Source organism: Rhincodon typus, chromosome 27 (assembly GCF_021869965.1).
Source record: "Rhincodon typus isolate 14 chromosome 27, sRhiTyp1.1, whole genome shotgun sequence".
Lineage (NCBI taxonomy): Eukaryota > Metazoa > Chordata > Chondrichthyes > Orectolobiformes > Rhincodontidae > Rhincodon > Rhincodon typus.
In genome coordinates, this window is record NC_063358.1 from 5,604,232 (window position 1) to 5,676,320 (window position 72,089).

The window sequence follows — 72,089 nt, forward strand, 5'->3', positions numbered from 1 at the left end:
GACCTGGTTCCTTCTTTATATTTCTGAACCGTTGTCTATTTGCTTCTGGTACCAATTTGTAGGTGCTCAAAATGGCCTGTTTTACTTCTTCATATTCTCCTGACACCTCCACTGACAGCGCTGCAAACACCTCACTAGCCCTGCCTACCAGCTTGGTCTGAATTAACATCACCCACATAGTCTCTGGCCAGTTCATCTGTTTAGCCAATTTCTCAAAGGAAATGAAAAAGGCTTCTATGTCTTTTTCATCGAAATTTGGTAATGTTTTGACTTATTTATTTATATATCCTTAACATGTCTTTGGCTATGACTGGTTGGCTCATAATCCCCCATCTCCTCACTAAGCCTATCTTCTACTTTCATTTCCACCATTTCAAGTTGGCTATCCTGTCCAATTTGCAACTTCCGAAGTTCAAACTTTCTCTTTTTCTCCTTTTCTTCTCTCTCTCTTTCCCTTTCTTCTCTCTCTCTTTACTTTTCTTCTCTCTCTTTTTCCCTTTCTTCTCTCTCTTTTCCACTTTCTTCTCTCTCTCTTTCTTTTTATCTTTCCTCTGTTTGCAAGTGTAATTCAAACAGTTTCAGTTTCCTTTGCTGTTCAGGCTGCTTCATCGGCAACTGAATTCTAGCTTTTTCCAAAGATTCTGATGGCCTTTCCAGCAAATTTAAATATCGAGCTATCGCTATAATTACCTCTTCTTTCTCACAAAGGGTGAGAAAACCCCAACTCCAGTTTGTCTGCCAATTCCAGCAGCTTTTCCTTGCTCACTTTTGGTAAAACACCCAAAGTCACTTTTAGCACCTCCAGAAAATTCTTAGTGACTGAAAGAGCCATTACCTCACTTTTGATTTAACCAAAAACAAGCAGCCAAAATTAAACAGATTTCCTGCTTCTCACCAAAGTTTTATTTAAAGATCTAGGACATTAGACCCCAGGCCCTTTTAATTCTGCTTTAATACCCTAAGTCTGCTCAAATCTGTCTAGACCCCTCTAGATCTGTCTAAATCCATCCAAATCTGTCTAAATATCAGACCCGATCTGTCCCAACCTGTCCACATCCTGGACCCGAACACCCAAACTGTAGATCCCTCTCTGAGAATCAAAACCGATACACCCACAGCGGACACCTCACTCAATAATCTGTTGAAAGGAGTGTGAAAACACGTGTAACCTGCCTTTCAGCAACTTCTAGTGCTTAAACTGAATAAATCCCTGACACTCACTTTACATACTACAGGTAACAATTTATTTATCTAACTCGCACAGTGAGCAATTTAAATAAACTATCAACAAACCGAACAAATCCCTTCTAACTACTAACTTCCAGAATCATGCAAGATTCTAATGGCATGCTTTTCCAATAAATACAAATCACACAGTTATATAACAAAACAATAGAATTTAGTGTCTTGAAATTACAGCCAGGTATATCTTCCAGAATGTTCTGTGTCTTCTCCATTGATTCTATGTTTAGGAATTCTTTCTCTGCAAATTCATCTGTCAGGAATCTTAGCTAGGAGTGCTGTGGTACCGTCATGAATAGATGGTGCTTTCTCTAAGAGCTGAGAGCTGTTATTTCTAAAAGATGGCAGTTAGTTCTGCCAATTTTCCAACTGCCCCCTTCTTTTATACCCCTGATGATATATCAATTTCTTACAATCAGATTAGTCCTAGGTTGTCAAAACCTTCAGATTCAAATTTGATAGGTTTTTGGTATCTAAGTGCACAGTTCAAATTGATCAGCTAATTTCAAAAACCAGCTGTCTTGGTAAAAATGCTGCTTGGCCTGCTAACGGTACTGCCTTTCGATATAAATGTTTCAATTCAGGTTCCCTCTGTACTTGCAAATGTTCAAACTGTTCACAGGCATCTCTAAGCATAGAAAAAGCACAATCTTTTAAAGGGACCATCCAATGCTTTACCCCCTCGCATTTTACAAACACCAATATTTTACAAACACCAAGTTCTAATGTCCTGCCTCCAAATCCACAAATACTCTACCGAACTTCGCAACACAGACCAATAGATTTCACTAGTAAGCCACTTGCTTTTTCATCACAATCCAACAATTTCATAATCAGCATTAGTGTTATTGGCTTTTTATTGATTTAATTGAAGTTAAATCCTCCCCAGAGATGGGTTTTGAACTCATAGTCTGCATTATGAGTCCAAGTTACTGGGTTACTAGGCTAGTACTATCACCACATGTGAGCAAATCCCTGCCTCTTGTTCTCATTCTTTTCTTCTTCTTCAACTGTGAGGATGCTGAGGGTAATTCTGACCTTGTGTAAAAGTGGAGCAAAGTTGGATTTTGTGCACAGTATACAACACACTTTATTTCCATTCCCATTGAGGGGAAATATATAACCTGAAGCTGATCCGATTGTTGTCTAATTTTACCTTATTACTAAAAATGAAAATTACCCACTGCCTTTTGATGTAGCACAATTTTTGGTCTGGGTTACCCTTTAGTACCTAATCTTAATATCAATCCTTTATTTATGACCTTGTTACTAATGCAGTCAAGCCTTCTCCTACATGCACAAGTATGTATTACTTGTGGGGCGTCAGGAGATAGATTTTAACAGTTTGGTAAACCTTGGCTGATTTCCTCTCTTCCTAACTCATTGTACTGTGACAAATGGCAGCGACCTGTTGAGTCATTCTGGTCTGAAAGGTTTCACTGTCCAGACGAGTAACTGAGCCATGAAGCTGAGCTTGCTAGGTCAGCTAAACATTCTATAATTTTAGTTTTGCTTATATTGATCCCAAAATAGTTACATTCTTATGCCCAAGTGTACATACACTGCACTTTAAACGTCCGTTGCCTGAGTACCAACAATTTTTAATTTACTGAGCTGTAGTATTTGTATGTAAGGTTGCTCTGTGTTCTGGCAGGAAACAACACACAAAGCCAATGCATCTCTTGATGCCAGTTTCTGATGTACGGTTACTTTCCTTCTCAATATAATCATCACATTTAATGCGGTTTGAAAGATTATCCATCCTTCCCCAATCATTGTGCTCCACTTGGCCCTAGCAGCCTTGGTTTAGATTAACTAACAGCAAAGTAGGTTTGTCCATGTGATCTTCAGATATGAATGCATTATCAGCTATTTTGCGCACCTGAGTGGCTCAGTGATTCAATCTAATCAATGCTTCTATGGGATAACATAGTAATCACTGTGTGATAATAGAATTCCATTGAAGTAATCAACCAGATGGTTTACAATCTTCCAATATCAGGCTTTCAATTATTTTGGAGATTCCTTCATTTCTCTTAAACATGTATTCATCAGTCCTAAATCATGACTGATGATGAACTATCTTTGGCTGATAGCATTCACGTTGTGTCGAGGTAAAAAAAAGTCTCTTTTCCTCCCTCAGGGGCCCACATGTATTTGACCTGATATTATTTCCAGCCTCACATGGAGTTTAGTTAACGTGTGAAGCGAATCCATACCAGTTGAACAAACAACATCTTAAAAACAAGGATCTAATAGAAGTAATTCCAGAGAGAAACACTATGAAAAGGATTAACAGTTACTCAGCTTTGTGTTGCCCTTCTTAACAAACTGAGCTTTTAGCTCCCATTAAGGAACCTGCAGGTTTGTGTATTTTGATGTGCCGCTATTTAAAACTTGCTTGGCTGCAGTTGAGTGCAGTCTGTCATTTCACAACCTGGACTCCTAATAGATTGTCAGGTAGCAACTAAACTTTTCATCAGCTTGGATAGAGGGGAACCAAGATCATTGTGCTCACATCACCTGAATAATGCCATGCTATCTTTAGTCCATGATCCACTCATATCTGAAACAACAATCTAAAGGTAGCAGGATGTAGGTGCTTGCCTTAGGCTACAGCCAACATGTTACTGTTGATGAATCCCACTGACATTTTGTGTCTCCTGTCAGCCTGTCATGGAATAGCATCACAGATTGCGATAAAGCATCTATAGCCTTGAAAATCAGATTGGGATTGCCATTGAAAGAAAGGGGGGGGAGAAAGAAACTAAAGGATGTGTCTTCACATTTCTTTACTATCATTCCTTGCCTTAGTTTTTACACAAGTCTGGATTTCACGATCCATATAATATCAAGTTAGTGAGAATATCACAGAAAGAGTGAGCGACTAGAAAGACAGTTGCAATACAACTCAAAAGTACTACATTAACTTGTCCAGTGCGAATGCAATACATTATACTGTCACTATAATGACAGTGCAAAATGAGAACATGTTATTTTAAGTTCTGTTGGACAGTTTTTGATTTGAAGTTACATGAATTAGTAACAGAATACAGAAAGTGAGGATTATTAACAAGGACTGCATTCTGCACCCATTCTGTAACTGTGATGTGAAACCTATCAGATGACTGCCTGTTATATCCCCCTTGTCTGCAGGTAGTGAAACATTCTCTTAGAATACCAATAATCTCTGAAGCATGCTTGTGACAGATTGTCAAGCGATAGGAAAACCATGATCTCTAGAAGGAATAAAAGGTGCAAAGGTGAAGTGTACAGAATTAAAAATCAGAAAGAACTCCTTAATGGATATGTATGTTAACATGAAAAGTTCTAAGCCACACAGGTCACTTAGACCTAGGTCCAATTCTTGACCTGCATTAAGATCTTGCTAGAATAATAGTTGGAATATTACAATTGACTTTAGTGCACCTGCACTAGAAGGAAGGAAATCTTTGAGGATTCTTGATTTCTAATGGTGTGATATCCGCCAAAAACTGAATGTATAAATGTCAACTAGAAACAAGACCGTACACAAGGTCCAGAATGTTAGCACAGATTAACAATATTGTCTACATTTTGTTATGAGCGGGTGAGGAAGTGGAAGGAACTCCTCTTTTTTGAGCACCCTCTTGGTTGGTCACAACAAAGCTATAAATTTCTTTTTCAGCATGCGCCTATCCCATTTAAAACAAAATGTAGTTAACCAGATCAAAATGATAGACCCAATTGCAAGGTTTTCATGAGTAAAAGAAAGGCACATTTTATTCCCTACTCATTCCAAGGAGAAATAATAAAATGCAACACACACAGACACACACACAGACACACACACACACAACACACAGACACACACACACAAAACACATACACACACACACACAGACACACACACACACAACACACACACACACAGACACACACATTCATCCCAAACTCATCTTACCCCACCCCAACTGGATCAGGGATCAAACCCCATGCTGGTGGTAGTAATCAGATCCACACTGGTTGATCACCAGCTGCACCCTGAGGTGTCAAAGTTGCTATGGCAACATGCCTTTTTACAGGCAGGCTGTAAGTCTGAAATTACAGATAATGATGGTCAACACTTCAACTTCCAAGCATCTCTCCCACTCTCACTAACCGCTGTTGCTGTATTTTGGAAGGGTTTACAAGTTGATAATCGACCTGGTTGGCTGCGTTTTGAATGCACCTTCATTGACTTCTAGTCCTGGAGTGGGACTTGAACTCAGAGCTCCTGGCTCAGAGGCAGGGACACTACCCACTGAGACACAAAAGACATCTCATCACCCACCTTCTCAAATGCAATTAGGGATGGCAATAAACGCTGGCCAGCCAGCAATGCCCACATCCCATAAATGAATAAAATAAACCATAATAATAATGGGGGTAGGGTTGAGAATGTGGTGTTATGCGCACCTACTGCCGCTAATGTTAAAGGTCCAGTGGTGGGATCCTATTTGTGATTATTAATCAGTCAGTTTTTCCAATATTACCAATCCCTTGGAGACTCCTCTCAGTATAATTGGAGTCACATCAAACACAACTAATCACATGGTTCTGTGGATCCAATTCTAGTGGAAACAGTTCTGCAAGACAAAGGGAGTATTCAGACACCTAATTGTCCTTAGTTTGGATATATCAATTTGAATCAATATGTAATGGTAAAAGTGTTACTAGAAGAACCACAGTATGCTGTTATAGTGACTGAGTTAAATACAGCCAATGTCAGGGTGCAAATATTTTCCCCATTGCTCATTTCCATATTTCAGATTTTTTCCACCGTTTCACTTCCTGAAAGAGACTATTCCTTTGAGTATATTCTTGATTAATTATTAAAGTTTCTCTGTTCCTGACATTATAACATCACAAAATCTGATCCCAGAATATGATGCATGGCCCATATCATTATGAAATATATGTAGTTCACTTCACAGTGCAAGAACTGTTTCATTTCTTTGCAATACATATTATACAGAATTGCACCTTTGCCATGACGTTGATTAGCTCAGTTAGCTGCATAGCTGGTTTGCAATGTAGAGTGATGCCAACAGAGTAGCTTCAATTCCTGCACCAGCTGAGGTTACCACAACGGACCCTCCTTCTCAACATCTCCCTTCACTTCAGGTGTAGTGACCCTCAGGTTAACCCACAACCAGTTGTCTCACTCTAATGAGAGAGCAGCCTTATGATCTGGTAGGACTACAACAACATCACCTTACATCTAGTCAAAGTGAATACATTTATGAATAACTGGAAGACTAAAAAGGAGTAAGCAGATGGAAAAAATAATTTAACATAAACTGTAAGATAAACCACACAGATCAGAGAGTTTCAGGTAACCTCACTGTTGTGGTAGTTCCTTGATAGACATGGATTCTGTTCCAGAACTTATTATTAAACATTTCTACATATGTTTAATTTAAAAATCTTGCGTCAGAACACCATTTCCTGTTTGAACAACCTACCTTCCTTCTGTCATGATTTCTGAATAATGCTCTTGGCGCAACACTTCAAGTCAATATTTTTCATGGGAGTTCCCTATTCAATTTCTGTCAGATAGATTCTCACAATACAGGTCACCACCCAGTAGGTGACAATAGGCTATTGCTCCTTTGTCTGTTTCCTAACTGTCTCTGTCTTTAGTACTACAGCCTAACTCCTGTGAACCTTTCCATTCAGCTGAGGTTGTGTTCCCTCCTATTTCATTGAAGTTCTCAATTTCAAGAACACTTGTTGAGTCTGATTCCTATAGCAATTGTCTAATTTGTATCCAGCGATCCTTCCACTTTCAATTCTACCTGAAATAAAATCATTGGGATAGTCAGACGTGCAATTAGGTGAAGTTGCTGATTTTCCAACCATTAGTTTAAGGGTAAAAGGAGCTGGAAATTGATCACAGGCTCTGGTATGAGATAGGTGATATCAGCTTGTCCACTGTTCTTATGCCAGGCCTGATATTCAATGGAATTGAATAATATGGTTTCACAGGACTAATGGAGCCAATAACACATGATTTGTGTCATTGCCTGAGATCATCTCTGATCACCAGGTTAACAGCCACAATCAAGGAACTCATATTTTATGATGTCCATATGGCTGATCTTGTTACAATTACTACAATTTCCGACTGCTTTGATACTTTGACTGTATGAGAGGTTGGAAAATAAGAAACATGGAAACATAGAAAATAAAAGCAGGAGCAGGCCATTCAGCCCTTCAAGTCTGCTCTCCCATTCACTTTGATCATGAATGATCATCCAGCTCAATACCTGTTTCCTGCTTTTCCCTCATTTTCTTTCATCCCTTTAGTCTCAAATGTTATATCCAATTCCCTTTTTGAAATCATACATTGTTTTGATGTCGACTGCTTTCTGCGATTGTGAATTCTACAGGCTCATCAATCTCTGGGTGAAGGAATTTCATCTCAGACTCAAATAGTACACCTTTCTTGCTTAAACTGTAACCCCTGGTTCTGGAATGATCACTTGTAGTTCAGATGTTTTCATTACTTTGGTTAACAGCCTGAATCATAGAATCCCTACAGTGTGGAAGGGGGCCATTTGGCCCATCAAGTCCTCACCAGTCCTTTAAAGATCATTCCACCTACAGCAAGCCCCTTACCATATCCTGCAACCTCACATTTTTCTAAGGCTAATCCAGCCAACCTACGCATTCCTGAATACTATGGACAATTTCAGCATGGCAAAATCCACCCAATCTGCACTTCTTTGGACTGTGGGAGGAAACTGGAGCACCTGGGGAAAACCCATACAGTTATGGGGAGAATGTACAAACTCCACACAGTTACCGAAGGCTGGAATTGAACCTGAGTCCCTGACACTGTGAGGCAGCAGCGCTAACCACTGAGCAGCCATGCCGCCCTGGCATAAAGTATTGATGCAATTTAATGATACTAGTTGTCATTTATTTTACTTTTGCATGTGTTTATGTCTCATGATAAATTAAGTGTTCAGTCTGTTAACTCCACAATATTAAGGGCATTTGTTCTTTTAGTCACCAAATTTCAGATATTCACCAAGGATCCCCAGACAGCACCTTCCAAACACATGACCACTTGTATCTGGAAGGACAAGAGCAACAGATACATGGGAATACCACCACCTGCAAGTTCCCCTGCAAACCACTCACCATCCTGACTTGGAAATATATCACCGCTCCTTCAGTGTTGCTGGGTCAAAATCCTTGAACTCCCTCCCAAACAGCACTGTGGATCTACCTACAACATATAGACTGCAGCGGTTAAGAAGGCAGCTCACCACCACCTTCTCAACGGCAAATAAGGAAGGACGATGGATGCTGGCAGTGCCAGCAACACTCACACCCTGTGAGTGAATAAAAATAATTAATGCAATACAATATTTTTCCATCTGAATATAATCGACATTGAGTTCAGCAATTTCTGATTATAACCCCCGACTCCCAAACAGCATCTCTTGGTCATGATTCTGTGGTTACCATTAACACATCTTCTAGATCCATCTTTTCCTCTATATGTACCATTACCATTCCCTTTAGACTTGTACATCATCTAATCTTTTTGTCATTCTTTCCAGACTTTGAAGATTTCAGAAATCTCTTCTGTTCTTTTCTTCTGTCTTTCTATACTTCTGAAGTTACTTAAAACCTGGAACATCTCAAACTTTTTCTAATTCTTACCAGTCATCAACCTGAAACATTAACTCTGTTGCTCTCTGCACAGATGCTACTAGACCTGTTGAATTTGTCCAACATTTCCTGTTTTATTTCAGATTACCAGCATCTGTGGCATTTTGCTTCTTTTTCTAACTTGTCCACTACCCTGGTATAACTCAACATTTTACATGCATCCTTTAAAAATATATGCATTATACAATACATACATTTCATAAATTACATTATAGACATGCAACTTGTTGCAGTTTTACGTCTCTGCAGCTTTCATGTGCAGGATTTCAGGGCCCTAGAGCAATTTTGCGATGATGTTATAAAGCTGCTGAGTTAAAATACCAAACAGTGGAGTTAGAGCACATTAGAATCTCTAATGACCCTGATGAGAAGAGTGCCCAAGTAATGAAACGCCACTATTCCAGGGGACATATTGAATCACTAACATGGTTAATTTGCCTGACTTTGATTGCTAGCTAGAACAAAAGGAACTCACGCCAGGCTTCACCAATCAGCAAGAAAACCAAACTTATTTATTATAAACAAAAGTATCCTTAAACAAGTGGCAAAATTGCTTATTAACTATGGACATACAAACTTAAACCAAACATGCACGCGTTCATTTACAAAAAGGACAGACAGCTCTGTAAGAAGTATCATGGATGGGATACATAAAATTAAAAAAAAGACATGTTCTGTGGGTCATATCCTAGTCATAAAGGTAGAATGAGGTGACTAACTCAAAGTTTGGTTGGGTTTTGGCAATAACAGGTTTCTGTTGATAATAGAAGATGCTCAATTTAGTAACCAGTCATTTCGACCTAGGTCTTTGCTTCAGTTTGAAGGTTTTCTTTTCAGAATATTTAAGTATTGTTTTCTATTCCGTTCACAGAAGGTGAGACAGAGTGACCTATCTTGGCTTTCAGGCTTTCCAGAGACCTGAATACAACTTGCTGCATTTTAGTACTATGACAAACTGCAACTTGAATCAGAGATAGTAGGAACTGCAGATGCTGGAGAATCCGAGACAACAAGGTGCAGGGCTGTATGAACACAGCAGGCCAAGCAGCATCCTGCTCCTATGATGCCGCTTGGCCTGCTGTGTTCATCCAGCCCTGCACCTTGTTGTCTCACAAACTGCAACTTGGCTGTTTGAAAACAGTTCTTGGGTTGTTTTTCAGCCCAAAGGTTCCTAGTGCCAGTTTATCTCACGTACTTCTCCAAAAAATACATGACCTGTGTGATCAATAAATGAACACCACATAGTTCCACATTTAACCTTTAAGTTGGAAATAAAAACAATTTTCTCATTATCTGCAACATGGCAGTGTCCATATTTCCATTTTTACTCATTTGGAAGCCAAAGGACTCTGCACAATCATTAAAATTTACATAGGGACATGGACATGAACATACAAAAAAGACAGATTAGTTCCTATTGTAAGTCAGAGCCTGGTATTTCAATGATTACCATGCACATAAGTATTTAATATTAATGTGTAACAAATCATCTTACTTTGAAGTCTAAGCCTGAAAATAATTCTTAACTTTGCTTTCTCCTTGACAAGTTTGTAAACACCGCAAACTCATCATATGGCATCAAACCACACGATAAGATAAATGAAACCTCCGTAAAATTGGAATGAAGCAACATTTTTAACCAATAAAATGTTATAATAAGGCATTTAGGGCCCTGTCATGTCTGTGCAAAGATGTAACTTTGCCTTTCCCTTGTTAATCAACAGGGACTACACAACAGCCTGGTCACAACAGCAAAATGTTGCAAATGCTAGAAATCTGAAATTAATTATGGAAAATGCTGGACTCAGCAGGTCTGTAGAAAGGGAAACAGAGTGAATGTTTTAAGCTGAACATGCAAAGTAAAGTTACCATTGTCCCAGAGGACCATAGGCTGCTCTCGCATTAGAGAGAGATGACTGGTGGTGGTTTAACCTGAGGGTCACCACACCTCAGTCGAAGGGGAAGGTTAAGTAGGAGCGTCCTTCATGTAACTTTTGCTGGTACAGGAATTGAACCCACAATGTCAGCGTCACTCTGCATTATAAACCAGTCATCTGACCCCCTAAATTCAACACATTCGGATATGTTATGACATACCTCCAGGGCAGGTGGGATTTGAAACCCAGACATTGTGGCCCGGAGGGAGGGACAGTATCACTCTCCACAACATGATTCACCTTCTGAACAATCTGTGAGCTGCATTTGGTAAAGAAAGCAATCTAAGCACTTTGTAACTGATGTTTGAAAGCATTGTGCACACAAGCTAAAAACAAAGAGCTGAGAAATTACCAGATGTAAAGAATGGTGTGATTGACGTGCATTCAACAAAATTGCTCCTCAAGCTCATTAGAATCACAAAGCTGAATCATTTCTGAAATGCGAAGAACAACCAATAAGGCTGTTCTGATAGCTCCAGCAGCGATCTACCCTACCCAGTATGAGGCCGCAGCAGGCTGGTGGCATCACTACAGCACAATGCAAATGACATGCTTCAAATCTCCATGGATTTGAACAGGAAATGGAATGCTTCCAAACTATTGCATCTATATATGGCGCTGTTTTTAATAGAAATTCCTCAAAAGGTCAATGCAACAAAATATATGCAAAGTCATCACATGTTGTCAGTTGTTGTCTGTAGCGGCTCACTGATGAATAAATCAGCTTGGAAGTAAAATTATTAAAGCCTGATTGGATAACTATTTCGGTGAGCTCCAGGATAGTCAGTGCACAGATACATTCTATTTCAGACACAAAAGTAACACGGTGTTTAGAGTACAGCGTGCTCCGAAGACACAGTTTAGTGATGAGACGATAGATGCATCAACAACAACTAGCAATTATATAGCATTTTTGTATGGTAAAACATCCCTGGTTGCTTTACAGGAGGCACAATTTGGCTCAGAGCCACATATGTAGATATTAAAACCTATGAGGCAACTGTCCCAAGGAGGGCCTTGAAAGTGGAAGGCAGAAGAAGAGAGACAGAAATAATTGCAGAGGGGATTCCAGAAATGCTCCCTATTTTGAAGAAGTTTCAAATCCGACGCAAAAGATTAACTGTTTCTTTCTCCTCAGATGTTTCCAGACCCGCTGAGTTTCTCTAGCGCTTTCTGCTTTTATTTCAACATTTTAATAACATTTTTCTTCAAAAAGAAGACAGGTTTGAGGAGTTGCAAGTCCAACGTATAGCAACAAGCTGTGTTCCAGAGGGAGAAAACATTAAATAATGAAACTTCACACGGCGTTTTTTGCCTAAATCAAAGCAGTTAAATAAAGCTTGTGTATTGCTGGCCATAGCTCCTTATTAGTCAGAATGGGAGAATCACAAATTGGCTATAGAACAGAAGGACGCCATTATGCCCATTGTATCTGTGCTGGCTCTCTCAAGGAGTAACTCACCTAGTACTAATACTTCACCAGCTTCCTGTAACACTGCATGTTCTTCTGTTTCGGATAATAATCCAATTGTCTCTTGAATGCCTTGGTTGGCCTTGTCTCCAACTAGATTGCAGTGCATTCTGTATCCTGTCAAAACACATGTTAGAAAATGAGATACACTGCAACATGGGCTGCTAAGGAGCATATTTTCTTATTGTGCCCATCAATATTCTGACTATACTGCACCATTACTTGGAAGATCAGGGCTCGCAAATCATTGATTAGCCACTGGAAGTGCAAAAATACAAGATAAAAATAAGGTTGTCAATAATTCTTCTTCACATGAATGATTCTGACTTTTCATTCATGGTAAAATGGTGCATAGCTTAATTTATATTGTTGGATTGCTTAGGTAGGACACATAGCATAGCCATTTCAGCTCACTGCTGTGAACACTTAATCTGGTCAAACCCACATGAAGAGGTTCAATTTTGAAACAAAGAAGTTATTGTTGGTACAGAGGTGCTAGATCTATGGTTGAGTGTGAAATTGTCTCCATGCTTTTTCCTTCCTTTTTGACTGATGCATTAAAATTGTTCCTAAATACAACACAAATATGATTACACATGAAGACTGAAATGAATAAGTAACATGGGTGGATTTCGTGCTGCATCCTACTGACAATGGAAGAATCCAGGGTACTGTGTGTTTGAAAGTCATTTGAGTTCAAAAGCAGATCCACTGTTTACTTATTAATGTTGTCATATCAGTTTTCCTTTCCACAAGATGGAAGATGTCAAGTGGAACTGCCTCCCACTAAAGATTTACTGTGCCAGCCAGAAGATTAGTTGAACTCCATTGTGTCATGCAATGCTTTTCCAGCTTAATATTGTAAGATGAATGCACAGATGTTGGTATCTGGTCGAATGTCTGCAAATATAATTATTTCTGACATTGCATGAAAGGGACCCAGTTTCCTGGCCTAAAACAGAGCTATATTTTTTTTTCAGTTTTCACTTTAACTTCAAAGGTGCCAAATTAGTTTTAGTCTAGAATTCTTGCCCAAACCATTTCAATAAGGAGGAAGCTTCTGAACTGTCACTCAAAGATTCCATTGTGTTCCACTGGCAGGATGTTTCTTCTCAAATAACTGCACCACTACTGGGAACAAATGAGGATACACTGGGAAAAAGCAGGAGGTGATGGAAAAGGATATGGGTGTAGTTTTATGTGCTCTGAGGCTGGCCAAAAATTTCTAGGAGGTACTATAATTAGATTTTAGAACAGTTACTTTCTCCCCTTAACAATAACAAATCAGTTCAGCCTGAAGGAGATGGGATGCATGGATTTGTGAAGCAGACATCTGCAACAGATTTGACTACAGTTTTCCAAATGTAACTTATTTCATCAATGCGTTTCATGATCAACTCAATGTGCTCCCCACCCCCATTCCTGCCCACTGCACCAAAATCTGTTATGATTTCCACCCTATTCCTGCGCTCTGCCTCCAATCTTCCCAATCTTGGCTTCTAGCTGATACCACTCTTCTCAATCATCAGTTCCTGGCAGAGGCTCTGGGGACAAAGCCACAAATCCCACCATAACAGCTGTTTAGATTTAAATTCCGTTCCTAATTCTAGAAGTAATACCTAGTCTTGGTACTGGTGCCATGAAACGTTCATCAAATGTCATAGATGATCTCTTTAGTTTAGCAAGATCCTTTAGGGAAGGAAATCTGGCATCTTTACCTGATCTGGCTTTCATGTGACTCCAGACCGAGGGCAAAATGTCTGATTGTCATCCCTCACAGTCCCCTTTGAAAACTTACTCAGGGCTCACTCCAGATGCCCAAAGTCCCAAATTTTGGATGGTTCTCAGGAGCTTTCTGCCTTGATAGATTCTGATATTGGGATTAGACCAATCCATTTAGGTACATTTGAACCTCAGGGCCTAGTGAATTCAGGCTCTGCTACCATTTTTCAACCCCTACCTCAGCAGGAATGGTCTGCTTGCCCTGGTGAATCTGGGAGCTGAACCACACTCTTTGAATTGTAGCCTGGCACGGAGAGGAGGATGTCAGTGATGGAGGAGCAGATACTGAACAAAAATCAGATAGTGAATAAAATGGATGAGTAGAGATCAGAAGAAAAATATGAGTTCTTGAAGAACTGTGGAAGTCTCTCTGCAGTTTTGTCACTGCCCAAAATATATGTTTTTGTTCAATTTCTGCTGCCTCAGATAGTGATTTACATGTTGGTTATGCCAAGACTTGTCCCTCTAGACCTTTAACCTTGTCAAGGCCCCTTTGCAAAATGATGCAGTCTTCTGGAATGAGAGAGAATATAAACTAAAATTTGGAATGATTTCATCTCTTTTATGTTGGAGAGAATAGAATTCTGGCACAGAACACAGACAACATAGTATAAAGAGATTAATCTATTCTCATCACAACACATGAAGAATAGTTTTCGACATGCAACAAATCAGCCTCAGGCAACAATAAAACCTGAACGCTCAGCACAATCATGGGAAACAAAGCTTTCCTTCTCACACCATGATTCATTTACTGCAACCTTTACTGTCATAAGTGTGATTATCTCTTTAACGAATAGAGGTGCTCAATAAGCCTCCTACTTTGGTGTTAGCTTTCTTCCTGTAGTCATTCTGACATGAAAAACAATCACAATCTAATGGGCAATGACATGAAAGTCCCTGCTAAAAGTCCAAATACTCTAGACAGTATGGCCTTTGTGTCTTCGGTATCATGGACTAATATCTAATCCTTGACTTTTCTTGGAATTTCTAAATTAATTAGTTTAGTTGGAATTTCCTAAAAGAGTTTCAGCTCACTGATATCAATGTGAAACACTGTTCAGACAGGTTAGTACACAGATGAGTCAGCCTATCTACAGTGTATCATACATAACTAAAACATTCTACATTGCTGAAGAAAGCAAAATGTTGTTCTTATTGCAGATTTAGCTGTGATAGAAATCCTCAAAGTCTTATCTCTGGAGGGATAGCATTATCAGTCAGAAGCATTGTGAGTCTACTGCAGGGTAATACCAAATGTCTTCAGTACTCATTTTCCAGAAAGCTATCAGTCTGACAAATGCTGTTTTGAAAACAAATTTTAATGACACAAGTTTGATTTCTTTGGATGAGTAAATGATTGATTGTGACATGGACTGTAAGAGGGAACTATAGTGAAATATTCCTTGGTCGATTGAGCTAAGTCAATCTCTGCTATCTTAACCAATTGACAATGAAACTGGGGACTTTGGGCAAACATTGTGGAGGCAACAAAGGTCTTGGCAACTGGATGGAAGCAGGCAAGAGACCTACATCTCCTCTTTCCAGGAAAGCGTTCCAGTTCTGGTTCTATTCAGGCACTTGATAAACCTATGGCAGGGCATTGGCAGGAATCAAGGAGTTGAGGGCAGGAGTTCCACCCGCTGAGGTTTGAGAACATCAGAAATTGGAACAGAGTAGGCCATTCAGCCCCTCAAGCCCATCCTGCCATCAATAATATCATGGCTTATCCACTCCCGGCCTCAACTCCTCTTTCATGCCAACTCCTCATGGCCCCCAATTCCTCATTATTTCAAAAATCCATTTACCTCCTCTTTAAATCCAGCCTCCACAACTGTCTGGGTAACTCTAGACATTGACTGCCTTCTGGGAGACAATATTCCTTCACATTTCAGTTTTTAAATGAATTCCCTTTTATTCCATAATGATGTTACTTTGTTCAAGATTCCCCCACTAGTGGAGACATCTTCTCAAAATCTAAAGTATCAAGTCCCTTCAGGAGAGTCAATGGACTAAAGCTTTATCACTGGACTTTTAATCCAGAGACCCAAGTAATATTCTGGGGATCTGGGTTTGAATTCTGCTACAGTGGTGGAATTTGAATTCAATAAAAATCTGGAATTAAGAGTCTAATGATAACCATGAATCTATTGCCGATTGTTCACTAATGTCCTTCAGGAAAGGAATCAACCATCCTTCACCTGGTCTGGCCTCCAGACCCACAGCAATGTGTTTGACTCATAACTGCTCTGTGGGCATTTAAGGTTCGGCAATAAGTGCTGGCCAAACCAGCAATGTCCTCATCCTGTGAATGAATTTTTTTTTAAATTGTATGCTTCAACAAGCTCACCCCTCATTCTTCTGATCCCTCGTGAAAAAAGGTCTAAGCTGTTTAGCTGATCTTGATAAGTCACCACCTTTATTCCAGGAATCAGTTGAGTGAATCTCTTTTGAGCTGCCTCCCATGCCAAACTATTCTTTGTTAAATATGAGGACCAAAACAGCATTGTGTACTCCAAATGTGGTCTCACAAAACACCTTGCATAGTTATAATAAGACTTCATTGTTTTTAAATTCCTTCCAACCTCCTAGCAATAATGACACAGATCCTGCTTGCCTGCTTAAATATTTGTTGCACCTGCATGCTAACATTTTGATTTTCATGTACAAGAGCACCCAGATCGATCAGTACTACACCTATTTGAAGTCTGTTTCCATTTAAACAACAGTCTGCCTTTTGATTCTTCCTGCCAATTGCATGACCTCACACTTTCCTACTTTAAACTCCATCTGCCAAGTTTGTGCCCACTCACTTAACCTATCGATATCCCCTTGATGATTCCTTATGTTATCATCACATTATTTCCTCCCTCCTATTTCAGCATTGCCAGCAAATTCAGATACATTATACTTTGCCTCTCCTCTGAATCAACATTATAAATAATAAATAATTGAGACCCTAGGCCTGATCCTCATGGCATTCCATTCTTTGTATAGTTCCAGTCTGAAAAGACACATGAGTGTATCAAGTCCTCAGTCTATGCTAATAAATTGCCTCCAAAACCACAAGCTTCTATCTTATGTATTAGCCTTTTATTCGGCACCCTATCAAACACCTTATAGAAATCCAAATACATGACAACTACCAATTCCCCTTCATCAATTTGCTTCTTACATTCTCAGAGAATTCAGTCAAATTAATCAAACATGCTTTCCCTTTCAGAAAACCACGTTGATGTGTTTGATTATGTTAATGTTTTTTAAATGTCTTTCTGTTTCTTCCTTAATAATGGACTCTAGCATTTTCCACACAACAGATGTTACGTTGATTGGTGTACACTTTCCTACTTTCGGTCTCCTTCCCTGAACAGGGTGTCACATTAGCAGTATTTTTATCCACTAGAACACTCCAAGAATCCAGTGAGGTCGGGAATAGTACAAGTAATATACCCAATATCTCCACTGACACTTCCTTTAAAATCCTTGGATACAGGCAATCAGGTCCTGGAGACTTGTCTGCCTTCAATCCCATTAGTTTGTCAAATACTTTGGCCCTCAAGCCAGAGACTATTACAAGATCTTTCCTCCCATGAGCATGTTGCCTATCTATTATCTTAGAGATGATTATAGTGTCCACCACCATGAAGACTAATGCAAAATATTAGTTTAAATTATCTGCCATTTCCATGTTCCCCATTATTAATTCTCCAGTTGCATTCTGTAAGGGTTTCACATTTATTCCAGCTGTTCTCTTTTGTTTTACATACCTCTGTAAGGTCTCTTTGTTTTAATATTCCTTGACAATTTACTTTTGTGATCAATTTGCCCCCTTTTTATTAACTTTTTAGGTGTTAGCTGCTGGTTTCTAAAATATTCCTAATCCTCCAGCTTCCCACTCGTTTTTGCTGCTTTGTATGCTTTCAGTTTTGATTGGATACTCACCTTGACTACCTTTATTAACCATGGACGGTTCATTATTCTCATTGAATCTTTTTGAACAGAATAAATTTTTTTGCTGCGCGTTATGAAAAATGCGCTTAAAAGTCTTCCACTGCTCATCTGCTAACCTGCCCCTTAGTCTATTTTTCCAGTCCACTTTAGACAATTCTCCCTTAATAATTCTGTATTCACCCTTGTTTAAGCTGAGGATTATGGTTTGAGACCCAACTTGCTTTCCCTCAAACTGAATTTAAAATTCTAGCATAGTTCTACTAATTCCAGAGAGCTGCCCTTGAGACATGCAGCACCATCCATTTTTATGTTGAACTGAGTCTTCACATGAAAGCAGAGAAATGCAGAGTTTTCATTGCACTGCTGATAATATTCTGCTGATGCTTGGAATTTTGTCAAATGTTGGTTGTATACAAATTTTCTTGCATGCAATGTGCAGCTGTTAACCAGTAATAATAAGTTTAAATATGGTGCTGTTTGTGTTTCTCAATTAACCAATTCAGAGTTGTGCTGCTATGGTAACCTGTGCTTATCATCCTAAGATTTCTTGCATGCAAATAGAAAGAACCTGAATTCCAACTGCAGTGTCCTTTACCAATCCAAAATTTCTACATTCTTTCCTTCCTCCTATCTCCTGAATATGACTTGCTCTGGTGCATTGTTCTATGATTTAATAAATCAGTGGTAGTGTCCCTACCCCTGAACCAGAAGGCCTGTGTTCAAGTTGCACCTACCCCAGAGGTGGTCAATAACATCTCTGAATAGGTTGGTTAAAAAAGTAGGTTAATTTTTTAAAAAATCAAATAATTCATACCTGGAACAAATTGTTTTGTAATTTTACTTTTGGCTCCTCCAACCTATACATATCATGAACCTACTGGCAGCAGAAGCTGTACAAAATACATTAAATACATTGGAAATTAAAAGAGGGAAATGAGCCCCTGTTAGATTTGCCATACTCCATTTCAGAATTTCAATTCTCGGAGGAGCTCTTTCTATTCTCTCCATTGAGAAGGTATCTCCCTTTCCCATTGTCTTAGCCAAAGATACATTGAAATTAACTGAGGTGGAATGATACATCTGTAGCAGGATCAATGTTGTTAGTCAGTCTTGTTACATTCTCACCCCTGAGAGGGAATGGCTGTGTTCGTTGCAGCTATTGACAAAACCATTTTACTTCTGGCATTTTGATATGAGTGATGAGGTTCACTGGGATTGAAGTCTTGACAGTGAAACTGCTGCTAAGTCTCTGATCATTTTGTGTAAGGTCTAAAATCCCACTTCCTTTTGAAAGCCAACAGTGCATCTGTCATGGGAACCAAAGTTAAACATTTGTCACAGATAATGTTGTTCAGCACCGTTAATGTGTTGATACGTACAAAGTTCCATCATTGTGTTTCTACTTTTGCATTTAAAATGCTCAGATGTCAATGTACCATCTGGCGTTACTATGCTCTACATGTCAGGAAGATCCCTGTTTTGGACAGATAGCCATGCATAGCTTGGATTTCACTGGGGCCTTAGAAGCAGCAAATTGAGGGAAGCATTTGAAAAGTCAATCTTATGCAATAAAAGCATTATATCATATGTTGAGTGCTTTCAAGTTGGACCAGATTATGAACAGTAGGCAATCACTTAAGGACAATTTTAACATAACAGCCTGGGCAGGAACCAATGGGATCAAGTGAGACTCAAGTTCTACATTCCACAATACTCCTTTCCACTGGCATCACAGCAAAATTGGACAAGCTGTAGAATCACTCCTGTGTTGATCCAGTCAGTCCCTTCGCCAACAAGCAGTTTAGGTTAACAATCTGCCCCTGCGGGGGGTGGAATCATGGAATCATGAAAAATTGATGTGGGGACCATTTAACCAGTAGCAGGCAGCATTCCCTCTAACTTTTTCACCGGATGCATGGGTCTCTGTGGCTCGTGCATGGAAGGGACTTCTGGAACTGGAAGCTAAAGCCCCAGTGGGTGTGCCGACACGAATTGCCCATGTGCGGAACACGGCAGCAGCTGAGCACGTGCACAGCCACATGGTTTTGAAGGAGTGTTGGTGGCAGGTTAGATTTCCACTACCTTCCGGCCTCCAGGCGAATTAAGTCTATGGCAGCAAGGCCCCTGGATGGTCTTCCTGATCTGCTGCTATTTTATTTGAAGGACTATCCACTTCATGACTCCATCCTGCTATCACCAGTACTCATGTGTAATGAGATAGGAATAAAGAGAGATCTCAAAGTTAAGGATTCTCTAGGGGTTGGTCATCACTACCCATATCCCATGAACAAGTAAACATATGTCAATTAGTCTTGTTCACATTTGCAATGAGTGTATCTAAACTTGACATTATGCTTGCAACTTTCCAAAATTTTCAAGCATCAGGAAAGAGATAGGCACATAGTGTTCTCACTTGGCAGTGCTGCTAAAGGCAGTGTTCAAATGAGTCATGAAGGTCAGAAAGTTGCAGGCTCAATCCATGCCAACGATGACTGAACTTGGCTCAGGCAATGAAACGATGGAGTGGTTTCAGCCACCTGATAGGAACTGAAAAATGTGCCCCGGGTTTTCACTGTGCCGTTCTATTCAGCAACTCTCAGAGGAAAGTTGTCCAGCAGAGTTAATGTTTTGATTCTGGTGACTCTTCATTGGAATCACTGTTTTTGTTTTAGATCTCCAGCATCCACAGGTTGTTATTTTACATTAAGGATAGAGCAAGTGTGAGGTATCAGAAAGAATATGGTGGCACTTACTCTGGTGGCTTGACCTTCTTCCTAAAGTGCTGGGCATTCCTCCAGGATTGCTTTAACCTGGAAGGCATCTGCAGACCAGGCTGATAAGGTCGTGGCCTTCAGTGTTGGCCGTGTGGGAAGAGGAAACCCTGTCTTTGTACCACTCCATCCAGGAGGACATCCAGGATCCTGCCGACACAGGAGGGTGCTAATTTCCTCCAACTTTCCATGTCTGGAACAAATGTCAGGAATGATGCAGGATAGTTCTGGACTAACAGTGTTTTTCTGAGGAGACAAAGGGATTTTAAATATGACTCTGGAACAAGAGATGTCAGTGAATTCTGAAACACCCACGGAACTATGATTTGTTCTGGAAAGGCAGATGCTCAAGTAGGATTGGAATTGAATGTGACGGTCAGGCTGGATGGTTAACCAGGCAAGTTCAGTAAGTTACAGTGATAGAACTCGCTAGGCCTTGAGATGGAAATCCCTCCAAAAAGCCTGATGGAACTCAGCTCTAGCTGAAAAAAATCCAGCTCGATTGACAAATTAGGTAGAATGACAAAGTCTACCAAGAACCAGAGAGGACACATCTGTCTCCATCAGGGTCTTGTGTTATAATACTTTGCCCTCCAATGGTTGTGTGGCATCATCAGACTGGGTGGAGCTTCAATATAACTCTTTCATAACTATTACTCTACACAACAAATATTAGAACAAAATTAAAATTAATGCTGGATTTAATATATGCCCAAGTTAAATGTATACTCTAGAGCAGATAACGATATTCTGTTGAATAAGGAGTAATTATGATGTTTGCTGCATAGTTCTCAGCCTGTTATTCACAAGCACAATATCCAAAGTAGATGAGAGGCCAATGGCTCAAATATTTTCTTCTCAAAGGCCCCTTTCAGTAGATAAGTTATAACTCAGTGTATTAAAAAGTAAGAGTTACAAGTCAAACAATATATATCAAAGCAAGCTTGAAAATTGTGAAAGTGAGGTATTTGTACACTGTTAGCTCATGTCCCTGCTGAATCGTTTGCCTGTCAGACAGATTTACTGCTAGTCCTGAAGTCATTAACAAAGAAAATATATTAGTGCATTTAGCAGTGAGATGAGACAAGATCATTTATCAAACCCAACTCACAAGCATCCTAAATAAACAAGCGTATAATCCAGAAATAAACTACTCTATGACAACAGGTATTTAACTGTTCTGCTTTAAAAATTGGTTTCCGCTCTGTTTGTTTGCAGGTCAGTTATACTGGGATTGGAAGATCCTGCTGGGTACCTACCTCTGATGGTCTTTCGTCTGTAAGCAAGTGAATAAAAACATATTTAATGATACAAACTGGAAAATAGGGAGTAACTTAAAGGGGCTTAGGCTGGCCTCATGTATGCTTTCACCAAATAGTGGCCTGGGTATCAGCATTGTGGAGTCTCTCTTGCCATAGTGATGGACAAAGCAGTCATTCTGCAGATATGGGATGTCCCTCATTGCACCACAGCCACACTGAGGGCTGTCTCTGAGTCTTTGGGTGCAGTGATTTACCACATTCCTCGCTATTCCACGTCTCAAACAGCCAAATTACACCAGAGGATGTGACGCAACTCCAAGCCAAGCAGCTTCTCAATACTCAGAGTGGAAGGGGACAGGCTTTTTACAGCAGCTAATAGCATTCTGTTTACAACACTGTCCTAGAAAGTTCCCTTCACCCACTCACTGGACGGTCAGTGACTAGGCTGTAATTTTGAAGCCACTCAAGTCAAGATTTTGACAAAACTACAACATAACTGGCCAACGCATGACACCAATGTAGATGCAATCTGTATTCATGTTGCATTTGTCATTTTTCCTCTCTATTTGATTTAAGTGAGATCATAAATCTGCATGGTTCCTTTTTTAAAATGTCACCGCAGCACTTGTTCAACCATCACGAGACCAGCACGGTGGCTCAGTGGTTAGCACTGTTTGCCTAAAAGCACCAGGGACCTGGGTTCGATTCCATCCTTGGAATCTGTATGCAATTTGCACATTCTTCCTGTGGGTTTCCTCCCACAGTCCAAAGATGTGCAGGTTAGGGTGAGTTGGCCATGCTAAATTGCCCACAGTGTTCAGGGATGTGCAGGCTGGGTGGATTAGCCATGGGAAATGCAGGGTTATGGCGATGGGATGGGGGTCTGGTCTGAATGGGATTCTTTTCAGACTTGATGGGCTGAATGGCCTGCTCCCACACTGTAGGGATTCTATGACAGTACATGGACCATTTAAAGTGATCATGTTGTGACCAATATCAGACCTTGCCTGATTGAGAGAAAACATTCATGTATGACAAATGACTACTGTCAATCCCCACACTCTGTGGAAGAAGGGAAAAAAATAGCCCCTAAGATGACGGATTGTGAAGGGGTCGCCTGATAAATTATTGCTGGGATGGGCTCCATGATTTCAAATTACTTGTTTATCTTAGTGAAGAATGTCATTCAGCTTGTCTTAAAACTTGTTCTCACAATGTGGCCAGTCTGTAGTTAGTGCTGATCTTAACAATAAACTATTTTACTGGGCCACTTCAGAGAACAGAGGCTGCAGTGTGTAACCAGAGAGGCAAAATAATCGAATATGTTGATGGGCACCTTTAATGCAACATTAATTCTTAGGGAATTCATTCATCCCATTAAGAGTTATTCTATTCACAACCTGAGCAGATAGCATAAACACTAGTGCGCTACATCTTTGCGTTTGAAAATGTTCCTAAGCAGAGCCACTTATAAAGATGTGATAATTGTAGAACATCAAAGTAAGAAGCAGTGCTCAATTTTCGCAATGATGTTCATCTGATCGACCCTATCAAAACACACAGCCAACTACTTAATGATAGGAACAGTCTCAAATTGCAGTCATATACTGAAAAGGGAGGATTCAATTTTCAAAAACCTATTGGGGTTCTAAAGCAAGTGGATGAAATGTTCTCAGTTCTAGGCTGGAATGTGGAACAATCAGATCTTGACCTTATTGAATGGCAGAGCAGGCTTAAGGTCTAAGAGGCCTAGTCCCACTCCTAATTTGTATGTCCAAGTGCACAGAGTCTAGAATGGAGGTTATTTTCCTTGGGGGATGATAGGAACGTGGCAGGTAGCCATTTCTACTTCATAAAGCCAATTGGTGGAGGGTGACTGGGATTTTTCAATCAGCCAGGAATCACAGTCTAAGGATACAGGGTCAGCCATGTAGGACTGAGACAAGGAGAAATTTCTTCACCTAGAATGGTGAGCTTGTGGAATTTTCTACCGCAACAGTGGTTGAAGCCAAAATGTTGAACATTTTCATGAATGAATTAGGTATAGTTCTTAGTACTAAAGGGATCAAAGGAGAAAGCAAGAACAAGCTTCTGCGTTGGATAATCAGCCAGAATTAAATTGAATGGCACAGTAGACTCAAAGGGCTGAATGGCCTACTCCTGCTCCTGAACATAGAGTATAGAACAGTACAGCATAGTACAGGCCCTTTGGCCCACAATGTTGTGCCGACCTATTATCCTACTCAAAGATCAAACTACCCTGCACACCCTACATTTTACTATCATCCATGTTCCTATCCAAGAGTCACTTAAATGTCCCTAATGTATCTGATGATTTTCTATGCTTCTACAGGATTCATGCAGCCTGATCTCAGCCCCTGGCACATAGATTTCCTAGCCAGACAATGTCATCGAAATTCACTCAGAATTATTATAGGGAGAAAATTGCATGAGACAAATTATCTTATCAATCTTACATGTAGTGTAACTTAGTTTGAAATAAAATACAGGAATGAGGCATTTTAGTTCTAAAGGGATGCTTGAGCATTTAGTGCAGAACACAGGTAGAACTTTGACTTAGTGATATGGCACAGTGGAACAAATGAAGTAAACAAGACTGGGATCCAAAGAGATCAACATTTGGTAGTGATGGGCGTCATTCTGCTCTGATGTTCTATCAAATATTCACTATCAACAGTGAAAAATCTTGTTAAGATAATCTTTCAAGATGCAGATGACCAAATGGAGATTTTTAAAATTGTCAAATGTTTCACTAGTGTATTCACAGAGAGAACGTTTCTACCAATGACGAACAGTAAAACTAGACCATAATAAGACCAGATAAAGTAGGAACAGGAGTAGGCCATTCGGTCCCTCAAGCCTACTTTGCCATTTAATAAGATCACAATTAATCTGATATTTCTTATGTCATCTTTCCTGCCCTTTCCCGGTAACCCTTGATTCCCTGACCGATCAAGAATCTATCTATCTCAGCCTTAAATATACACATGGACTCTGCCCCCACAGCTCTCTGTGGCAGGAGTTCCAAAGACTCACGGCCCTCAGAGAGAAGAAATTCCTCCCCATTTCAGTCATAAATTAGTGTCCCTTTATTCTGAGCCTGTACCTTCTGGTCCTAGACTCTCCCATAAGGGGAATAATTCTCTCAGAATTTACCCTGTCATGCCCCTTTAGAATCCTATATGTCTCAATAGATCACCTCTCATTCTTTAAACTGCAGTGATTACTGAGAAATCCAAAATAGAATTCACTACCAACCAAAGGGAGTAGCTAAGGCGAGTGACATTGGTATATTTAAGAGGGAATCTCAACGGGGAGAAGCGAGTCAGGGATTCTGCTGATAGATGCAGTTGGATGAGAAAAGATGGGAGGAAACTCAAGATCAGCATTAAGACCAGCACAGACTGAATGGGTGGAATGGCCTATAAAGTGTCATATTTCCTATACACAATGTAATCCTCAGTTAGTTTAAAAGTTATGCAGACAAAAAGATTTCTTCTCATCTGATTCCTAATTTCAGCCATGGCCAAGAATATGCTCCATTATCTCAGGGCATGCTTTCTATCAGCTGAGACACAAACTAAAAGACACAATATAAAAGTAAACAGTCACCAATTTATGACAGAGATGACAAGAATTTTTTTTCTCAGCGGGTGATGAATCTTTGAAATTCTCTTGCCCAGAGATTGATGATAGTAGGGTTGTTGAACACTTTTAATGCAAAGGTAGATAAGATTCTTGATGAACCAGAGAGTCAATCGTTAGCGAGGGGTAGCTGAGTATGTGGAGTTGAGATCGTCCCTGATTTTATTGAAGGCAATGTGAACTCCAGGAGCTGAATAGCCTACTGCTGTTAATTTATATGTTTATTTGCTGTTCTTTTCATCTTAAAATCATAAATAAAATCAAATAGAGCCACCCTTCTCTACAGCACAATTTCTAGAGCCTATAGTTGCTGAACTGAGTCAGTCTGTGCACTCCCACTCCATCTAAACAATTTTTGACGCAATAAAACAAGTCAAAGAGTAAGGACAGCCCTCCAAGGGGTCAGGTGCAGGAAATTTGCTGTCTTCTGTAGCTAAGCATCAATGACCCCCACATCATCCCATGGCCCCCAAATACACACACCTGCACCCGCAAATGCGCACACACACATACATACACACACAGGCACACAGACACACACAGACACAAACACAGGCACACAGACACACAGACAGACAGATACACACACATGCACAGACAGACACACACACATACACAGACAGATACACACACATACACAGACAGACACACACACATGCACAGACAGACACACATATCCAGCATTCAAGGTTCTAGGATCAGCTTTGAAGTATCTGACAGAACTGATCTTCTGTAGGCAAGTGGGCCCAGCTCCAAGATTCCATTAACAGACCTGCTAATTCTCATTATAAGTTTTTATTATTTCCCAGCTTAAACAAAATCAAATAGGTCGCTATTGTCACTAGACATTCCACAAGCTGTAATAATGCAACGTAACATTTTCACAGTTTGACATTTACCATCTGGAATAAATTTGAAAGTTATCTGATTCTCACTGAAAAGTATTTTTCTGGTTGGTTGCTAAAACATTCTGGCATAATTCAAGAACCAGATTTTTTAAAGCCAAAGTTATATAAAAAAAAATGGGGGACAGTTCGGTGTTACAGAAATTAAACAACTTATTTCATTTTTAACAGACTGCTGACAGTGTCATGATATTGGGGTCATTACCTGTTTTATGAGCAATCTGTTGCTATAGAGACTAAGACAAAAACATATCCTTTTGTGCCCATACTCAAAGCAAACTATTTTATCTACGTCTGTGCTCGCATATTCCACTTTAATAACTGTCTCAACAGCCAACAGCTGTACCTGCCAAATATCATGTCAAATGGCAATTTCATTAGGCACTTGGTACCAATCTATTGCTGGGATTCACCGTCTTTCCTATAGTTAGCATCATTGTGTGAACTTCATGGGTGAAAAGTTTCAGACGTGCCACAGACTTCTTCCACAAAGTTGGCACAACACCAAGAACAACAGTTATATTAAGTTGATACGGTGTGGAGCTAGGGGAAGACAGCAGGTCAGGCAGCATCAGAGGAGCAGGAAAGTCGACGTTCCGGGTCGGGACCCTTCATCAGGTTTGGGGAGTGGAAAGTGAGCTCATAACTAAATAGAGAGAGGAGGGGTGGGGCTGGGGAAGGTAGGTGAAATGGTGATAGGTGGATGCAGGTAGATGGTTGTGGCAATAGGTCAATGGGAAAGGTTGGACAGATAGGTGAAAAAAAGGGTGGACAGGTTGTGTCAGGTCAGGGAAGTGGGGATGAGAGGGAAGGCTGGACAAGGGATGAGGCCGCAAGCAGGGATATTTTGAAGCTGGTGAACTCTATGTTGAGGCCATTGGGCTGTAAGCTCCCGAGGTGGAACATAAGGTGTTGCTCCTCCAGTTTCCATGTGGACTCATTGTGTCATTGGAGGAGGCCCAGGATGGACATGTTACCAAGGGAATGGGAGGGGGTGTTGAAATGGCTGGCAACTGGAAGATAGTGTTGATTGGAACATACAGAGTGCAGATGGTCCACGAATCGATCACAGAGTCTGCGCTTGGTCTCTCCGATGTAGAGGAGACCGCAGAGGGAACAATGAATGCAATAGATCCATAGGTTAAATTGCTGAGATTACTCAAGAATGTCAAAGCCAAAGTACAGAAAAATGTTGTACATACTTTCCACATTGTTCTAAAGATAAGCTTTGGAAGTAGTATTCACCTACAATTCATCTGAAATTCCTTTCCCCATTATCTTAGCCTGAATGTGTTAGACCTGTGTCATTTCAATAGATTGACGTCTTTGCTAAAATCATGAGAGAGCCCATTGTGAGAACATTTTAAATAAAGAGGAGATTTCTGTCACATTTTTCCTTACCTGTAGCTATTTATACTGTCACCAATGACATTTCAAATGGAATAACTGATTTAATGTTGGATATTTGGCAGCTTGAGCACAGCATGATCCCACAAAAACAATGAGATCACTGTCCAGACAGTTTGAAATATAACTGATAACCTATCCATATGGGAGGTAGATAGAACCATCGGTTAACCATGGTCAATTTATCATTTAACTCATCACTTAACTGCGGAGAAGCTTTAATGGGAAACCTAGCAGTTAGATATGTATGAGGTCCTGCACACAGAACACAAGTGATTTTCCAACCTGGATCTTTCCAATGTACCTCTGATCATCTCCATAATATATCTGAGTTCCCACTCAATACCGTCCAAAGGTCTTCAATTCACAAATCCCCAAAGGTGCTGGCTCCAGATTCCTATCCTTACCTCAGGGCTCTGAGCCACCATCTCTTGTTCCACAATCCCCACACCCCTTCCCCACTCCCCAGGTCCTGGATGTGCCCCTACTGCCAAGCCTTTACTTCACTACCCACTCCAGGCCCTCTGATTCCAAAACCCCCACCCTGAACTCCTATTTCTTTCCCCTGATCTCCACGGTTTCTAAACTCACTCCACATTTGTGGGTCACAGTGCTTAGCAAACTACTTCTCTGCCCTCACCTCATTGACATCCAACTCAATCTCGTCTGCCACCACTCTGGCATTGCCCCCACCTCCTAACCCTCACCATTTGACCCCCCACCCAGATACTGAAGCAGTTGTGCCCTGAAATATTTTAAAAGATACTTAGTTAAGTACAAGGATAAGAAATGTTTGGAGGGATATGGGCCAAGTGCAAGCAGGTGGGACTAATTTAGTTTGGGATTATGTTCAGCATGGACTGGTTGGACTGAAGGGTCTGTTTTTGTGCTGTATGACTGGGACATGGACCTATCTGTCTGTCCTATAGCCTCCTTTCAACAGTTGGCCCTCTGACTGGAAATATTCTGTCCATCAACACCACCTCACACCACAGAGCAAGGCAGTGTCAATGATATTATGGCTAGCTTCAAGGTAAAGAAGAGTGAAGAGAATTGCTGTTCCTAATCCTGACCACTGCCACGAGACCTGCTGCAAATTATTTTTTAAAAGTTAATTTATAGGATGTGAGCATTGCTGGCAGGGTCAGCCTTGACTTCCCATCCTTAATTGCCCTATGAGAAGTGGTAGTGAGCTGCCTTCTTGAACTGCTGTTTGTAAAAATAATGTGCTGTGGGTTGACCCACAATGTCCTTAGGGGCAGAATTCCAGGATTTTGACCCAGCGACAGTAAAGGAATGGTGATATATTTCCAAGTCAGGACAGTGAGTGGCTTTGGGGGAGATCTTGCAGGGGCTGGTGTTCCCATGTATCTGTTGCCCTTGTCCTTCCGGATGGAAGGTCATGGGTTTAGAAGGTGTTCCCAGGGGAGCCTTAGTAAATTTCTGTAGTGCATCAAAGTGCCCTTCTGGTTGTTTACTGAAAGCAGCATAGGGTTAGATATAACGGCTCCTATTGATAAACAAAATGCCAGCACGAACAGGAAAACACACTTAAACAGAATTACCAATCATAAAGAGAACCAGAACGGCTGCCTTTAAGAGGGAAGGTAAAGAGAAAAAGATATCATTATTTTAGTTGCTTATGTGTTCATTAGCAGTAGAATAAAAAACCTATTGGCAGATCCACTAAAAAACTTCAACAGGCGACTGCATTGATCTTTGGAGATATTTTAAATCCTTTAACATTCTGGTGATCTTATGAAGCCATACAGTTGACACAAGCTAGTGTTGTAAAAATAAACAGGAGTATACAGGGTAGCTACATTTTGGGAAAGAAGGACAATGGGATAAATCAATAAGAGCAAATCAAAAGTGGAAAAATGCACTCCAGACAACCCAGGCACATTCGAGCACTAGATCACTGATCAACAGTCTCCAAACTCACTCCATAACAGCGTAGTGGTATCATTACCACCTATCTCAAATGGACAGCAGTGGTTCAAGAAGGCAGTTCCCCTCCATTGTCTCCAAAGGGCAACTAGGGATAGGTGACAAATACCAGCCTCATTGTTGATGTCAACATCCTGTGACAGAGTAACAATAGAAATAAAATACCGCGTGTATGGTTTCTCAAGAAAAAAATAATCCCTGTTTTTATGGGCCAGGTGCAAACCAGGTCCATATTAATGCCAAATACAAAAGCATCTTTACCGGTCACAATTGAATAGGCCACTAAATCATCCCAGTTACAAGCATCTTTGACGTGTTGAAATGAATGGTATCCAGTCTGGACAATATTTCATCCCAATGTGCTGAAAGGTTTTGCAAAATATAAACAGATGATAGATTGCAGTGAAATAGAATAGCCACTCAAAGGAAAATAAAGCAACCAAAAGAAGTACTGTCCAAAATCAATTACAAACGGAACATTGGGTGGAATCTTATGCCCTCCCCTGTGTCAGTTTGATGGTGGGAAAGAATTTAATTGGGGAGAGAGTGATCCGAATCCCTACCTTCTTTCACTTACACACACATTCCCACCCTGTAGTGGGAAGGTCTGTTCCACATCACCACCAATTCAAGCTCAGAAGTGGTATTCACTTTTACTTATTATCTTACTACATATTACGGTTGAGTTTTAGTTTGATGGTTAACAACATCTTATTTGAACCAAAGATTGCAATCTGACCTCCAATTCTGAGTTACCTCCGCCCAGCGAGAGCCACAGTTGGCCATCACAATTGGCCTCAGCAGCAATGAATAAGACAACAATAGCAACAACTTGCCTTTACATACTGCCTTTAATGTAGCAAAACATCACTGGAGTGACTATCAAACAAAACTTGCCATGGAGTCACAGAGAGACCATTGGGCAGATGATTGACCACGCAGACAAAGAGGTAGGTCTTAAGGAGGACAGTGAGCTACGAAGATGTGGGAATTCTAGAGCTTAGTCAGCAATTGAAATCATGGCCATCAATGAAAAATTCCAGTGAGATTTCAACTCCTGATTTTCACTCAGCTGTTTAGCCCGGTACTAAAGGTGCATGGACTTGGAGTGGGAATGGAATTGTACTTATCTCCGTGACTCTTCACTGTTGAACAGTCTATTGACACTCACTATCTTGTGGAAGAAGTCCAAGGTACCAGAATGCAGCCACTGCCTTTTGGGCTTTATCCCAGCAGAGCTGGTGCCTTCTGTAGAGGAAGGAAGGAATAGGCAGAGGAGAGACAGCATTGTAACATCTGGTTGTTTAGTAAATAAAACACGTGCAGTGTGTAATAACACTTATGAGTTGGTGATCTTAAATATTCAGGTTTTTTGTTGATTTCTCAAATAACAACAGCTTTATGGCAGGCAATTTCCAGTCAATTAATTCAATCAATAGGCTGTATTGATAATCAGTCAGTGCTTCAGAGAAAAATCTCCAATTGACAGATTAGTTGCCAATGCTGCGCAAAAGTGTTTCTCAATTCTTTTTGGTTGAAGGACTAATTTCCGAGTGTGTTGTGAAAAGTGTTTCTATGTCAAATAATGATCTTTAATCTACTGACTGCATTGGTTAGGCCATTTTTAGAATACTGCATTCAATTCTGTTATAGGAAGGATGTTGTGAAACTTGAAAGGGTTCAGAAAAGATTAAAAGGATGTTGCCAGGATTGAAGGGTTTGATCCATAGGGAGAGGCTGAATGGGTTGGGGCTTTTTTCCGTGGAGCTTCGGAGGCTAAGAGGTAACCTAAAAGCGCTTCATAAAACCATGAGGGACATGGGATAGGGTGAGTAGTCAAGGTCATTTCCCTCAGGTAGGGGAGTCCAAAACTAGACGGTATAGGTTTAAGGCAAGAGGGGAAAGATTTAAAAGAGATCTAAGGGGCAACGTTTTCACACAGAGGGTGGTGCGTGTATGAAATGAGCTGCCAGAGGAAGTGGTGAAGGTTGGTACAATTGCAACATGTAAAAGTCATCTGAATGATATTTTAACAGGAAGGGTTTAGAGGGATCGGGGCTAAATGTTGGCAAATGGGACTAGATTCATTTAGGATATCTGGTTGGCATGGATGAGTTGGGCTGAGGGATTTGCTTCCATGCTGTACATCTCTATGACTCCATGACTGAAAGCATGAAATTAACTTCTAAAAAGCAGCCTTTTAAATCAAAAACCCAAATGTGACTTATCCTTGCAGTCAATGATGGCTAGACCAATTTGAATTACAGTACATTCCATAGTCCAGTCTGTAGAGTGCAGACAATATGTTTGTAATACCCACCGAAGAGAATGACTGTTGTATGTGCTGCAGAACTAACCATTGTTAGCTAAGAGTGCTATCACCAATGCTCCTTTCCTACTCTTAATATAAACCAGACACGGTTGAGATAGCCTTTTGTTGGGTATTAGACAAATATCACAACATAAATGGAAACTTAACAAAATTAAACCAAAATATTATTCCTTGAGTCATGATACATACACCTCAGCAGCTGCAGTGCCCACTAATAATAAAAGGCTTGCACTTTGCAGGGGGAGTTTTTCTCCTCTTTTAAATGAAAAATAATGATGTAACCAGCCCTTGGTGTATCCTTTAACAAATCATCAAAAAGTCAATAGAAACAAATGGAAGGAAGGCTTACTTAGAAACACTTTACTAGCAGTGGAAAGAGAAGACCCAAACGGGGTCTTTCCCGAGTTCCTCTCCCTCCAAACCACTTGGCAAACACTGAGCCCTGTCTGCTGACTGTGACAATTGATGGCCCTGCTGCAGACAGAGACCTCTTAAAAGATTCCAACTTAGTGCTGCCATCTCTAGAATGGCAACCAAATAAACTGTCAACCGATAACAACATCCTGGGGGTTATCACCAGAAACTTAACTAGACTTACCATGTAAACACAGTGGCTACAAGAACAGGTCAGAGGCTAGGAATACTGCAATGAGTAACTCACCTCCTGACTCCCCAAAACCTGTCCACTATCTACAAGGCACAAGTCAGAAGTATGATGGAATACTCCCTAACTGCTTGGATGGGTGCAGCTCCAAAATAACACTCAAGAAGCTTGACACCATCCAGGACAATGCAGACCGCTTGATTAGCACTACGTCCACAAGGATCCAGTCCCTCCACCACTGACACTCAGTAGCAGCAGTGTGTACTATCTACAAGATGCGCTGCAGAAATTCACCAAAGATCCTCAGACAGCACCTTCCAAACCCACAATCACTTCCATCTAAAAGGAAAAAGGCAGTAGATACATGGTAATATCACCGCATTCAAGATCCCCTCCAAACCACTCACCATCCTGACTTGGAAATATATCACCATTTCTTCAGTGTCACTAAATCAAAATCCTGGCATTCCCTCCCTAAGGGCAGTTTGGGTCTATCTACAGGACATGGACTGCAGCAGTTCAAGAAGGCAGCTCTCACCTTCTCAAGGGGCAACTAGGTATGGACAATAAATGCTGGCCCAGTCAGTGACACCCATCTCCCAGAAATGAGTGTACGAAAAAACTGTGCACCTTTAAATCAGAAACTTTTGGATTGCTATAATAAAAATTGCAAATTGCAAATTGAAATTTCAAGACCAGCGAATTTAGCCTGAAGACAGTGAGTCACCCAATTGCAGACCGAAGTTTGCAACTTGTCCTTCCACACTCTGTAACCATATTCTGTGTGTGCAATCTTCAAGGGAGAGTCTGTTGTGTGTGTGCTTGTTTGTGTGTGTGCGTGTGTGAGAGAGTGTGTCTTTGTGTGACAATTGGAGTAGACATTATTGTTTTACTTAGGTTGGTTAAAGATAACCTCTTTCTTTGGAAAACTCAAGAAAGCCTATCCTGTTGGTTTTTTTATCATTCCAGCATGCAAACACTTGTGTACTTATTGAATCAGCTAGTACATCTTCCTCCAAACAAAATAAATCCTGTTGCAGAATGGGGAATGGGGAAAGAGTCTCACCGGCTCATAACAAATCACAGATCCTCACGTACATTGAAATGGTGTGAACACTTTGTACATTTACATTTCTGAATGTAAAGTTCAACACTGTCCTGTTGAAGGGACTTGTGCAATATTGTCCCAGGGCTTTGGCTGTGATGCAAATCCCATCAGCTGAAAGGTAACCCAACTGGTTCAGCAACTGCCTGAGGATAGTTCACTATACACACATTGTCAACTTGTTCCAGAGTTAGAGAGTTCTGGAGCAGGATTGTAACTCAGGTTGGGAGCACAGAACACAAGAACATAAGAACTAGGAGCAGGAGTACGCCATACAGCACTATCATTTAATACGACCATGGCTGATTTCATCTTAGCCTCAACTCAATTTTTCTGCCCCCTTTGCATCTTATATACCCCAATTAGATCTTCTCTCATCCTTCTAAACTCTAGCCTAAACTGCTAAATCTCTCCTGATAAGACAAATGTCTTATCTCTGGGCACTGTTTCAGGTGTAAGCTTCTGTTGCCCACTGACACCAGTCACAGTTGCTGAGTGTCTGGGGATTTTTTTTTGCCCTCTCTGCTGTTTGTGAGTATATTTGCAATGAAATATCATTGACTTGCTGTCTGCTGTGTGCAACGTCTCCCTTCAGGACACCTCTAGTCAGTGGGATGGTCACCAGGACATTCTGTACTCTCACCATCACAGCAACAGATCCAGTTCACATTATATTGTGGATACCTTGGAAAGTATCTACTGTCTGCAATCCCGAGCTTGTAAGTCATGACTATATAATAGCTAATGCTGTATATTAAAGATTTGCATTTTTACATCACTTTTTACAACAGTCATCCCAAAATATTGAATGAATTACTTTTGAAGTGTAGCCGTCGTCAAAATGTAGGCTTCAGAGCAACCAATTTGTGCACAGCAGTTCCCACAAATAGCAATATGGTAATGACCAGATAGTCAGATTCTTTTGTGGTATTGATTTAGGGAAAATATTGGCCAAGACACTGAGGATAATTCTGAAATAAATGTAGAATACAGTAGATGCTGGAGATCTGAAATAAAGAGAAATTGCTGGAGGAACTCTGCAGGTCTGGCAGCATTTGTGAAGAGAGAAACTGAACTAATGTTTCAAGGCCAATATATCTCCTGTTTGGGAGAAGAATTCTGAAACAAAAATGTTAACTCATTTTCTCTTTCCACAGATGCTGTCAGACCTGTTGATTTCTCCAGTATTTTTGCTTTTATATGGAGTTATACCTGGTAAGTGATGCCACTCACATGCTATGAACAGCAAAGTCAGATGTCACGCGACACCAGGTTATAGTCCAATAGGTTTATTTGAAAACACAAGAGCAGTGCTATGAAAGCTTGTGATTTCAAATAAACCTGTTGGACTATAAACTGGTGTCATGTGACCTCTGACGTTGCGCGCCCCAGTTCAACACCGGCACCTCCACATCATGAACTGCAAAGGAAAGACTCTTCAAAAGTGCCACTAAATTTAATGTGGCATAGTCTCATTACTGTTCATGTCACTGGCTGTGCACCGTCCACTTGTCTTTTATTACTTGCTAAAAAACTCTCCAAAACTTGTTACAAAGAGATCCATTAGGTGGCTTGAAAGCCGTTCAATTTGATCAGAAATGCTTACTTTGTCCAAATTGTTGAAATGAATTGGTTTTGCAGAGCTTATTTAAGTTGTAAGCTGTAAAGGATAGTGACTAACCTGGAGAAACATGACTATTTTTAACTGAAGTTACGTGCTGTCCTGTCATGTAACACCACCACATACTTTGTTTACATCTAAAGCCCTCTGTATATGTTGGATGATGTCAAACCACAGCTCTTAGTGGGTTTACCACACATTGTAGCTGCAATAGAGGTTGCAAAGACAAATAGAAGTACATAGAAATTGCATAGGAAGACTTTTTTTTAAATGTAACATTGCAAATATAAGGACATTTGATCTGATGACACTGATACAGTGAGAGTTCCCATGTAATGGTCACACACAACAAAACCAGGTGTACAAAACAACTGTGCACTACATCTTGAGGTGTCCAATTAGAAGGACACAAAATGCCTTGGTTCAACAGGCATTTGGAAGCCCCATTTAAATAAGTCAATTTTTTGGTCCCTCAACAAATTGAATTACTTCAGCTGTTGCTATAATGTCGCCATATTCTTACTAGACCATAGGAGTACTCTTGCATCAGAGAGAGATGATTGGTGGTGGTTTAACCTGAGGGTCACCATCTCAGCAAGGTGAGAGGGAGAGGTCTCTGTGGTAACCTCAGCCAGTATAGGAATTGAACCCATGCTGTTGGCATTGCTTTGCATTTGGACCCAGCCATCCAGGCTGACCAACATTCTCTAGCTGCTGCTAGAATATGTACTTGGCCATATAAAATGAAGACATGGAAACTCCTGGTGCATGGTCTAGTCATATTGATTTACTGATATGGGAGACCACTTCAGTTTATGGTCATGCTTTTTTTATTTTAAATTATGTTTTGCTCTTCACATTGGTCCATTTGGAGAGGTAGTTTGATCAAACTGAGCATTTTTCTTGATTGTTGATGAAGTGTAGTGGCTTTAGGTTAGTGCACATTTAGAACATAGAACATAGAACAGTACAGCACAGTACAGGCCCTTTGGCCCACGATGTTGTGCCGAACTTTTACCCTAAACCTAAGGTCTATCTAACCTCCACCCCTACCTTTATACTATCATCCATATGCCTATCTAATAGCCGCTTAAATGCCCCTAATAAGGCTGACGCCACTACCCTCTCCGGCAATGCATTCCACGCCCCGACCACTCTCTGAGTAAAGAACCTACCTCTGATGAATCCCCTGTATCTACCTCCACTCACTTTAAAACGATGCCCCCTCGTAATAGCTACCTCCACCCTAGGAAAAAGTCTCTGGCTGTCTACTCTATCTATACCTCTGATCATTTTGTACACCTCTATCAAGTCACCTCTCATCCTTCGTCGTTCTAAAGAGAAAAGTCCTACTCTCTCAACCTTTACTCGTAAGACCTTCCCTCCATTCCAGGCAACATCCTGGTAAATCTTCTCTGCACCTTTTCCAATGCTTCCACATCTTTCCTTTAATGAGGCAACCAGAACTGGACACAATACTCCAGATGTGGCCGAACCAGGCTTTTGTATAGCTGGACATGTTTCACTGCTTCACTGGACATTTCTGCACTGTTTCATGAGGAAAAGGAGTTAGGCAATACCTGGAAGTGTAACATCGCATGAGGTTATTTTTCCAGATCTGTCACTGTCCCTGGATCCATCTCCACATTCACCCGGATATGTTGGGGAATTTCACATCTCTTCACTCAAAACAAAGCACCACTTGCAGACATAACACTATTCTCTAAAGGTGAAGATTTACTTCAATGAGGAGTTGCAATGCTGCACAAATCTCTCTAGCAATCACCCTTCAGAAAACGAGAGCATACAATCACCAACAGGAAATGGAACAACTGGAGAAATATGTATATTAAAATCTAAAGCTGGGACGTGTGACATGCTTGCAAACAACTCTTCTGTCACCTTTCCTGTCCAGGAAACATCATGAGCAAGTTACTGAGGTTTCTCCAAGTTGTAGGATTACTTCTGATGGGAGCAATTTGTATCTTCACTGAGGCATCAACGAAATAAAATCGGATCTGAGCGACAAACGCAGCAATCAGGAGAGGTGACCAAAAGTTTGGTCAAACAGAACTTTTAGGAACATTGAGAGATGAGTGGGAGGTATGGAAATGGAGAACATTGGTTAGGACACTTTTAGAATACTGTGTTCAATTCTGGTCTCTCTGCTATAGGAAAGATGTTGTTAACTTTGAAAGGGTGCAGAAAAGATTTACAAAGATGTTGCTGGGGTTGGATGGTTTGAGCTAAGGGGAAGAGGTTGAATAGGCTGGAGTTATTTTCTCTGGAATGTTGGAGGCTGAAGGGTGACCTCACAAAGGTTTATAAAATCATGAAGGACATGGATAGGGTGAATAGCCAAGGTCTTTACCCAGGGTGGGGGAGTCCAAAAATAGAGGGCATGGATTTAAGCTGAGAGGGGAAAGATTTTAAAGGGACCTAAGGGGCAACATTTTCATGCAGAGGGTGGTGCATGTACGGAGTGAGCTGCCAGAAGAAGTGGTGGAAGCTGGTACAATTACAACATTGAAAAGGTATCTAGATGGGTATGTGAATAGGAAGGGTTTAGAGGGATATAAACCAAATGCTGGCAAATAGGACTAGATTAATTTAGGATATCTGGTTGGCATGGACGAGTTGGACCAAAGGGTCTGCTTATGTGGTGTACAGCTCTATGATTCTATGTTTAGGGAGGGAATTCCAGAGCTTAGGGCTCTGGCAGCTGAAGGCACAGCCACCAATTGTGCACTGATTAAAATTGCGATGCCTCAACACGTGAGATTTGGAGAAATGTAAACATCACAGAAGGTCTGGTAGAGTTTTCAGAGATAGGAACGGGCAATGATTTCAAAATTGGGGAACAAAAAGCTCAGACAACAGAAGGATAATAGGGGAACAGGTATAAGTTAGGGATATGGACAGTCAGAGGGGATGATGGAGTCCATTCCAAATTGCATTGGAATAGTCAATGGAATAGCTGGAGAAAGCAAAGGCACCGCGAAGGGTTGCATCAACATGGAAACTGAGATAGGGGTCAAATTGGACATTGCTATGGAGGTGAAAGTTGGCAGTCTTGGTGATTGCACAGATCTCTGATTTTAAGCTCATTCAATCACAAGATGTTGCAAACTGCCATGTGGTCATCCGGGTTTCTCATTGTAAACCGATCTTACATATTATGTGAACAGCTATTGTTTGTACTTCAATTAATATTCACACAGGATTGTGTACATCAACAATCATTCTCTAGAACGTTACTGTAATACCTTCCTTGAGTGACAGTCTATTGTCCCACACTGATGCAGTCAGAAGAAATTCTAGCAGTGATGGTTTCTAAGTGATGAAAACCAGCTTCTGTATCCATGGCTGTTGACTCCACTGAGAAACTTAATATAAAAGCATCCTGGGCTGGATGCCAGACCATCTGTTCGCTGTACTTTGGCAACCACCTCCACCTACAGAAATAATGTACTGTCATCTCCCAGTACAATAAAAGGGTGTGTACTAAAGAACAATATCTCTGTAATCACACATTGTAGAGGTTATTAGAATTCCTGACTTACGTTTTTGTCATTTTTGAGATGCATGTCAAAGTGAGGATGTGATTTTCTTTTCCTTCCTCCTTTGCAAACAGAATTTGCAGTCAGAAATGAGAGTCAAGGCGGTTGCATTGATGTGGCTGCTGAGATGTTGCTTTCTGGTTGGCTGCTGTTTTGTTAGAAGATATAGTGTGAAGATCTTTGCTGTCTCCTTAAAACTGGGGAGTTGTGACTGCCTTCCACTGATGACTGTGCAGTTCAGTTTACCAGATCTTCGTGATGAAAATGAAAATCTACACACTCTAGCCTCTAATGAATTGTCATCTATCTTCTAATGCATCGTCATTGAAATAAAGTCAACAATCATATTCAATCAGTAACATACTCAGGAGTTTCAAATCCGTGGCTGGTCTTAATACACTAGAAACCTCTGTCATAGAATCCAATCCCCACAGTATGGAAGTAGGCCATTTGGCCTGTCAAGTCAAACTGATTCTCTGAAGAGCATCCCACACAGACCCAACACCCTACCCTATCCCTGCATTTCTCAGGGTTAACCCACCTAGCCTACACATCCCTGGACACTATGGGCAATTTCCCATGGTCAACCCACCTAACCCACACATCGTTGGACTGTAGGAGCAAACCGGAGGAAACCCACATAGACACAGAAAGAATGTGTAAACTCTGCACAGACAGTTGCCCGAGGCTGGAATTGACCCTAGCTCCCTGGGACTGTGAGGCAGCAGTACTAATCGTTGAACTACCTTCAGACTTTATGCTCAATCAAACAATGCAAAAGATTTGAGTTGCCCAATTAAACCTTTGTAAAGCTGCCTGTTTTAACTCATTTTTTCATCAAAAGTAGCCATTATGATTCAGTGAGAGAGCTGGAACCATGTAATGCTTTCCAAAATCAAGTACTTTACTTTACAGGGCAATCATGAAGTCATGTATTTGTTCTGGTTTACTTGCTGACAGCATTCTCTCTCACAGTGTTGAAGTTCCACTTTGAGTAGATTTTTGCAGTTGTACCAAATGCTTTTAAGAAGCTCAGCCATATGGCCATTACCCATTTATGAGCAGAGAAATTGAGTTTGCATGAAAGCCTTCCCTGAGCCAGGAATCACCAACATCCACACTGACTAACGGGGCTTTCTGAATAATATTGGGGAATGAATTTGTTTTTCTTCTGTCTCTCCCTTCCACGATAACGAAGACAATTTAATCTCCAACTGAGGGTTCACTAGCTTAGCACAGTTTAGGAATTATTTTTTTTTTAAATTATTTATTTATTTATTTATTGGTGCTGGCAAGCCTGCCATTTATTGCACGTTGCTCACTCTGCTGAGAAGGTCACTCAGTTGTTGGCTAGACCTCATCAGAGGGCACTCCAGTCAGCCACATGGTTTGGGGATGGAGTCACTTACAGTCCAGAGTGAGTGTGGAGAGTTTTATTTTCTGAAGGATAATAGGCTACCAGATGGGTTCCTACATCATGGTCACTTAACAAGAGTCCGGAAATATTTCCACAACAGACAAACAATACTCATTGGAGCAACAGGGATTCTTTTCTTTAGGAAAGAGCAGGTTGAGAGAAGGTTGAATTGAGGTTTCCAAAGCCACAAAACATCATAATAGCAGCCCATGGTGGATATTTGAGTTTAATTGTTTATTTTAAAAAATGGCATTAGGACTCTAATAATGACCATGGAACCATTGTTGATTGGCAAGGAAAAACCCATCTAGTTCACTAATGTCCTTTAGGGAGGGAAATTGCCATCCTTACCTGGTCTGGCCTACAAGTGACTCCAGACCCACAGCAACATGGTTGACTTTAATCTGCTCTCTGAGCAATTAGCGAAGGGCAATAAATGCTGGCACCAGCCAGAGATGCCCACATACCATGAATGAATGAATAAAAAAAGCACAATGTAAGAAACTACAACACTACTGAACATTAATGTGGGGGCAGTATTACAGATTAGTATGACTTTGGACTGAATTTTGAGGCTCTGTGGATACCGGGAGCAGAGGTGAACAGGGCATGAAAAATCACAACATGCCAGCTTTCCGAGTCCATTCCTGGAATGAGGTCAGGATTTGGAAATGTTACCTGAGCCCAGGAGCTGGGCAGGGTAATGAGGCCTTGTTAAGGTGGGTAGGATTTGCCAGAGTGGATTATCAACAGGTATTTTCTTAATTCAAGTTTTTTAAGTAAATGGCCTTCTTGGGGACACAGCTTTCTGGCCGGCTGCTGCTCGGAATTCAGAAGGACTTTGATTGGCCCTCCATTTTCAAGAGCCAATCCAATATCTTAAATCCCATGCTAATTAGTAGCTCACCAAAGTGAAAATCTTGGCATTATACACTGGCAGCAGGGTCAGAGCCCACTCCTGTTCCCTGCCTCCTTGGAGAAGATTCAAACATCAAAAGCTTCAATATGATGCAATGCAACAGAGGCAAAGGCCCTTTGGCCCATCCAGCCTGTGCCAATTCATCCTCATTATAGAATCCCTACAGTGTGGTGACAGGCCCTTTGGCCCAACAAGTCCACACTGATCCTCAAAGCATCCCACCAAGACCCATCCCCCCATAACCCACCTAATCTACACATCCCCAAACACTATGGGCAACTTAGCATGGCCAATCCACCTAGAGTGCATGTCTTTGGGCTGTGGGAGGAAACTGGAGCACCTGGAGGAAACCCACACAGACACAGGGAGAATGTGCAAACTCCACACAGACAGTTGCCTGAGGGTGGAATTGAACCCAGGTCCCTAGTGCTGTGAGACAGCAGTGCTAACCACTGAGCCACAGTGCCGCCCTCTAGCCCGTATTTAGACAATTCTGTATTTTCAGGTTCTGAATTTTGAAAGAAGGCTGAATTTCTTTTCTGATTGATATGATTTACCAACATGATCTTTAGTTCCTCCAAAAATGACACGCTGTTTGCATTACATAACAGTGGGTGTCTCACCGTTCCTGTTGGAGGAGTGTATGTTCATACACCAAACAAACAACATCAAAGAACAAGTTGTTAGAACAAAGCTTCTTTGAGCACCTTAGGATTAGGAGTTACACCTACCATTCATGGAAAACAAACAAGGTAGACAAAAAATCCTTGCAAATATTTAGCCCAGGCTGTTCCTGACTCATAATTGTAGAGCAGTTTCACAGCATTTTCTCTTACAGCAATATAGACCCTATCAAGGTACTTGAGAAATCTGAGATCCTGTTGTATATGTTTAACTGATATTGTCTAAGTGCTGTGGAATGTGTACATATATGTGGTACATTTGGGTGACTCTGACATTATTCCTATCTGTGTCAAACAGCTCCACTACAACACGAGTACAAGTGAGCACAGCATTCATGACTAATCGCTTTGTGAATTGTTGCAGCAGTTTGCGTCATTTGTAGCCTCTTGTCGAGCATGTGTGTGTTTGCCTCCTTATATCTTTGAGTGAGTTACTGTGTGAAGCAAGATAAACTTTGAGCAAATTCATACTTCAGGTTGCTAGGGGCATCATTGCTAGACATAGGATGATGAATGTACCTATCTTCAGGTTGCATTTGGTAATTTTATTTTCCTGCTGGTAATCAGGCTTTCCTGAATTTCTTCTCTGTTTGCCTTTAATTATATCTTTTTTTTGCTCCCAGCACCATTACCAGAGCTAATGTCTTTTCCCAGTGGGAATTATCAAAACTGACAAGTTCCAAGGAAGAGGCAGATACATGGATGAATACTGGGCAAATAGGTCCGTTGAGAAATCCTCTATACCTCCCTGCTTATCCCTGCAACCCCACAACAGTAAAGACAGGAAAAAAACAACTCAATTCGACAGATGTATTGCTGAGGAGGCTCATCTTCCCAGAGGGTCCAGTAGTGTCACTTCATTACACTGCATCCTTCCTCAGACGCGTTTCAACAAGATGACACTGCCTGAGAAAAAATGAGCTATTCCATTACTCGTTCATGATTTGTGTCTTTTGCATTCCTATTGCCCTTACTCTTCTCAGTCTCCTCCCACTTTAGCTTTGCTAGACTCTTTCCGAAACAGCCAAAAGCCTTTTTTAGGTGCTCGCATCTATTGTAACTCTTGTCTTTCGCTGCAAATTTGGCTCACATATTTTTTCCCTCTACCACCACTGGAATATTCTAAAACATGTCCAATATATCCATGCTTTAAATAAATATGCAAATAGGTTTAAACTGGAGAATTAAGTGTTATCAGTGTTGATATAACGTGAGTTTTTTTTTAATTCATTTGTGGGACGAGGCTTGCCAGCATTTATTGCCCGTCCTTAGTTGCCCCTTGAGAAGGTGGCAGTGGGTCCATTTGTCATTGTTAGACCCAAAATGCTGTTATGAAAGAGTTCTGTGGAAATCCTGTAACAAAAAGGAACGATTATCATTCATGTGTCATTTTTTTCAGGAATCCATGTGTCTCCTCCTTTGGGACAACACTGGTGTTAAATCACCAGTGGGCACAGCAGCTGTTCTGCAGGGATCCCAAAAAACTGCTGGGGTTGGTCACTCAGAGGCAAAGCCTGGATCCCTCAATGATCCTGGATCCCACATTGTTCCTGGGACTGTAACTGATCCTGGATCCCTCACTGATCCTGGATCCCTCCCTGATCCTGGGACTGTCACTGATCCTTGGATTGTCATTGATCCTGGATCATTCCCTGATCTTGGGACCCTCCCTGCTCTTAGATTCCTCAGTCCCAGTCCCCTGCATTAAATATGCCTGGTGCCTCATTGCAATCCATGAAACCTGCAGTAAGTAATAATTGCAGACAGAGCAGGAAGGAAGTTGGTGGATGAAATTGAAAAAAAAAGTACATAACAGAAATCTTATCAGGATGTAACACAATTTTGGTTTGGATGATACTTATGAACTGCATGATTATGGCATGCCCTTAGAATACATTCTCAGAACTCATTATCCTTCTTGGAAAATTCTGCCTGGAGCTGACTGTTTATGGCCTTTTTCACAATTCTGTAATTGCACAGTCAGACTAGCCGTTAGAGACAAAGCTGAACACATTCCCACAGTTAAAAACAATTTAAATTAACGAAGAATATCCAAGAATCACAGAGTTGTTACAGTGCAGAAAGGGGCCATTCAGTCCATCAGTCCTGTACTAGCTCTCTGAACATATTTACTTAGTGCCAGTCTCCTGCCTTGTCCGCATAACCCTGCACATCCCATGTCAATAAATTCTAACAGACACAAATAATTCCATGCTCTTCTATATAGAGAGTCATAGTCATAGCCATACAGCGTGCAAACAGACTCTTCAGTCCAACTTGTCCATGCCAAACAAGTTTCCAAAACTAAACTAGACCCACTTGGATGCATATGGTCCATATCGCCCTAAACCCTTCCTATCCATGTACCTTTCCAAGTGTCTTTTAAATTTTGTAATTGTACCTACATCTACCGCTTCCTCTGGCAATTCTTTACACATATGAATCACCCTCTGTGTCAAAAAGTTGCCCCTCAGGTTCCTTTTAAACCTTTATCCTCTTTATGTCATAGAGAAAGATAGATTATGTCATAGCTAGATCCCAGAAAAGCTCTCAGTTTGTTACAACCAGACTGCAGGGGATATTTCCCAATACATTACAATTCCCGATGGGATATCTCAAATTGTCATGTTACTGGTGAGGAAAGATGAATTTTCTCTCCTCCTTCATTCCCTCATCCCTGTGGTTGGTCACATCAAGGTTAATTTGCAAAAGAACTCTCCCTTTGTGGATACCTTTCTCCTAGACTAAATCAATTTATGTTTTAAAAGGAGCCAATTTAACCAGCACTTTTGAGTGAATAAAAGAGTGAGCATAATGGTTTCTAAATACAAGAAGAAATAAAAACACAATGCACATACACACAGACTAAAGTGAGACCAAAAGAAAACAAAATAAAAGATATATGAGCCAGTCTCTAAAGGGTACTCATAAAGAGTAGGTAGTCAGACAGTGGACGTTACTTGTGTTGATATTGACATTACACTGTTCATTTTGAGATACTTGACTTTATAGGTTGATTGAAATTCATTTGCCCTGGTTCCTATTGACAGTGCCTGGCTGGTAGCACTCAGAATGAGAGAATTTGCCTTTTTCCTGCATTGCAGGGGTGCTTCATCACCATTTGAAAACTGCAACCTTCAAAGCCCCAGTAGTCCACACACCAGAGTATCCTTAATAAACCAAATCCTATTTACTAGCATTTAGCCCATATCCCTCTAAATCCTTCCTATTCATATACCCATCCAGATGCCTTTTAAATGTTGTAATTGTACCAGCCTCCACCACTTCCTCTGGCAGCTCATTCCATACATGCACCACCCTCTGTGTGAAAAAGTTTTCCCTTAGGTCCCTTTTAAATCTTTCCCCTCTCACCTTAAACCTATGCCTTCTAGTTTTGAACTCCCCCACCCCGGGGAAAGACCTTGTTTATTCACCCTATCCATACCCCTCATGATCTTATAAACCTTTATAAGATCACCCCTCACCCTCCAACACTCCAGGGAAAATAGCCCCAGCCTATTCAGTCTCTCCCTATAGCTCAAACCCTCCAACCCTGGCAACATTCTTGTAAATCTTTTCTGAACCCTTTCAAGTTTCACAATATCCTTCCTATAGCAGGGAGACCAGGACTGCACGCAGACTCTCCAAAGAGTGTTTCATCCAGACCTACCCCCTCCTACTCTATCCCTGTCACCCTGCATTTCCCATGACCAAGCCACCTAATCTGCACATCTTTCGACTGTGGGAAGAAACCAGAGTACCTGGAGGAAACACCAGACGGCCAACGTCCAAATTGCACACAGACATTTGCCCGGGGGTGGATTCAAACATAGGTCCCTCGCACTATGAGGCTGCAGTGCTAACCACTGAGCCATCATGCCACCCCAATGAGGTAAGTTGGTAAGGATAGACTCATGCAGATGTTCAGCATGCCTGCACGTGTCAATCATTTACTGAAGCAGCGATGAGAGTGGGATTCGAACAAGAACATTGTATAGAACACAATGGACTTGTAGTCAATCACCTTAACCTCTTTGCCATTTTGTATCTCTCATCCTGACTAGTGTCTTTATTTTTACCATCATGTTCACAATCTGAGATGCACCAAGAGTACAATTCAGTTTGTAATGCATTTTCCTCTTTTTATATCTATTTATTCGAAGGTTTTTTGACACCTGTCAAGTAGACATTCCAAAGTTTCTCTCTTTACAGGCTGCCACTGAATTACAACTGCAGTCAATTTTTGCCTGTAGGACCATTTTTTTGGAAAAAAAAAACACATGTTGTGATTGAAGTTCGTTTTGTCCGTAGGTGAAACAGGGTAATGGTCTGTGAGAACCAGCAGTTCTGGTTCAGTGTGAAGACTATGGCATTTTGAGATAGAGATTCAATAATTCAAGTTCCAACTGGGAATTTGAACACATAATCCAGATTGGACTTTGATACTGAGGAATGTTGTTTCTTTTTTATTTATTCGTGGGATGCAGGCAATGTTGCCAATCCCTTATTGCCCTGGAAAAGAATGGAATTCAAAGCTTTTTCAGAGGACAGTCATTCACAAATAGACCAAATTGGATATGGATGGTGAATTTCCTTCCCTAAAGAACATTAGTGGTTTTTACGAAAATCACTGATAGCTTTCATGGTCACCACAATATTTTAATTTAAATTTGGATTGGTACCAATATTTTCCAGAACATTAGTCTTGGCTTTTCGATTCCTTGTCCAGTAACATTACCACTACACTACCATCTCCCCATATACATTCCCTATTAACAGGTGTATACATTGACAAGTCACTTCAAACCCATTGGCATCACATATACATTTGTGATTCTTCCAATTCTCCCCATGCAATGTAAGTATAACCATAATGTTGGGTCTTTTGGAAGTTATTGCTCATCTTCCACATTGATAATCAGCTTGGATCAAAGCTTGGATTTATCATCATGATAAAAACCAATTCAGAATTAATTTCAAATACAAAATCCAAGGCTATCACCAGAATTTGATCTTTAGTGATACCTTCTGTGCCTTTGATTTTCTTACAATGTAGTTCACATCAATACTGCCAAGATCTATTAGAACAGAAGCAATTTGAAAGCAACAATTAATATCTAATTACCCCATTATGATTCAGATAACAAAGGAACTTTCTTGTGACTCAACACAGCAGAGAATTCTGTACTTTGTAGCAGAGCAGAGCTAAAAGTAAAAAATCAACTGCATAAATGCCTCAAAAAGTTCTGTTTTGATTCGATCAACATCTCTACTTCTCCTACTATATCCCAAATTAGATATTGTTGCATTAAAAAGAAAGGGATATATTTGGCTCAGATTTCACTGCCACAATGATTGTGAAGCTTTCAATATTCACTGTTATTACCCTGAAATTAGCATCACATGCACATAAATAGCAAAATCTATAAGTTGCTGTCAGTAATTCTATGCTTCTCCACAAAGTGTACCCTTGAAGTCTTAGTGGATCACACCTCAGCATAAATCACTGAAAAGATGGGAACTTGTTGTTTTATGTTTTCACTCTCACTTTTAAAAAAGCTTGACTAAGTTATACCCAATTGTATTCTGTATATTTGGGTTTTTAGCAAGATACAAAGTTTATAATTGGTAGTGAAAAAGCTCATTAAAAACTAATTTAATGTTTGTGGAATGTCACTCTTCTCCTTCATGTTAAAAAACATTAAAAGAACAAATAGTATATTAAATTTGTCTGTAATATTTATGCTTCTACCTTAATCCCACCTCCATGTCCCAATTATTTATTCATTCTTCAAAAACATTTTAAGTGAAGAAAAATTGACGTGTTTATTTTCCTGACTTGCTGTCTGTGAAAATACCTCAATGTAATTGATTGCTTGCTTGATGCTATCATCATTGGTGTACACTTTGATATTCTTTGAAATGGTGCTAGTTTTAAACAAACCCTGGCAAGGGATGAATCAATTCCACAGAACGTGTTGGGCAAGCTGCTCTGGTGCTGGTAACACACCGATAGAGCTGCTCAGTATTGGACACAATGCTCCTTGCTACCTCACTCCATTTTATGCCAGTTTGCATCTGGTGGAAGCTGTGGAATTCTTCAGTATGTAGCAGAGGCTAAAGACATAGGAATAAGTTCATAACAAACTGAATCTGGTTACCAAAATGCTCAACATGCTTCCAAAAGAATCAAATTTCATGGTTAAATTTGAATGTGAAAATCAAATATATTCCCTCCAGTAACAGCAATGTACATGCTCTCAACAAACACAGAAGCATTGTGATGAGTCAGTGTTTAAATCCTTCATCAAGATTCAACCATTTGTAAGACTTATGGATATTTGCGGTGTGGACGTTTCATAATATTAAAGGATACTGTTAAGTTAGACACAGAGAAACTATTTCTGTTAGCTGAATGGTTTAGAATTAAGGTTCACCAAGGCTAATGCAATAAAAATGAGAGATAGACCTTCCAGGAGTAAAATTAGGAAATCCTTCTGCACAGAAAAAATGAAAGAAGTTTGTAACTGATCAAAGACACAGTCATTGTAGTCCTACTGGATCATAGGACCACTCTTTCACTAGAAAGAGAGAGAGATGACTGGTGATGGTTTAGCGTGTGGATCACCATACCTCACATGAGGGAGGAGGCTGAGAGTAAGAATCCTTCGTAGTGACTTCGGCCAATGCAGTTATTGAACCCCATGCTGTTAGTTTCAGAAACCAGCCACCCAGCTAACTGAGCCCCCTCAGTGCGAATGACTTCAGCAAATGGCAAATGATACTAAATCAATTGCTAATCTTAAAACATAACAGCAGATTACCAAAAGTATTAAGGGATGTGAGGTAAAGGATGGAGGTAACGGAGTTCGGCTGTATGTCAGCTATGACCTGATTGAATTGAGAACAGGTTTGAGGAGTTAAATGGCTTCCTCCTGATCCATTACCATAATTAGCTGCTCATCTCAGTAGAACTGAAAAGTGCATTTATCTCTCCTGTGAAATGCTCTTATAAAAGTGAATATGTTTGCTGTTACTAAACAATCTAATACTGATACATAGGAGAAAATAAGTTTTGAACTCCTTGTTTTTATGTTCACTAATTAATGAAGCACCAAAGGGATATATAAATATGAGCAAAGAAACTTTAAGCCAAAATTGTACACCTCCCTCCTAAGTCTTAATAAGCATTCATGGCTGAGAAGCCAGGCATCCATTAGCCTGTCACAACATCTAAGCCCCGGGGTGGGGGGGGAAAATGTTTGATTGACAGCTCGCAATCTCTGATCTCTGCTGTCAAATGCACAATGTTTGTTTACACAAGATTTAGATGTTTCGAGTCTGCATTGAAACTTTAAAATAAAGGTCTGGAAGATTGGTCTGCACTGAAAAGACTTTGCTTTAAGAACTTGTGAGTGATTGAAATTTTAAAACATTTTTCCCATATCTCTTATCACTATACTGTTCTTTGGTTCTATATAGTCTATAGTGTGTCCAATGCCATTTTTTGCATGGGTGGCATGAGGGACCATGGGGATTGAGCAGAGGGATGTAGCCTGGCCCTACTGGAGTTGTGAAAAAGATCTTTCGAACCTACTTTTTCCAAAGCTCTCCCATGTCACCTCTGAGATGCTGTGAACCAAGACTCTTTAAAAGCTGGCCTTAGTCCATAAAAATTTGAGAGGACTACAATATGCTTAAATCCACAGGATTTTCTTGCAATTCTGAACAACCTAAGAATGGACTCAGAATTCTTGAATCAGGATCTGCCTGCCATATTTAAAGGATTCCCAAGTCATCGAACATTCAAGCCACCATATCTACTGCCTGATTTCTAACAAAAACTTTTGTCACACCCTGAAAGGAAGGCTGTGGGTTGGATCAGCAAGAGCTCTCTCTCGTTGACAAATATCGGCTATCTTTTCATAGAATCACTGCAGTATGGAATCAGGCCATTTGGCCCTTTGGGTCCACACCAGCCCTCTGAACAGCACCCCATTCAGATCAACTGCTGCTGCCCTATCCTTGTTACCATGTACTTCCATTAGCTAATCCACCTAGACTGCACATTGCTGGACACAATGGACAATTTAGCATGGCCAATCCACCCAAGCAAACAACTTTGGACTGTGGGAAGAAATTGGAGCACCCAGAGGAAGCCCACGCAGACATGGGGCGAATGTGCAAACTCCACACAGACAGTCCACAAGAGCCTGAGGCTCTAAATGAACCCAGGTCCCTGGCGCAGTGCTAACCACTAAGCCACCATGTCACCCAGCCGAATGTTAGCTAAATTGCTCCAATCCATTTATAAAGAGTTTTAAGGAGCAGGGGCTTTAGAGGGATTTGAAGAATAAATTTTCCCCCAGAGGGCTATAGGCATCTGCAACTCTGTCTAAAATAAAAGGTGTGGTAGAAGCAGGAACCCTTAAAACACTTAAGAGTTATTTAGTTGAACAGTTGAAATGCCATAGCATGCAAAGCTATGGATCAAGTGCTGGAAAATGGGATTAGAATAGATAGATGCTTGCTGATTGGTCTGGACACAATCCGTGGTGTAAAAACTGACTATTCTATGATCCATTTTATATTTAATGGAAACAAGATTAAAAAATACAAACATATCCTTCAAAACCCACTGTAGTTTATTGTTCCACATTTTTAAATACCTGGTTTAATGGAACTTGGGTGCATGACATATATGACAGAACTTGCACAATATTTTTATCATGTTCTTTCTATCCAAATGCTTCATGGTCGTGTTTATAAGATAAAGCTTCCATATCTGTACTGGATCATCCATAAATATGGCCTCAATTATGGTGACAATGACTTCTATCATCAATTGCCTGGAAACCTCGCCTGGTTCCCTAATGTCCTTTAGGCAAGGAAATCTGCTGTCCTTACCTGATTTGACCAAATGGGACTCCAGACCCTCAGCAATGCAATTGATTCTTAACTGCCCTCGAAAATCATTTTGCAAGCCATTCAGTTCAAGGGCAATTAGGGATAGGCAACAAATGTTGGCCTTGACAGCAATGCCCATGTCCCAAGAAATAACTGGGCTGTAATTCCCCACCACTATTCCATTGAGTGCTAGCCCCTTCTGCATGTTGGAAGAAAACAAGATGAATGCTCACAGGCATAGTCTGTTATCAGTAGAAACTGTATCTTGGGAAGTGAGTGAGGAAGTGAATGAGGAAGACATCAGTGTGTGGAATGATTTGGCTTTAGAGTCAAATTTGTCCCTGTCAGACTGAACTGTGATCATCAACGGGCATTGAAATTAGCCCTGCAAGCAATTCAGTAGGGAGTGTCTTGGAGCCTTCCTGAAAAGATTTGTTGCAATCTAACTAGAAAGTATATTCGCGTCTGCATTCACAATTTCTGAATAGGCGCATTTACAGTTAAATTCACATTCCTAAAGCAATATGTAACTGGAAAGTTAGCATTCTCTGAGTACTTCAAAATCCTTTTTTTTTCACTTTCTGCAAAGTTGCCTTGATAACTGTATTCGGTAATGTCAACATGTTTTCTCACATAGACTCTTGAGTTATCAGTTGCATAATATTTGTTAGAACCACATGGATACCAAGAATTCTGCGCTGAATTCCTTACTTAATGAAACATGTCTGAAAGAGTCTTCAAGATTCCTGGGCGTCTGAGTAATTTGTTTAGCTGTTCAGTGGCTTCTGAGTGAGGCCAGGTTTTGCTTTATATAAGGTAAACTATCTACAATCTCACGGCGTACCATGAAGGAGTGACATTTGTTTTCCTGTTGTAAAAAATTTCTGTGCACTTAATTCCTCTTCAGTAAACAACCAGATGGTCACAGAATATAATCTCTTTCTGGGGAAATATACGGTCCTATAACCACTTAGCAGGAATTTGTGGTGAAATGTTTATGGTTATATTGTGTAGTAATAAAGGTCTCACATTTCTGGAGCTGAGGAGCACCATAAGTGGTAAAAGTAACCAGCTATTTTTAGAAAATCCCACTAATTTCTGTAATGCCATGTAAAGTTCCTACCATGGCAATATTCAGTCACTTTAATGTAACAAAACTTCTCAAGATGCTTTACAGCACGGTTGGAGGATGAGACCCAAGGAAAGTTTAAAGGAATTAAGGAAGCTGCTAAATGTATAGTCAAAATTCTCGTCAAAGACAGTGATGGAGGTCTGAACGATATTAAGTTTTTATAGGGTAGAAATTGGGAGGATACTCAAAAGAATGTTGGCAGGGGGTGACAAGGCGTGAATGGTGTTTAAAATGACAGAGAAGGAGAAGAATCCAACTTGAATGCACCCACTAGTTTAGGCCTACTGTTTAGGCCTCAATTAGAGTATTGTGTTAATTCTGGGCAGAATACTTCAGAAAAGAAATCAAGGCATCAGGATGCAAAAGAAATAGACGAGAAAGCTACTGAGGTTCAGGAGCTGAGTTATGTGGAGATACTGAGCAAATTGGGATTGTTCTGTTCTCTCTCATGCGCAGTGTGCTAGCATACCTACAAGCCTCCACAGTTATTGTTAGGAAAACTGCAAAGTTAAAGGGACGACAACCAGTGGAACAACAGTTTTAATTTACGCTGGCACAAAGTCAGGGACTCAAGGCTTAAAGTTGTAGAGTGCAAAATTTTTAAAGAAGAATCATGGAAAGCAAAAACGTCCATTCGCTGGGCAGCTGCCAGTAACACCTTTACTGAAATAGTGTTCAAACAATATATGTGGGTCTAATCGACAGATCAAATGGGAGATGATCCTGAGAAAAGAAATGTAAAAATCCTGTTTTGCATTGTCAAGGATGGGCTTTGCAGTTGGATGTTCCCATTTACAATCAAATAGGTCCAGATATCAACTAAGAGATTCCAACTGTCCAATAATGGCAGGGCCATCAGTATGACCAGAAGTTAATGTAGAGGTTCATGAGATTCAAATCACAACCTTTGTGGCAGAACGGACCACACATGGACACAATTCAATCAGTTGTAATTAAGGATGTTCTCAAGGTAGTCTGTTATACTTTGGCCAGGGTCAATGTGAACAGTGATAATTGGCAACCTCCAAAATTAGTAACTGCATGAGCTACAAAAGACTATTGTCCAAGGATGGCCTGACAGAATTAAAGCAGGTTTTGAGAACATTTGTTCACTTTATCCATACAGGGATGAAATTGACATATCACAGCAAGTCATATCAAGTCACAGCAGGCAGTGCATTGAGTATAGGAGTTTGGAGGTCATGTTGCAGTTGTGCTGGACATTGGTTAGGCCACTTTTAGAATACTGTGTGCAATTCTGGTCTCCCTGCAAGAGGAAGGATGTTGTGAAACTAGAAAGTGTTCATAAAGGTTTATAAGGATGTTGCCAGGGTTGGAAGGTTTGAGCTATAGGGAGAGGCTGAATAGGCTGGGGCTATTTTCCCTGGAGCATCAGAGGCTGAGGGGTGACCTTATAGAGGTTTATAAAATCATGAGTGGCATGGATAGGGTGAATAGTCAAGGTCTTTCTCCAGGGTAAGGGAGTCCAAAGCTAGAGGGCATAGGTTTAAGGTAAGAGGGGAAAAATTTAAAAGGGACCTAAGGGACTACATTTTCATGCAGATGATGGTCTGTGTATGGAATGAGCACAGTGGCTCAGTGGTTAACACTGCTGCCTCATAGCACCAGAGACCCGGGTTCAATTCCACCCTTGGGTAACTGTCTGTGTGGAGTTTACACATTCTCCCCTGTGTCTGTGTGGGTTTCCTCACACAGTCCAAAGGAGTGCAAGGTAGTTGGATTGGCCGTGCTAAATTGCCCTGCAGTGTCCAGGGATGTTTGGGTTAGACATGGGGAAATTCAGGGAAAGGAGGCTGGGTCTGTGTGGGATGCTCTTTGGAGGGGTGGTGCGGACTTGTTGGGCCAAATGGCCTCTTTCCACACTGTAGGGACTCTATGAAGAGCTGCATTGACTCCTAGTCCAGCAAACGCTCAATTTAAAAAAAAAAATTCCTGTATAGCTTCACACCTTTCTATCTCATAGAATCTCTATAGTGTGGAAGCAAGCCATTTTGGTCCATTGAGCCCACACTGAGCCTTTGAAGAGCATCCGCACCCCCCATCCCTGATCCCTGTAACCCTGCATTTCTTATGGCTAACCCACCTAGCCAGCAGAACCCTGGATACTATGGACAATTTAGCATGGCCAATCCACCTAATCTACACACCTTTGGACTGTGGGAGGAAACAGGAGCACCCAGAGAAATCCCATGCAGACACAGGGAGAATGTGCAAACTCCACACACAGTCTGCCAAGGGCAGAATTGAACCTGGGTCCCTGGTGCTGTGAGATTACAGTGTTAACCGCTGAGTCACTGTGGCATCCAAACCATAGAAATATAACTGTATCTTCCAGCATGCTCCCTATATTGATTGAAGACTTTTTTTTTTCTCTATCCTCCTCCCTCTGTGGTAGAGAATTCCACAGATTCAAACCTTCTGAGTGAAGAAATTTCTCATCTCAGTAAACTTGCCCTGGAGTGTCGAAGGCAGAGGGTGACCTTATGGAAGTGTGTAAAATCATGAGGGGCATGGATAAGGTAAATAGACAAGGTCTTTTCCCTGGGGTAGGGGAGTCAAAACTTAGAGGGCATAAGTTTAAGGTGAGAGGGGAATGATTTAAAAGGGACCTAAGGGGCAACTTATTCACGCAGAGGATGGTGTGTGTATGGAATGAGCTGCCAGAGGAATTGGTGGAGGCTGGTACAATTACAACATTTAAAAGGCACCTGGCTGGGTATAGGAATGGGAAAGATTTAAAGGGATATGGGCCAAATGCTAGCAAAATGGACTAGATTTACCCAGGATATCTGGTTGGCATGGACGAATTGGATGGAACGGTCTGTTTTCATGCTGTACATCTCTATGCCTCTATAATAAATTATCGACTCCATATCCTAAGACTGTACTCTCCGTAAAAACACTTGATAGAGGTATTCAAAATCACACACTATTTTGATAAAGTAAAAGGGCAGAAGGATTAATAATCAATGGACATATAATTAAGGAGTTTGACAAGACCTGACATGAGGAAAATAAATTTGTATGCAGCGAATTGTTGGGATCTGGAATACTTTGAAAGGTTGGCCGGAGCAGATTCGAAAGAAACTCAAAAAGGAAATTGGATAAATACTTAAACGGAACAATGTGCGGGGGAAAGAGAAGGAGATTGGGATTAACTGGATTACTCCATCACAGAGTCAGTATAAGCACAATGGGATAAACAGCCTGTGATGTACAACTGAATGATTCCATAACAGACTGTAGCAGCTGATTCCGAATAATTATTAAACAAGAAACAAGTCAAAACAAGAATGAACTGGTACAAACTAACCCTCCACATAAAACTCTCAAGTAAATTTGTGGATTTCTTTAGTGCTAAAGTGAATGGGTTCCAGTGGAACTAGCTGAAAAATCCCACTGGATTTTTTTCCATATGCAACATCTGTTATACAAAATGTATATTATCAAATGTGGTCTCAAGGGTGAAATGGCTTCAACAAATGTTTTCCTAATGTCTGCAGAGCAATTGCATTACATCGATTATTTTCACAATGGTACTGTATGAACTGCGCAGAAGTTATTTCATTAATTTGTCTTTGTTATTATATCTACTTCTGGGTAGTCAGTCAATTGCCAAAAGGTCTGAGTAATTCTACAAGAGCTAAAAATAATCATGCATTATTCTTTCTGCAATTTCAAAAGATTCTTGGGTGATGAATTGCTTGGATAAAGAAATCACTCACTGGGTTAGGCTTATGTGTTTATTTGTGGCTTGCTCATAGCCAGCTTGGGACCACATGTATCTTTGTAATGTACCACTGCTATCCATTACTTGCCTGGTGAATGCCACAATTTGTGTGAAGGCTATTACATTGAAGCAATCACTGGTGCCTTTAGCACTTTTTTATTTTAGAACCTATTTGATCTAAAGCTAGGAATTCTATTGACAGTGGTTGCCAGGCAGGATAGCTAGTCGTTAAACTTGGCAGCCTTCCAAAACATGGTTATGGCCCAAGCCAAGCAACCATAAACAAGCCAGCCACATCTTCTGTTCTTTCTTCTTATGCATCATGTGCTTAAAGTCAGAAACCACCTACTTCTGACAATATTATTAATATCTCAGTCCATTCACTTTGAGAACCATCATTCTACGTAGCAGTAAAATCAGTACTGATTTCCACATGGTAAGTATTTACTAAGTTTCTGCACACTTTTGAACATGTTGAGATCACAGTAATGATCCTCATGCAGTTAAAGCATGATGACCAACTGAGCTTCTAACTTTGAAATGGAAAGAGCCAAAGAAGATACTAGCTCCTGTGGTTCTGATCTAGTGCAAAAATAACATGAATATATGACTCTCACCACCCAATGTAAAATGTAACGGTGATGCCAATTAACTTCATCGTGCAACTAACACAGTTGAGCATCTGCCTTTAAGGTAGATGAAGAACTGGAAACTGATTAATGAGGAAGTTGTGAAGAGACAACAGCAATTATAATCACTAGTGTGTGTTCCATCTTAGTGACTTCTTGACAACCGATTTCTAAGAGCCGATTGTAAAGCATTGTGTAATTACTTGGACAGAGATCTTGAAGGCACTAGCAAAATCATCAGAAAAACAAACTGATTTGTTTGCTTTTTAGTACTGCAATGAATGTAGGCTGCCGGTAACACCAGTTCTACAATTACTTTTAATAATCACTTAGTATGATAGTTCATCGTCTGTAATAAATAAGGTAGCGTACGTGTGACTTCACATACCTCTTTAACAGGACATGCCACTTTAACGTAGCCCACCCATTTCACAAAATATAAGGCATGCATATTGCAATGTGATAAATCAGGTATGTATATGTAAGTTTAAGAAATGCAGGTATGAAATTCAGAAAATATTCAAGGCAGGAAAACAACAGCTATCAAGTCTATTTAGAATCATGTTTGTATAACAGAACTGAGATGATGATTTTCTTTGCTGGATTAGGCATTAAAAGCTCATGCTAGATCAAAATTTGTATAGAACTTGTTGCCCAACAGTGGGTTTTAGCAAGATCTAAATAGTGTTTTTGTTTTGCCAATTCTTAGCCTATCAAAATAAGCTCTCTGATAGTAAGAGATTTGTTCCATCATTACTGATTATCAAGAAGGCAGAAGAACAATGGAAAAATATTCTGTAAATATGCTCTTAAATGAGGAGGAAAACAAGTATTAAAGGCATTGTATTACAATCTGGGGGTTGGTTAGCTCAGTTGGTTGAATTGCTGGTGTACAATGCAAAGTAATGCCACTGTTGAGGATTCAATTTCTGCGCTGGTTCAGGGACCATGAGGAACTCTCCTTCTTCACATCTCCCTTGTACCTGATTTGGATTGACACCCAGGTTAAACCACTACCAATTGTGTGTATGTGTCCCTCTACAGTGAGAGAGCAACCCAATGGTCTGCTATGACAATGTTGTCTTTACCTTAAATAACATCTCCCTTTCTTCACTCTTCAGGAATTGGACTGTCAGATGACATACTAGATTAAGAATGACATATTAGAAATTGCTGGTATTGTGTGCTGGTGATTAGAAATATTTTACGCCCAATTTTAACTCCCATGTCAGATACAGCACAACCACAAAAGCATGCTTTGAATGCAGCGTTAGAACTGGTTCATCAACTGAAGTAATCATGTTCACCTGGAATTGATTTAGTTGCCTCGGGGAATTGGTTATGGATTCACAAACTTTTTCCTTAAAATTAGCTACAAGTTGTTGTTGTCTTTCTCAATTGATTAACAGTTGTGGAGGGTCATTCTTGAACCTTTGTAAATATTGTTAACTAACCTGTTCAAATATGTTATTCCACACCTCTGGAGCAGGTGGGACTTGACCCTAGGCCAGGTGGTTCAGAGGTAGGGACACTGCCACTGCAACACAAAAGCCCACTTGGGTCTTTGTAACCTGCCAGATAGAGTGAATTTTGTTGGGCTTACATCCCATCCTTCTTTTATAATGCCAACAACAATAAGCTTTGTTTATGTAGCACACATTGTGATGTAACTTTCCCAAGGCAGTGCACATGTAGATACAAAGAAACAGGAAATGTGTCATGAATGGAAAGGTAATGGTGGGTGACTGACAGTTTGACAAAATACTTTTTTCAAGGAGGATGGTGGGTTTGAAGAAGTGTCACAGAGGCAAGTGACACACTTGTTACCAAAGACTGGCTGAACTAAAGGCTGGAAAGTCAGAGGAACTGAAAGTTTAGGAGGAAGCATCAAGTTCATGATGATTTCATGGTTACGTAAGGCAAGGCTATGGTAGAAGTTGTAGGCAAGAACAGGAAATATAAAATGTACTGCACACAATAAAACTCCATTGCTTGATCCCCCACTACTCACAGTTTCACCATCCTCATCAACTCCAACTCAACGTCCTGCTAGGAGATGAGTCTTATCTAGAACGGGTCAGAATAATTGGCAGTGCAGGCCTGTAGTATTCAGAGTGAACTTCCAAGATATTGAGTCTATTGCACAATTTTTACTTATTCGTTAAGGGGAAGTGGGTGTTACTGGCAGGGCCAGAATTTGTTGTCAATCCCTGATTGTGGTGAAATCTGTTCTTGAAACACTGAAATCTTTGGGATTTAGAATGTTTTCCCCAGTGACGGCAAAGTTACTGTGATACAGTTCTTAAGTCTGGATGCTGTGTTGCTCAGAGCATAACTTGTAGATTGTGATGTTCCCATTTATGTGCTGTCCTTGTCCTTCCAATTGGTACCTAAACAAAGAAGAAATGGTAATGGCAATCCAGAGCATTTCACTTGGTGATTCCATGGGTGAAAGACGAGTGGAATCTTTATCTGAAGACATCTTTCTGCAACTAGGGAAGGACCTGAAGGACTGTGAATGCTTTTCGCTGCAGCTCCATGGATGCACTGACATGACCAACATGGCCTAGTGGATTGCTTTTGTGTGCATGGTTTTTCAGAACATAAACTAAAGTGGATCTTCTCATCCTTTGCTGCTTAAGAAGAAAACAAGGGGCAAGGATATCAACAAAGAATTCAAAAGCTTGACAAAAACATTACAATCAAGGAACCTGTTTCCTATACAACTGATAGGACACCAGCCAGATTTAGTGCAAATCTGGGCTTTATTGCATTTTGCAGACATGATTTTTCTTCTTTTGTCAACTAGCACTGTATAATCCACCAGCAAGCATCAGCAAGTAAAGTTACAGACTGTTTTCATGTAATGAACATTGTTGTTAAAATTTGAGCAAGTGCTCTTCAGCACTGCTTGTTTAAATCCTTACCCGATGAACTCAATGATACCTATGGTGAACTTATCTTCCATGCTGATGTGAGGTGGTTAATTTGAGGGAGGGCCCTGCAAAGACTTTTAAATCTGATCCTGAAATCATCACTTCTCTTAACTCAAGGAATGAAGCATGCAGCAAGCTGTCAGACAATAGGCGGTTGCTCAACTGGGTTCCTTGCAGACATAACATCAAAGCTGAACGAGCTGAACTGTGAACTGCAGGGAAGGGACAGAGCCTCAGCACATAGAATCAGTGCTGAGAATGCATTCAAATTGAAACTAGGTCTGTGGTCCATCCAGTTAAAAAATAAAACCCTGAAATACTTCCTGAGTCTGGGGAAAATGCTCGAAAAAAATCAAAGATAAAGAAAAATGGTTCCGCACAGAAGGGCACTGTGCGCAGCTGAGGAAGTTAGCAAAGAAATTCAACAGGCGATTTGAGGAATTAGATGTGATGGAACAAATCATTGTTTTGTCTCAAATCCAATCCTTCAAGTGGACATGAGACAACAAGGTGCAGGGCTGGATGAACACAGCAGGCCAAGCAGCATCATAGGAGCAGAGAGGCTGACGTTTCGGGCCTAGACCCTTCATCAGAAAAGGGGGAGGGGAAGGGGGTTTTGAAACAAATAGGGAGAGAGTGGGAGGCGGATAGAAGAGGGATAGAGGAGAGGATAGGTGGAGAGGAAACAAACAGGTCGAAGAGGCGGGGATGGGGCCAGGAAAGGTGAGTGTAGGTAGGGAGTTAGGAAGGGGATAGGTCAGTCCAGGGAGGACGGACAGGTCAAGGGGGCGGGATGAGGTTGGTCGGTAGGAGATGGAGGTGCGGCTTGAGGTGGGAGGAGGGGATAGGTGGGAGGAAGAACAGGTTAGGGAGGCAGGGATGAGCTGGACTGGTTTTGGGATGCGGTAGGGGGAGGGGAGATTTTGAAACTCGTGAAATCCACATTGATACCATTGGGCTGCAGGGTTCCCAAGCGGAATATGAGTTGCTGTTCCTGCAACCTTCGGGTGGCATCGTTGTGGCACTGCAGGAGGCCCAGGATGGACATGTCGTCTGAGGAATGGGAGGGGGAGTTGAAATGGTTCGCGACTGGGAGGTGCAGTTGTTTGTTGCGAACCGAGCGTAGGTGTCCTGCAAAGCGGTCCCAGAGTCTCCGCTTGGTTTCCCCGATGTAGAGGAAGCCACACCGGGTACAGCAGATGCAGTATATTGATAGTTTGTCTAAAAAATTCTATCACGTGTTTTGACAAAGCAGTGGAGTTGATATAGAGATAAATACTGAATTGAAAGTTAGATCAAAGGACCACCATTTTTGATTTGTAAATATATCCACCCTATTATCCTGTGGTTTTAAAGCAAAAGCTCCATATACCACTGTGAGTCAACATTCTCCCAAATGAGAATAAACAAATCCAAGTATTGCAGCTATCTCAGAGACAGCCGTTTAACAGACTGCATATGACTAGCAGACTCAAACTACAACCCAGACTTCAAGGCTTGGACAGATATTATGCAGCGTCAGGTATCACACAGAGACTTAATGAGCAGACGACAAAATGAATAATTATTTGCACTTGGTTTTAGATTGATTTACATTGCACTAAAAATAAACTGTTAATTTTATATTTTCTTTGGGCTGGATCCTGGGTTGCACTTAAAAAGATTGCACTTAAAAAGATTGGAGACTACTGTTCTAGATGATACTCACGGCTGCCGCTGTGCACTGGTGGTGAGGAGAGGGTTTGTTTAAGGTGGTCGATGAGATGTTGATCAAACAGATTGTTTGTCCTGAATGGTCTCTAGCTTCTTGAGTGTTATTGGAGCTGCTTTCATCCAGGAAACTGTGGAGTACTCAATCATACTCTTGCCCTGTGCCTTGTAGATGGTAGACAAACTCTGGGGAGTCTGGAGGTGAGTTAGCTACTTCAGAAGACCCAGACTCTGGCCTGCTCTGGTATTTATACGGCTGGTCCAGTTCATTGTCTGCTCAATGACAGCTCCCAGAATGGTGATAGACCAGACCTAGAGGCAAAGTATGGTTGTGGTTTGGTGGGCAGACCAAAAATGAGTGAATAGCAGTGCCTGCAATTGGAAAGGGTGGTTAGGATTCAGACTGGTAATCGTTGCAATCATGGGGTGCCAGTAGTGATAATAAAGAAGTCAGAAGTCAATGGCTGTCGTGATTGTGTTGGTGGGTGGGGAATGGGAGCAAGGCCTGGCAGGAGGTGTGGGATTTGAATATGGGGCTGGAAAGAGCTACCTCCTGTTTCTTGCTGGTAACTGCAGATTAAATTTGGCTTATTGGTTGCAGATCCAGCAGTCATAAATAGCATTTATCGGACCTTATGTAGACCTGATCTTCATGAATGGAGACGGTCCAGCAGCCTATAATGTAATCAGTGACACTTCTGTCTACCATTTTAGAGAATAATGTGCTAAATTAGATCTGAACAACTTGCACTCCACCACTCGATTTCTAAACTAATACCTTGTTCTGATTCGTCAACTCAAAACTCTGGAAAATTAGGTCATTCCCAGAAGCATTAGATTTTTTGTAATAGTTTATACAAGTTGATTAACATTGAATTGTCAATTAACAGTGAGCAATTACACACCATCAAAATTAAAGTATCTCCCTTTCGGAAAGCTATTCAAATTATTTTAGAAAGAGCTGGGGGATAATTGAAAAATTTTGATTACCCACATGGAGATTCTTTATTTTTTAACACACCATGTTCTTGTTAAGCCTCTCTGAGGTTTGAAGCCCCTGTGAATGCTGAATGACTTTGTGGGTGAACTGGAAAACCATTCACAGTTATAGTGCCTCTGTTTCTAACTGAGCGTGTAGAAACCCTCACCAGAAATATTTTACATAAATTTCAAGAAAAAAATGTTTTTTGGAACAACTAGGCATCTGCAAATTATCTCAGATGTAGTGATTAATTTCCCTTTTTAAAGGTTTTTTAAATATATATACAAATGTGGGTCATAGCAACCACAGAAGCTTAGTTTATCATGCATAGATCCTGCTGATAGATATGGATGCATAGGAGTATGCACTGATTCAACTGTTTAAAGTTTGGTAAATTTTTAAACATTTCGTAGTGTGAAATTCCAAGTGACTCATGAGCAATATCTAGTAGTCTAATCAAGTTGCTTTAAAAACATACATCATATTTTGAAAATTTTTAATTTTCCACAGACTGGCTTAGTATTGAGTAGGCTTTTGATGCTGAATTATTTTCTTTTATTCTTTCATGGGATGTACATGTTATTGGCAAGGCCAGCATTTGTTGCCCATCCCTAACTGCCCTCAATTGAGTGGCTTGCCAGGCCATTTCTGAGTCAACCATATTGCCTTGACCACAGACCAGATAAGGACAGCAGATTTCCTTCATTAAAGGACATTAGTGAATCAGATGGCTTTTGTACAACAATCGGTGACAGTTTCACAGTCACTATTCCTGAGAACGGTTTGAAATTCCAGATTCTTCTTCATTCACAGGATGTGGGCACCTTCCGCTGGATCATCATTCTTCGTCCGTCCCTAATCGCCAGAGAGTCAACCACATTTCTGTGGGTCTGGCACCTCATGTAGGCCAGACCAGGTAAGGTCAGGAATTTCCTTATGTAAAGAACATTCGTGAATCAGGACGGTTTTTCCAGAAATTAACAATGATTAAGAGTTAGACTCTTAATTCCAGATTTTTTAAAATTGAATTCCAATTCCACCATCTGCAATGATAGGCTTCACACTCGGGTCCCTAGAACAAGAGCAGGGTCTCTGGATTAATATTCTAGTGTCCACACCTCAAAGCTAATGCCTCAGTTTATTAATTGAATTTAAATTTCACCAGATGCCATACTGGGATTTGACTCCATGTCCTTCCAAATATTGGCGTGGACCTCTGGACCACTAATCCAGGGTATCATCACCATATCATCATCTCCTAGCGTACAGCAAATAGTTTCCCCCTTCTGTTAACAAATTTCCCACTCTCTTTCTTGAAGGTATTCGTTATTCGCTGACATAACGTTACACAGCAAAAGTCAGTGCCATCACCAAAATGATTAATTCGCTCATCAGCCAAGTGTTGACAAACTGTATGTACATGCACACAAATACCAACAATAAGGTGGAATGAAACTACACTATGACCCAGCGAAAGGTGGCCAGGGACACACAGAAAGAGTGAAAAAATCCAGAAACAAGTCAGTCAGTCAGTCAGAGATAGTGGGAATTGCAGATGCTGGAGAATCTGAGATAACAAGGTGTAGAGCTGGATGAACACAGCAGGACAAGCAGCATCAGAGGAGCAGGGAAGCTGACTTTTCGGCTCTGGACCCTTCTTCAGAAAAAAATGTCAGTCAGTGCGGGTGTGGAGGGAGGGTTAAACTCTCTCGTAGGAAATCTGGTGACTAAGGTTTTAGAGAAATCTGGTGATACCGTTAAATGCTGAGTTTAAGGAACTCATATGTGTTCAGAAGATAAAGTAATGATGAGTTGAGTTTTCAGTTTGTTACAGTGCCTCAGGCAGAAATACAAGCTGAAGAAGAGCAACTAGTGAATGTACAGGAATTTACCAGAAGGAAAGCAGTTGCAGCTGTGCCAGCTGAAACAAGAAAGCTGAATGTGGTGATACTGGTGAACCTTCACTGGTGTTTGGTGCATGTAAGAACATTGCTGAGATAAAAGGAGTCGTGAGAATGTGAATCTTTTTATACATAGTTGTATTGAATACTTTTTCCAAACTTTTTGTCTTGTGTATTATAGTTCATGTGTTTTTCTAATCAACTCTTTTTCTTTGTGTTAAAACTACACTTGCAGGCTCTTGTGAATGCATTCTGTAAATGATCTCCATAGTTTAAAAAAATAACAAAATTAGGATCTTCAAGTCAGTTTTGCACTGGGATCTGAACACTAGATCAGATCATAACAGTGCATTCTACCTGATTGCCACTCCATTATCCACCTTAAACAGTCATCCCCATCACGACTAATACACAATAGCTGCAGTGAGTACCAATTACAAAATGCACTGCAGGAACTCACCAAAGTGCTTTCAATAGAAATTTCCAGACCAGAATCTCTGCCTCTTAGGAGAGTGGGCACATGGAAACATCACCATCATCAATCAGAAACATCATCAGTTCTCCTTCAGGTCTCACATCATCCTGGCTTGGCAGTATCTCACTGTCGCTGGGTCAAAACCCTGGAATTCCCTTCCTAATAACACAGTGGGTGCACCTACATCCCAGTGTTCAAGAAGGCAGCTCATCACCACCTTCTCAAGGGTAGTGTAAGCTGGGCAATAAATACTGAACCAGCTAGTGATGCTCACAACCCATGACAATTCAAAGATCTTGCTGTTCCTGAATTGGGTGCATTGTATTACCTGAAGATTTAAATAGATGATCAATGGAAGGGAAGGACATCCACCATCCTGGTATTCTGTGGTGTTTATTGGGAGGCAATGGCCTAGCGGTATTATCGCTAGACTGTTAATCCAGAGACCCAGGTAATGTTCTGGGGACCTGGGTTTGAATCCCACCATGGCAGATGGTGGAATTTGAATTCAATAAATATCTGGAATTAAGAATCTAATGATGACCATGAATCCATTGTCAATTGTCAGGAAAAACCCATCTGGTTCACTAAAGTCCTTTAGGGAAGGAAACGCCATCCTTACCTGGTCTGGCCTCCATGTGACTCCAGACCCACAGCAATGTGGTTGACTCTGAACTGCCCTCTGGGTAGTTAGAAATGGGCAATAAATGCTGCCTAGCCAGTGATGCCCTCATCCTGTAAATGAATAAAGGGGAAAAAAAAACCAGCTGTAGTGTCTGTTCATTTTAAACAGAGGAATAAAGCTCCCTGGGCTGGGAGGAGTGCGAAACCTGCCATGTTGTACACCCTAATCATTATCTGGTGATCCACACTGGAAAGAGTGCAAGTGTGGACATTGAATGAGAACAGACACTCTGGGGTCTCACATCCTGTTTAGTTACAAAAGCTGTTGAACCTGATTGTCTAAGGTTGCACATGAACAATGGTCACTTGGTGAGATGCCAGAGGATTTTCTGCTTTGATAGACCAGAGTCAGAACCTGCAGCCAAGAAGGTTAGGAAGAATTGTTTATGCTAACGTTGTAAGGTTGATCCATGTGTAGGAGTACATATACAGGCAGGAGAAAAGGCTGAAAAGTTTTCCCATTTGTTGTCTCTGAGTCAAACCCAGCTTGCCTAGACCAGGTCACCAGAGACCATGGAGTGGGCTGAAGGAATCAACACACACTGACTTGCTGAATTAACAATACCTGTGCTGGCTCAGCCATGTTTGGCAGGCAGATGATGACCTATTGCCCACGGACCTTCTGTACAATATCTGGTCATTGGGTAATGACCTCTTGGGCATCCACAAGAACACTCAAAAGCAAGATATGAAGATGGTGGACATCGACTCAGACATCTGGGGCACAATGTGAAGAAAAAAAATCATATTATAAATTTATAAACCGATGTTTTCCCAGCTACCATCAGTTCTGAGGAAGGGTCACCGGACCCGCAACAGTAACTCTGATTTTTTTCTCCACAGATGCTGCCAGACCTGCTGAGCTTTTCCAGCAACTTCTGTCTTTGTTCCTGATTTACAGCATCCACAGTTCTTTCGGTTTTTAACTGGGACGCAATTACTGATGACCACAGCTTCTGGAAGCTGACTATTTCAAAGGAGTGAGCAGAAATGAGAAGTTGAGCTGCCTAAAGAAGGTTTGGAGAAAACAGAGGCCAAGGATTTGTCCACCTACTCAGTCCAATAGCAATAGCAGCAGAGACTGTCATAGCAGAGTGCACCTCCTGCAACACAACAGGCAGTGCTTAACACACAGTTGACCGTCACACACAAACCATTCTCTTAACATGATGGAAGGTTGTTGCAGAGAGAGTCTTCTTCATAACTTCTAACTCAATCCAACGCTATCTATAGGATCACACTTCCAATGACTGACTAACTTGATGCTTATCTGGTGCACCAGGTTCAAGGCTTTCTTCCTGCTAAAGCAATTTCTGCAGCTGATTTTGGTTTATTGGATGACAGGAGTAAAGATACATCTTTTTCTTGACTGAACGATTGGCTGCGTGTGGTCAAGGATATGTTTTGGGGCTCTTGTGGTGCAGTGGTAGTGTCCCTACTGCTGAAACAGAAGGCTTTGGGTTTCAAATCCCACCTGCTCCAGAACAGGCTGATTAGAAATTATCTACAACAACAGTTCTGAGGAAGGGTCACCGGACCCAAAATGTTAACTCTGATTTTTTTTCTTCACAGATGCTGCCAGACCTGCTGAGCTTCTCCAGCAACTTCTGCTTTTGTTCCAGATTTACAACATCGGCAGTTCTTTCTGTTTTTAGAAATTACTTACAACGTTCGCTGTCCAAACTCAGAGTTACTGCTACACTGCAATATCCGAATAATCAATTGATACTTGTTGAATCAGGGGTTCCGTGCTTCAGAACTGAATGACAGCGTCCATTGGAAAATGATTGCAGGACTTCCTTTGGCCCAGCAAGTAAGTGCTGATCCCACATTCATGACAGCATCAGCGTGTGCACTGTAGCAGAGACTCGGTTCAATCCAAATGTTAGACAACAAGGTGCAGAGCTGGATGAACACAGCAGGCCAAGCAGCAATCCAAATGTTGCCAACTTTCACAGCAGCAGTCAGTCTCTGGTGAGGCAGGAGTGGGGTGTCGTCATGACAACAGCTGGGCACCCGTGAATCAAAGGAAGAATCAAGTGTTTGGAATATATTTAGCCATGAGCTGCATGCAGCATGCAGCTTGATGCACTAATGGGTTATTGCTTCAGGCATAACCTTGAGCTAAAACCACATAATCTGTAGCAGACTCCAGATCGTTAGTCTTTGTCAGAATTCACTGTGGGAAGCACTTTTACAATTGTTCTGCGAAGGTTATCAACACTTTATCACACCGACTCACAAACACAAAAAATGGAGAGGATAAATTATGTATCATCTCCATGTTTGTTTACTGTTCCATCTCAACTTTGCATTTTAATTTGCTGCTTTTGTACTTTAGTGGAATGGTTATTTTCTCTTTAAAGTTTCAATAAAACTGGGCTCTTAATCAAATTTTCTTCATTAAATAATCAGCTTCCTCTGTTCTGTTTGGGCAATTCAGCAGGTTTGTACATATGGACACAGTCATGTTCATGTAGCTATGATATATCTAGGAAGAAGTTTTTTAAAATTCTCCCTGATTTCACATTCTGCAAATCTGAAACTCCTATCAGCATGCTGCGTGTTAGTTCTGATTAGAATTCTGAGCAGTTGAAAAGTGGAAGGCTGTGCAATTTCAATTTCTTGATCTATTGACATGCAATCAGCCTCACAAAGAGGGAGAAAGTTCAAAGCAAAATCATTGCAACTACTGTAACTGCAACTTGATAAAAACATCCACACCAACCGCCACTGGCACACATCATTGAAATGAAATGGCGCAGACAAATCCTTTTGAGTCCTGAATATTTTTTGGAAGTTGTGCATTTAACTGCCAAAAATTTATTTTTCTCCGGAAGATTCTTTTTACAGGAGCACTGTTCCCCAGGTAACAGTGTCTTCGAGCCTTTAATCTGACCTGAGACATCCATAGATTGTGGCGAAGCTGCTGAGCTTTTTCAACATTTTCAGCTTTCATTTTAGACTTTCAGTGCCTGCAGTATTTTGCTTTTGTTAGGTGGAACAGTTTAGCTGGTGAGTTTAGAATGAGAAGATCTGATTGAACCATGTAAAATTCTAAGATGGCTTGGTAGGAAAGGTGCCGAGAGGTTGCTTGGCCCTGGTTAGAGAGTCTGGACCTTGAGGCTAAACATTCTGCCTAAGCTGAATGGCTGCGTGGTTGCTGGGAGAAACCACATAAGCTGGTCCCTGTACCGACACATTGGTTTTTGCTTCCGAGAGCCATGCCGCACAACGACTTTCGCAGTCGATGCAACGAAAAAAAGAACTTAGACAGAATATCATCTGGAGGCTAGGGTTTTCTGGGAAAGGGTCATATATTTAGTACTGAGACAAGGAGAAATGCCTTCATTTGGAGATTATGTATCTTTGGGAGGCTGTGGATGCTGGGGTGTTAAATTTATTCAAGGCTGGGATTGATATTTTTTTGGACTCAAGGGAATTAAGGATTATGGGATTGGGTGGCAATATTTTGGAGTTGAGTTTGAAGATCAGACATGATCCTGTTGGATGATGGATTTGCCTCCATGCGTCACTAGGCTAACTCCTACTCATATTTCTTTTATCCTGATGTGGTTCCAGTTGAGGTCATCATCTAGAGGTCAGGAACAGGACCCCTAATCAATCACAAAAACAGAAATTGTTGGAGAAATTCAGCAGGTCTGGCAGCATCTGTGGAAAGAGAAAGCAGAGTTAACGTTTTGGATCCAGTGACCCTTTTTCAGATGTTGCCAGATTTGATGAGTTTCTCCTGCAATTTCTTGTTTTTGTTTCAAATTTCCAGCATCTGAAGTTCTTTGGTTTGTTTTATACTTCTAATCAATTGTTCCCTTTCAATTTCAGAGCTGCAAACAGGTTTTAATATTACAAAGGTCTTAACTGGGAAACTTTTGCTTGGACCCTACATGAAATTATTTTTGATATTTATTTTATATTTACAAGATGCTTTCAATTTTGAGTGAAAAATTACTTTCCAGGGAAGGAGGCCATTCCCTTCTCTCAAAGCTCATCTTTCGTGAGGGTCACACACAGTGCTATATATTAGGCAAGCCTGGATCACCAGTCCTTGCACAGTGCACAATCAGGGGAGTGTCATCCGATAGCCACAGGATTGCATATTGCACAATCCCACCTCCTCATGATGATTCCAATTCAAGATGGAAAATCAGGTGACCTTATTTGCTTTAAACACTTGTGCACTTCATGCGTACACTTCCACTCCTGAACATTGCGGTGAATGAGATATCTGAAATTGTATGAGACCAAAAAAGTTAAAGATTTATAAGGGAAACAGTTTAATACTTCATCGCAGAATGGCCTTGACGGTAATAGAATTGGAAATGCAGCATTTATTCCCGGAGATGGAAGATGTGCTGAGTATTTCTCAGCATCTCAAACTGAAATGGTGAGACTTTTATCATAAATCATACAAGATACTTGAGAAATGTTGGAAGATTATCACAGATATTGGGGATGTACTCATATTAAGAAACATTGAGCCGCAAAGCACGTCAATGTCAGTCTTGATTATGCCACATCTTTAATATTGTCTGTTTCTTTACTTCTTTTTGTCTATTTCTTTTTACCCCTCTGGATGAAGCTTAAAACATTTTCCATATGAGGAGGTTTTACATATCAACAGTGTTTTCTTTTAACTGTTGTGATCTGTCCCTGGGTGAAGGTCCTTAGTTTATTACAGTTCCAGAACAGGATACCCCAAATCATTAAGCTCCTGGTTGACAAGAGGTGAACTTGCTCCCATTCTTTATTCACATCATTCCAACCCACACATTCCCAAACACAGTTGTCTTCAAAAGGTTTAATTTAGAAACGGACCCCTTCTCTTGTGCATACCTTTCTCACAGATCAAATCAACTAATGCTTTAAAAAGCAGCCATTTTAACCATGCTTTTCTGATGAAGGGTCTAGGCCCGAAACGTCAGCCTCTCTGCTCCTATGATGCTGCTTGGCCTGCTGTGTTCATCCAGCCCTGCACCTTGTTGTCTCGGATTCTCCAGCATCTGCAGTTCCTACTATCTCTGATTCAATTTTAACCATGCTTTCTTGAATAAACAAAAAGAATGAGTTTATTAATCACTACACATGAGAAGAATTAGTAATGCAACACATATACACACAGGATAAAATAAGAGAGAAGTCTGAAACGTCAACAGTAAAAATGCATAAAATCAGTCTCTGAGTTGTTTGTGAACAGCAGTTAGTTGAACACTGCTGTCTTTGCACTGCAGATTACATGGTAGCATTGACATTGGTAGTTGATCAGTTGGTTTCATGATAGTTAGCTTTGCAGATTCATTGAGATTTTGTAGTTCTGATTCCTTTTGACTGAATTGAGTGATTCAATTGCAGCATTTGAGGCAACAGATATCCCTTCCCTGTTTTTCTAATGGTCTGGCTGCTAGCTAGCTGACTTCCACCTCTCAGAACGAGAGAATGACTTTACCTGTAACACAGGGGTATCCAGGACATTGTTGTCCAACTGTGACCGTCATAGAATGCTAACTCTTGAATGCAGACCGTTGTACACAACAACCTGCAGACATACTTGCATCCACCAGTAGAGTTCAAACTGGCTTTTTAGCGCCTTTCCTTGTATATTCTTCCACTGGGAAAAACACAGAATGTGTCTGTATTTTGGGACCTAAAGCATTGGAGTGGCTCTTTGTTGAGCACGGAGTCATCAGTCCTTCATGATCTTTCTTGTCATAAGAGATCAAAGACTAGTCTGTCTGAAATTTCTTCAATATTTTTAAGTCTAACATCCCAACCATCCCACACAGGATGTTGGTTAGCCAGCTATTGAATTTAAACCTAAAGTTATTTTGTTCTCTTTTGACTTTGGAACTAAGGGCTAAAATCTCTTATAGTATGTTTGGTATCCCATCCCATCATCCTAACAGTACAATAAAGGCATTTCTAGCCCATCTTACAGTCATTGCTGAGGAAGATAGCGCTGTTTGTTCTTTGGACATCACCATCTTTAGCTGAACTCTTTCCTCCATCCAAAGCCCCTTCTGCTTCCTTCATGGTTAAGTCTCTTGTAACCCTTTTTGCCTGTGAAATCGATTCTTCTTTATTACTCCTTGTTTGCAGATCATAATCTGTGCATTTTCCAGTTTTTAGCATCAGTTGTTCCTAACTGCTCCTGCTAGCTGCTGATCTGCTCCAGTAGCCGCAGTTCTTACATGGCTTGTTCAGTTCAGTATCAAGTCAGTGGTGACCCCCATGATATTGATAGTGAAACTGAGTGATGGTAACGATATCGAATGTCAAGGGATCATGGTCATCCACAACTTTGTTGGAGATGATCATTAGCTGGTATTTTTGTGGAACATATTTATTTGCCACTTGTCAGTCCAAATCTGAATATTGATAAGGTCTTGCTGCATTTGAACATGGACTGATTCAGTATCTGAGGATTAGTAAATGGTGCTGAACATTGTGCAATCATCAGCAAACATTCCCACTTCTGACCTTATAATGGAGCAAAAATCATTGATGAAGCAGCTGAAAGTGGTTGGGCCGAGGACACTACCCTGAGTATCTTCTGCAGAGATGTCCTGGAGCTGAGATGACTGACCTCCAATAACCATAACAATCCTTTTAAGTACCACTTATGCCTGTAAACAGCATAGAGGTTACCCCCAGTTCCCACTGACCCCAGTTTTG